Source organism: Dysidea avara, chromosome 14, assembly GCF_963678975.1.
Source record: "Dysidea avara chromosome 14, odDysAvar1.4, whole genome shotgun sequence".
Taxonomy (NCBI): Eukaryota; Metazoa; Porifera; class Demospongiae; order Dictyoceratida; family Dysideidae; genus Dysidea; species Dysidea avara.
The window spans coordinates 8,588,080-8,653,997 of NC_089285.1; the positions used below are offsets into that span (position 1 = coordinate 8,588,080).

Genomic DNA, 65,918 nt, shown 5'->3' on the forward strand with positions numbered 1-65,918 from the left:
AAATTCTATCAGTAGCTTGTATGGTAGGTTAATCACCTTCTACCTTTGGGAAAGGGTGATCAAATTTTCTGCTCCTAAGACAACAATGCACTCATTTTCACAACATCAAACATGACAGTAGTGGGATTGCCATCAAAGAGACATTTGACAAGGAAAGCAATTGCAAATACACCACAGTCACTGGTATTCATCTGTTGTTGGACAGACTGCACAGAGAATATAATATTATCAACTGGCGTACAAAGAATTGACGCTATTTGTTTCTGAACACTTGATGATATTTTACCATGATAGTTGCTATCAAAAAACTTGTGAGCAGAAGCAAAAGTGGACACAAGGACCCAGTGATAGAATCATGTAAATCTGGTGGAAAACCTCAGCTTTTGGGTAGGATAAATGAGGACCTAGAGATGTGTCATACAACCCAGGTAATTCAAACTGGGTGTGCAAGCAGTTCTGGGCATATTGATAATGGTATCATTCAGCCAATTTGAGCTTAGTATTATCTCAACATCATGTTCAGTCATTAGTTGCCTATAAGGATCAACAGTACACTGCATGTAAATGCTTGAATATCTTCTGTAACATTTTTATTTTCACTGCTGCATCCTTCACTAGTCGCTGGCTTTTCTTTCTGCATATTCTGATACTATTTCACAATTGTTTTTCCTTTAACCTGCTTGATATTATTTGTGCCAGTGGGAGTATTGACAGTGTTATTTGTTCCAGTCTGAGTACTGGGGAGTATTGACAGTATTATTTGTGCCAGTCTGAGCACTGGGGAGTATTGACACTGTTATTTGTGCCATTCTGAGTACTGGTGAGTATTGACAGTATTATTGGTGGTAGTCTGTGTGCTGGAGAGTATATTTGTGCCTGTCTAAGTATTGAGGAGTGTTATTTGTGCCAGTCTAAGTACTGAGGAATGTTATTTGTGCCAGTCTGAGTACTAGGGAGTAAAGTGCTATTTGTACCAGTCTGAGTACTGGGGAGTATTGACAGTGTTATTTGTACCAGTCTGAGTACTGGGGAGTATTGACAGTGTTGTTTGTGCCAGTCGGAGTACTGGGGAGTATTGATAGTGTTATTCCGTTTCAGCACTAGCATTTAGGCACATATCTATGTTAACTTCACATATGCGTCCTAGTTGTATTTACATATAGACTACCGGAGTGTACTTGAGGACCTACGAGATCCGGACTGGAGGTGGCTGGTGGCAATTATGAGTAGCTAGGCAACATCTACCATGAAGGAAGTACTTGGGAGCCTGTGGTAAGGAGAAATACAGGCAGAGAGCCAGTGGAATCTGTGAAAGGTGGAGGGTTATTTCATGGCAGATTCAAGGAGCTGCCTAAGGGCAGGTGGAGCAACCACAGCGGCAGCCACAGGTGGCCCTGATCAAGTTTTCAAGGACCATGGTGGAAGAAAATACGAAACAGCCAAGGATGGATTCTTCAGTGCTCCCTGTCAGAGAGGCTATCTGTTACACAAAACCTGGGATTCTAGTTATATCCTCTACATCATTGAAGTTGCATACACTGTCTCACATTACTATGTATAACCTTATTAAAGTGCAGTAAGTAACAGTGTAAATAAGACATAATGGAGGTGTGTGTGTGTTGATAGATATTTCTACAGAGTTTCTGGCTTTAAGTTAACGCTTCCCCCTCTTTGTTACTCTACATGGTATTAAGTAAACTGGTAGCTGTGCTCGGCAGCTACATACCCATATGAATGTGTAGGGTGCAGAGTGTGTGGGTATTGGTGCTAGATGAGGGTGGAGGTGTATTTTCTGTCAGTTGAACAAAGTGAATTAGACAGAAAATAACCTCCACACGGAATCGGAAGTTGTCGCACGTGCCTGGCGGGTAGTAGGGTATTTAAATGTGTAAGGTGCGAACGCATGTCGCTTCTATGTTGCGTATTGCTACCCCCCACCTTCCATTGCAAGAGGTGTTAATATATGTGTGATTGACATGTTTGTTGCAATCCTTACCAGTTTTAGACCATGATAAGGTATTGAATTTGTTGACTGGATGCATACAGTACAGTTTTGTTGATTTAGAGGGTGGAATTGCACTTTGGTTTTTCCTGATGGGCACAAAGAATAAAGTTAAAAATGAAAAGTGCAAAGCCCATTGGGTTTTTTCACTTAGGCTCACTTGGGGACAGTGAGTCTAATATTTTGCACTGTGCAGGCCCCCACCCTCTACTAGGTTGTGCGACTGATTTTCTTCAATTTTGGTATGTAGGCTCCCCTACTTGGCCGGTATGCCTGTAGCAAATTTGGTTCCAATCGGATAAGGGATCACATAGCTACACAGATATGAAATTTGCGTTTTCTTTCTTCTTGTTAATACAAAAAAAATACTACTGAGGAGATTCATGCCTCAGAGAATCGTCAATTTTCGACACAGTGCTTGAGTCTCTGCTGCGTGTCCACACTTAAAAGACGTGGCAGAGCCGCCATCGTTCCCATCAAGTGAAAGGCCCCATTTTACACCCGGTGGCCCTAAAATGGTTGATATTGCTCCCAGTTCTCGACTTATTATATTGCCCTGTCCCATTTGTAGTTCTTCGATTTTGTATTCTAATTTGCTAAGTTTCGCTTGTACAACTGCGAGCATCTTTGAGATATCCGCCATAATGGCTTTCTCAACTCTAGTATAACTTTGAATTCTTCAGGATACTCACGGTGTGGTGCACCAGCTTCTTGGGCCACACGACCTTGATATGGCATGTATGAGGAAGCAATGATAAACAAGAATTGATCCAGCCACACTTGACTTAAGTCAGTATGACTTTCCAAAAAAATGGCATTGGCAATTGCTACCTGACCTCAGACTTACAGCTCAGTCAAAAGCTGAGACAAGCCCCATGTCCATCACTAGTATGTTATACAAGCCCCATGTCCATCACTAGTATGTTATTAGTAGACCAACTAATTACTTTTGATTATGGGTTTCAATGATGGGTGCAATTAATTCAGGTAGTCACACCAAGGGTCTTCCTGCAAGTATAGGACATAAAATGTGGATTTTGGACCCAGATTTAAATGGTAACCAGATGATTACAAAATGCTTAGTTGTGTCATTAATCAACATATGTTTACCTATTGCATTCTCTATCAAAACAATTACCTACCAGTTGTTAGAGGCTGTCCTATATCGTACCTACCAAATGGAAACCAATTCCTCTGTGCTAAGTTTCATTAATTTTGAAATCCTAACCTGTAGTATTCTTATCAAATGTTTTCATTTGTTTTTACCCATCTTATATCAACTATGACCTTTCCTATCAATTATTAGAGATTGTCTATACCTAACAAATGGTAATCAGTTCCTTTGTTCAACAAATACTAAGGTATTTCTTAAATTATCAAATTTTAACCTGTGCAATTTCCCATCAAATGTTAGTGGCTGTTGTTAGCCAACATATATTTAACTACAACATTGCCTATCAATTGTGTTAAAGACTGTCACTAAGCATCAAATGGTAACCAGTTCAGCAAATGCTAAGGTGTTTCTTTCCTTAAATCCTAACCTGTAACATTTCCTATCAATTATTAGTGTCTGTTGTATACTTACTGGCAACCTTGCCTATCGATTGTTAGAGACTGTTATTACCTATCAAATGGTAACCCAGTGTTTCATTAACTTGTTGCATTCCCAAATGTAAGTATTTCTTGTTACCTTTCTTATATTTATTTATGACATTGCCTATCAACTTTTAGGGACTTTTACTACCTATCAAATGGCTTTTCTCAACAAGGGATAACCTGTGTTTTTCCCTATCAAATGTTAGCAGTTGTTTTTACCTAGGATGTATTTAAGTCAAACATTACCTATCAATTGTTAGATAATCTCACTACCCATCAAATCATTTGTGAAGCAAATGTTAAAGTGTTTTTTTTCTAATTATCAAATACTATTCTGTGGGATTTACTATCAAATTTTAGTGGTCTTTGTTACCTATCATCAGATGGTCTTGGTCAAAATCACTGAAAGATTTAAGCTACAAGCAGTATGTGTACCAAGGGATCCTTACCACCAAAATCAAATCAACAAACTTGAAATGATGCAGTTCGATTAGTACCAAACCAACCATGAAGAAATCTTAGGGACAGTATTGGTTCTTTTTATTGCTAAAGTGGCCAACCTTGCAGCTTTGTATTTATAAAGAGATCACTCGTTTAATTTTCACTCTACATAATAAGCAACCAATTTAAACTAATTATCTTCCAATTCCATCACCAATTACTACCACAAGATCAAGAAATGACATGAAGTTCCCACATAATTAGCCAACCAATGAATCAATCACTAGTAACATTAGACTTTATGCCGATGACATTTTGATAAATAGAGTAATTAGTACTGAAGCCAATACCATCTGCCTAATGAATGTATCCATCTAGCTATAACAAGGAAAAAATTTACATAAAGTATTGTTATCAAATCCACTGTCAACAAATGTAACAAAATTAAATCAATTAAATACTTGTGAGTAGTGACAGATGAACACTTAACCAGGAAGGAACACATCATTGATATTCGTAGTGAAACCATCAAAGCAAAAGCATCAGTGAAATCCAACTGTTAGTATGACCTGCATTAGAATACATGGTTTCTGTACCAAATACAACAAATAGAAAAGGCTCAATGCAGTGCTGCTTTTTTTGTCACAAATAATTTCTCTTATCGCAGTAGTGTGACTACCATGCTTGAACACTTAAACTGTCCGTTACTTGAACACCAGAGAAGCTTCTTAAAACTGGTTTATGCTTTACAAAATATTACATGGTCATTTGCAACCAATGAATGTCCAAAGCTGCCTTGGGGTCTATACATCATAGATCGAATCAGTTGTTGCTTAGTAAGTCTCTGTTTATTGTTGTGCTGTTACAATGGGGTTTAAGTGCATGAATTGCATACTTGTGATGTAACCTCGCGACGTGTCAAGACTTGTGTGGGATTCAAACTGTTCCAAACCCTTTTTCTCTCTACCCAATGACAGATGGTACAAATTGCATCTACTGCATCAAACCTACATGCCCAGTGTGTATCAGAAAGGTGCTGCAATTGCCGTACTGGACAATGGGGTTGCTGTATCACTTTGGTTGGTGTAAATTTTATGTGCCTTACTGGTGGACATGAAGACATACGATAATTCTAGCAGCGTAAAAATTCTTCAGGAACTAACTTTGCGCTATCAACCAAAACCAGATTAAGGCAAAGTGCATAGCAGCATCCTGTGTTCAACATAAGTCAAAAAATGCTTGTGCTGAGTTGCAGTATGTACATCACCGTAATTGAGAACAATGGCAAGCTGTTCAACTTTACTTCAGTCCTTTGTCTCATCAGCTAGTATTGAATAAATACCAGCTTTTCTAACTTCAATGCATATAAATTTTGCTCCTGTATCAATCCAGCCATTACACACAACATATCATTTTGAATATCAGGTGATGTGTATGTGGCATTCCTTGGATCATGATCTATTCTACGCTTTACAAGTGGATCATGGCAGTTGGCACAACAGGATAGTGCTCCAGTTTTGCCTGTTGCTTATTTCCTTTTGACACAAACAGAGGCTCTGGTCTTGTACTACCACTGGAACTGGCACCAAACATCAAGCATGGATAACAAAAGCAGGCATCTTCAAATGAATACTCTAGTTAGCTATGTTTGTTTTACCAAGCAGGATTAAAACATCTAGTTGTATTGCCAAATTTAGCATAGAGAAACCTTACATTGTAAGTTATGTGGGAGGGAATTCAGGAGTTTGTGCAATATCTCTTGTGCCATTATTAGTTTGGGATCTAGATAAGTTGATGCAACAGCAGCAGTGGTAGTGGAAACTAGCTAGGGGAAGGGGAGGACAAAAACTCTCTTCTGTGTTAGAACTGAACGTAAGTGCAGCAGTAGTGGAAATATCATTTGAAATGGTACTAACTTGCATACTATCGGGCAGCAATCCCATCACCTGAACTAAACTCAGCTATAAGTGATTCCTCCTCTGAACTGCAGATAAAATGGGGAGTTGAACAATGTGGAGGGGTTGGTAATGCAGTGAAAACATTGAATTATTACATTTGTCTGGAGTTTCGGACGTTAAATCGACAATATCATTATCACTCACTTCCCACCACTTCGCTTGTCTGAAGTCTAATCATATGGCCCGGGACTGTGAATCTCGCAGAAACTGTTGCTATTGCCATTGTAGACACCACCAGTCCTTGTGTGAATCACAACCAACCGACCAGCGTGACCATAATGCAGAAGTCCATTAGCTGGCTCTTAAACTCATCATATATAACCAAAGCAGGATGATCTAGTTAAAGCTTTAGCTCTTCACGCTTTGCTTGAATAAAACTTTGCTGATGTACTCCAGTGCTTTTCTTCATTAGGAGTAAACATCACATTCCAATCATCTGGAAAGCTAATCTCAGTAAGCATGTAGGGGTTTTACCTCGATAAATTACCTGAAAAGGCAAGAAAATATCACTTGCTGTAGCACAGATAACTACTGTAATCTGGCGTTTATTGTCTGCCCCTGCACATTCTCTGCGTTTCATCTCTTTTTCTTCCATTGTCCATTGAGAGCCAGGTATAATATTCACTCCAGTATGGTCCCAGTTGATGATGATATCCATTGGTATATTTGCTATCTGTACTGCAGCCCTTATGTCAAGAAGGTGTCTTTCAGTTCATCAAAATAAGAAGGCTCTACCTTTGAGGATGTGTTAACTTTTCACTTGACATAGCCAATACACCAAAGGAGAGACTTAGCCCAGCTCTTTGAGAGGTCGATTGGTCCGCCATGTTCCTTTAATAACTTTTTGTCGACTCTTTAACCATGGCTTCAGCACAAGCAATAATAAGCACTGTAGTGTCTATGCCCCGACCTTTCTCTCTAACATTCCTGACATAACATTTCGCTTGTTCATCCATTTTATCACCTAGTAGCAATGGCCAGCCTTGTTTTAGTATACTATGTACCACAATCTCACCTTGGGCTCAAACTCTCCAGCAATCCGCTTTCAATTTATCTCATCAGTATATTTGGACTTCTACATGCTGACTGAACTTTCTAGTATTTCTGGAACACTATACTGCTTTGTAAAGTGATGAATCGCCTCCATATTTCCATGAGCAAAGGAAAATCTAGCTATTTGTGTGTGTTGCACTCCCGTAAGTCTAATGCACGATCCACATTTGCTTGGTTCGGATCGTGCTGCAGCTTTCAGATAGGCATCATTGGCATTCTGAATAGAAGCTGATGGTATTGATCGAGATCAAGGCCTGTGTGGGTCCGGAAGTTTCTTTGAAACTGGTTTAAAATAGCAATAAAGAGCCATCAGACACTGTGATTGAACCTAGAACACCACGCTATAAACACTTGATATTCACGCGACTCATTTTCTTTAACTATGGGAATTTATTTTTGTAGAATGTCTGGACTTTGGAAACTAATTTCAAAGAAAAGTGCTTCTTCGAAACATCCGAAATTAAAGACCCTTCGACAATAATACACTAGCTGGGGCGTGTGGCACCATTTCAGATGTGGTATATACGTGGGTTCACCAGTCATAATAATTATTTACAAAAAAAAGTTAATAAACCACATCAATAAAAAGTACTGAAACAAGCTATAGTGCACGATCTTATATCACAGTAAAACAGAAGATGGCTCTAGCTACATATGCAGCTGAGAATGAAAACCCTCAATTGACAGCAAACCGATTAGAATAGCTCGTAAAATGGTACTGATACTAGCTCCTGTAGAAGAAATTACTCAGGCTATTTCAAAACAAACAGCTACCCTGTCAATGGTCACTCCTATGATCAGAGTGCTGTTAAGATCATAGGAAAAGGAAGATGATGATAGAGGAGTCCAGACTATGAAGAATGAAATGGTAAAGAGCGTGAAGGGTAGGTTTGTAGGAATTGAAGACAATTATTTGCTTTCGGTGGCTGACCCTAGATTCAAAGACAGGTTTTTTTTTAGTAATGTATCAAAGAGCACCGCAAAATAAGCAGTACGTGAAGAATCAAGGAGAAGCAAATGCCTCAGCAAGTGAAAGCAGAACTGACTCGCCTTCAGATACAGGGTTCTTTGTTAGAACTATTTTCTGATATCTTGGATGACTCCTGTGCTGATGATTCATCATCTACCAATGAACTGGACTGCTATCTAAGGGAGCTTGTACTTGACTATAAGATGGGTAAACCATTTACTTGGTGGGCTGAACACCACAGTAGATATCCAGCTATAGCACAGATAGCTAAACATTACCTAACTGCCACAGCAACATCTGTACCTTTGGAGAGGTTGTTTCCTCCAGCTGGAGACATCTATGATGAAAGGAGAAGCAGGATATCGCTGGAACATGCAGAAAGCTTGTTATTCATCAAAAGTAACTATTCTTTGATTGGTAAAAAGTAACTACATGTTAACTCTTAACTATTTGATAGGTTTTTTACTCTTAGTTACTGTATGGTTATTATTTACTATGAAGAAACTTGTACCCAACTTTGTACTTTACTTACAGAACTTATATCTACTCAGTGAATAATTTATTAAAATACAGTGAAATTTTGCATGGCTGTATGCAATAAAATAGATATTGATAAGCTAAAGATGTATAATTAGTAATATAACCATAACAGCCAGGATATTCAACATACAGTATGTTATACTTAAACATGGCTGTAATTAAAAAACATGAACTAAACACACACAAGGTTAGAAGAAAATATCGGATTGGTTACATTTATCGGCATCTTTTATTGTTAATATATCGGTTATCTGTTTATCGGTAAAAAGCTGTATCGGTGCACCTCTAGTCTAGTGCTGATGGGCCTATCATCAGCAAGAAATAGCTTTTCACAATTTCACTGTGTCTTCTTGCCATTGGTACCAATTTGCAATTGCTTTGTCAGTTTTTAAAACAATTCAGTGGAAAATTATGTTTGATCTTCATCATCAGTGTTGGGCAAGTTACTTTAAAAGGTAACTAGTTACATATTACATATTACTTGCAACTGAACTATTTAGTTACAGTTACATATTACCCATAAAACAAAGTAACTATAATATTATTACATATTATATTACATTGTGTCCACAGCCTTAAGCTGTCACGTGTGAAACTACCACCGTATCACGTGACATAATTGCGTTGTTGGACAATGTGCAAATCTTGGTTATAAGTAAGAGGCTGGTGAATAAGCTTCATTCAGTAGGCTTCATTACTTCGTTGTGGCTAGGTGTTACTCGGAGGAAAGCGTATTTCGTTATATTACTTAGGTACCACAAAAGTAATAATATTACGTACCACGTTACTCCCAACACTGTTCATTGTATTTCTTTTGAGGATATCTTGTACTTTGGTAGGTGACGTAATCAGTGACTTTTGGCTGATTTGGTTCAATTCTGTATTTTTTGCGTTTGATATGACCAGTCAACCTTGGTGATTTTGACAGTGGTATCCCCATCTGACTCACTAACACAGGAGGGAATTACCGAAGGATATTCAAAAATACACTAGATCTGTTGAATACCCTTTGATTCAATTGACTGTTGAATATCTTGTGGCTTCAGAGGGGACTGGTGAAGTCGCCAGTCCTGAAGCAGAATGCTAAGCATCATTCTGTGGAGTCACCAACACAGGAGGTGATTGCTGAAACTCCTTCTTACTCAGTAGAAGATTGTTGAAAATTCTGTGAACTCATTAGCACAAGAGGAGGAGGAGGCTGTTGATGAGCATCATGTGCACTTACTGGCACAGGAGTAGTCTGTGGAGTCACAGACCGTGGACTCACTGACGCAGACAAAGCAGACTGCTGAATCTCCTATGGACTCACTGACACAGTTAACTGCTGAATAACCTGTGGACTAACTGAAACAGTAGACTGTTGAATATCCTGTGGACTCACTGACGTAGTAGACTGCTGAATATCCTGTAAACTGACTGACACTGTAGACTGCTGAATATCCTGACATAGTATATCCTGTGGACTGACTGACACAGTGGACTGCTGAATCACCTGTGGACCAGCTGACACTTATCCTGTGGACTCACTGACACAGTAGACTGCTGAACATTTTGGGATTTCACTGATGCAATAGACTGTTGAATGTCCGCTTCCACAGGAGTAGGCTGTTGCACACCTTGTGGACTTGCAAAGGGGAGAACTGCTGTGTGCTCGCTAGTAACTGGTGAGATTTCTGACATTAATGATTTGACTATTCAGCTTAGAGTAGAAGTCTTAACTATTTGTTGAAGTCCTTTAACTTGAATTGAATCTTGAATTATGGATTGAGCTTTGCATTGGCATGTAATGATACATTTGGACTGGCAGAGAGCAATCAGAAAACAAGCTCGGAATCTGATAACAAGATTTTTTGGTTTGTAGATTGTAGACGATCTACATACATAATTAGGGTGTTAAATTTCAGGCTTTTACATTGAGGAAGAAACGTTTCCTGACTATAATTATATCTATGACACTGTAGCATTATTGATGGGCTTCTATAGTCTAAAGCTTTTAGTGATAGATAGACTTCCTGCATTTTTATCATGCACTTAATTGTGCTTTTATTGTCTATAAATCGTTGCAATTTTGTCAGTTGATTTATGTCTGTATGTGTATCCCCACCAGCTACATAGGGTTAAGCAAAATAATATAACTGTAATTAGCTACAGTAATTCACAATGTTTATTCAATCAAAATTGTTATCAAATTCATCTCAGAATCGAAGTAGTGATGTCTTCATATATCACAGAGACAATTATAATTTTTTCTTATGGCTGATAAAATGTCAGGTAAAGTAAAACTTTGCCTGACATTGGCTAGTGGTGGAAGGTATGAAAAAATGAGGGGCAGAGCACAGCTACTTGTGGGTATACACACAGTGCGCGAAGTGCACTCAGAGCATGCTGGGTCTGGGGGCATGTCCCCCAGGAAATTTTTGAAAAATATTTGCTATGAGATTGAACCTGGTGGCACTTTTTCTGCAAAAAAATTAAACTGGAGTCTTTCAGGAAAGACATACACTAAACACAATCCTTCCAATACATGATCAATTGATGTGTGTATTTCACATTTGGAATGATATTCAATCATGTGATACACTCGTGACATCATAACTGGTGATTATTTGAGGGGCTCAGCTTCTCTCATAGACCATGCATGCTAAACATATTTACATAGTTAACCTTGCTATAGAACTGTGGTCATAATGATGAAAACTGAAAACTTACAAGTAAAATAACAATAAACTTAAGTAATGGTACAGTGTAAATCTCAAAGTGAGTAAATATAAGTATTTCACATTAAGTCATCTGATCACCAAATTCATCATCACTGTTCACTGGTTTAAACCACTTGTCCCACTGCATGAGAGTAAGTTCATCTTCTGAGCTACTGCTTTCATCATCATCTGTTTCTGTTGCTACTTTTTTTTCTCGGTCTATAAGGTTTACGAGGTTTCTGATGAACCCTTTGACTGGTATTACATTTTTTCCACCACAGGTTTACAGCTGAATCAGGTGAAAATTTTGACAGAGGCGGGCCTTCAATGAAAATTTCAAGTAAGTTATGAAGTGTGGTAGTGGAAAGATTTGTTCTGCGTTTTGTTTTAATGGATCCTAGGGATGAGAATATTTGCTCTACACGGCTATTGCTGAAAGGTAGACTGAATACCAACTCACTTAGTAAAAGTAAGGTTGGCCACCTGTTAGAATCATGACATGTGTGTAGTTTGTACCATATTTCTCTATAGCTGCTGGTGCTGATAGGCAAGAATTTTTGGGAGTACTCAATTATCTCTTCCACTTCATCTTGAACTGAAGAGAGAGAGGCTTCTTTTGCCTCAAGTAGATCTCGGAATTTTGTTACTATACATTCCACTGATTCTCTGACCTCAAACATTGTATAATCCCCACCAACACCATCGTCTTTGTAAATCCAATTTTTTGTGTCAATAAATACTAAAATAGATCGGAGTAATCCAGGGTCTGACCACATGAGTCGCTCTTTTGTTTTGGTAATTAATCTTTCAAGATCAGCCAGAACATTTTGTTTACAAAATTCTAGAGTAGAAACATTGTAACACTTTAGTGAGTTTTAATCCTCTCTCTAGCAAGCTTCACAGTGGGCCATTGCAATGAGTCCTGTGTTTGTAAAGTAGTTAAGGACCTTAAAGATTTTAAGGTGTATTCAATACAAAGAACTATGTCAGTGTTCAACTCCTGTAAACTTAAGCTAAGCACGGCAGCTGGACGTACAGCTTCTATAAACATGGCACAGCCTATCAAGATCTTGGAATGTCTCCACAACTTGAGATATCCCTTTAGACGAGCTCTGTCTTCACTCCTCAGTGTGACGTCTTCACTAAGCTTCTCTAAATGAGTAATATATACACCGAATCTGTCCAACACATGCTGCAAAGCTTTACGCTTGTGATCAATCCATCGGGTACCGGATGATCTTATTGGAAGGTCTCCACTCACAGGCAAATCAAAGATTACTTTGATATCATCAACAATAGTACTCAATTCCCGAGACTTTTTGTAAAGGACATACAATCTCAATAGCATATCCGAAACACTTTCATACAATGGACTAACAAAAGAGTCTTTGCAAGCCAGCTCAAGTCTATGAGAAAAACACCACGACCAGAAAAGCCATGGTAAGGCAGCAATTAACTTGGCTCTCAAGCCATTATGCAGGCCAATGTTGACAGAAGCCCCATCAGTTGCACCACCAATCAGAATTGGTAACTCACGAACTCCAAGCACATTGCTCTTGTCTTGGATGTCTTCAATTCCAAGGCGACCTAATGCCACTCCTAAACAATTTAATCGTCCATCTGCATCACCTTGTGTTGGATTACATACAGCAAAATAACGAGTTACCGATCTTATTTCTTCACACACATCTTTTTTACAATACTGGATTACTACTAGTTCATCCTCCACATTACCTGCATCCACAGACCCATCTATCAGAAAGCTAAAGAAGTGGTTGTGCTTCCCAAAATATTCGATAAATGCCTGTCGCTGACTTTCAGCTATGTAATCAGTAAAGGTCTTTGCTGAATCTGCAGTGCCATACGCAGTGCCTAATTCCACTCCATGATGAATTTCCAGTTGGTGTAATGATGGATATTTCATAAACGGTATACTCTCTCTTGCCATCACATAACAAAGCTCAAATTTCCTATTAAGTTTTAACTTTGTTCATCAATGACAGAAAGACAGCGAGCGATTGTAGAATAGCTGGTGATGGATTCATTACTAGCTCGTGCCTGGTCAGTTCTCAAACGTGACATAGTTTGTTTGTGTTGCTCACTTTTCACGTGGTCTATTATATTGCTTGTCATCTGATTCGCTGATCCTGTAATCAATGCAGCCGAAAAATGTTTCACAGATTGAATCCTATCTTCATATTTCTGGCATACAAGACAAAATAACTTGCTGACAATGTTCTTGTCTGTCTTTTCAACTTCACAACGCAACCATGACATAGACTGATGTTCCTTTTCAAACTCACGCTGCCACTTCTCAAAAGTGGCTCTTGTAACTTGTCGTCTTGCCTTCTTACTACTACTCCTACCATCACTGGTACTTAAACTACTTGTACTACATGAAGAGTCCGCTCCACTTTCTGTCGCCATGTTTTTTTTTTCTAACAAGACACGTGCCAGTTATAGACTGGTTGAGCAAGTGTGGCGTTTAACTCAAACAAGCGTGTAACGAAACGGGGAAACTGATGCCACTGAGAGATGCCACATTCAAGTTAACACGTTTTTCGTTTTAACTACCGTTTCCGCAGAGCTGAAGAGTTCTAGTTATAAATAGCTCCAACTGGTCTGGTAAACACCCAGTGAATTAGCTAATTTAGTACTGATTTATTTTGGCCGGCCTTTTGTCTGCTAGTATTGTTTTCAGGCGGCCATCCTTCCAACTTGGCGGTAATTTGGCCGATGTCCAACCGTTATAATTGGCTCTGTATCATGATAATCAAGATAGAAACATGTCATGATAATCGTGATAGAGAAAAAAAACTTATATCACTATAAACACAAGTGAAAAGGGATTTATATTTGCAAAATGTGAAGATATTTCTCTGGCAAACATGTGGTGATGTATGAAAACAAGTGTCAACATCATTGTTATATAAGCATAATAGATTGACTGAATTAAACTTGTCCTGTGAAAACATTAACATGTTCAATATTAACAGGGCTCCTGCTATTTTTTGAGTGTACTGTCAAACTGCCAGTACAACACAGATTTTGTCCTGCCAAAACATAAAAATGTACTGGTACCCAGCTTTATGCTTTCAGTACTCAAGATGTAGTTATGCCAAAAGTAATGTAACCATGTCATAAATTAATGTATTAGTCCAGTACAACAGTCTTTAAGCTATTAAATGAAACTTCATGCATCCCACAAGTCAAAGGTAACACTGGATAATTTAAATACATTTTGCACCTTCATAGCTGACAAGTACAAGGAGGTTGGTGTTCAAACCTCACTAAGTTGGCTAGAGGTAAAGCTTGTGGCCACAAACCAGCTTAATTAAATATTACTGCCTTTGTAAGGCTGCTCTCCTGCAGTCTGTCTGATTTATCCAGCAAACAATGTCCGGACAACAATAAAATTAATCAGTCAATATGCAACGTTGACCAGAAATAGGCTGATTGTCGAATGTTATTTTGAGCCCTGATTAACTTGATATAATTATCTTGATTATCAAGTGATATTTTCATATTGTGGCACCTGATTTCTCCACAAGGTGATTTGTTCGTAGCTAAACTCTCTATAGGTTACATGTTTGTGGCTGCATTCTTCACAGGGTGATTTGTATGTAGCAGAACTCTTCACAGGGTGACTTTTTGTATCTGATGTCTCCACAGGGTGATTCGTTTGTAGCTAAACTCTTCTCTACAGAGTGACTTTGTTGTATTGTAGCTGAATTCTTTACAGAGTGACTTAAACTCTCTACTGGGTGACTTGCTTGTAGCTGAACTCCTGAAACAGTGCCTTTTTGTAGCTTAAATCTCTTCAGGGTGACTTATTTAATTAATTAATAACACCTTCACCGCTGCATTTCTGGGATGGTTTAAAGGTGCTCGCTGATATTTGAAACCGTTTAAGTGCCAGCCCAGAAACCACATGCGGCTATTGCATCATAATTGGCATTACTACGCATACTTGTAGTATCCATGTTAAGCGGACATGTTTTGCGCCAGAGAACACAAGGAAGAATAGCATGTTTTTTCGCTTCAGAATCGTGACTGAAGTGTTAGCAAATGATTGTCTGATGGATCAACAGTTACACTAACATGAATTAATCTAAAAGTAAGTGTTATTTAAGGCAACAAGTGTGAACGCACTTTTCACTTGTAGGCAACATACGTTCGTACCTTGTTTTCTCGAGTGACAGGGTATGCTGGTAGTTAGTATTGTAATTGTAAGCTGCTTATGAGGGGGACAATGTTACCAGCTGGAATCACAAGGCGTTACAAGCTGCTGATGATGGCGTGCCTAGCGTAACCTAACCAAGAGCGACTTGGAGACTCCAGGCGGAGCAAGAAGCTGTTTCTGTGTGTGAAGAAGAGAAAACAGAACTTTTTGTGTTTAGAACAACATTTATGACATGTTATTTTGAAAAGTTGGTGATTGCGGTCAATAGGAATTTGTGTGGTTATTGTATCAATAATGTTGGGCGCACGCAATCTTTGCACATTTTTACTAAAAATAAAACTAGTTTTTGAGTGATAGCTGTGAAGGCTTCAAATTTTGTAGGGAGACCTGTCTGACCTACAAGAGTATTTGGATACACTTACAAAAGCAAATATTGATATTACAAAGCCAGCTAATTTAGGAAGTGATTATTTTCGTAACAGCATCCACCAACCTTTTCTAGATAAAATAATTAAAAATCTAGAAAATAGATTTGATGATAAAACAGTAATTGCTGCTTTTGACATTTTTAACCCTCAAAAAATACCGAAAGTTATTGATAGTAATGATGTAGAAGATGTTGACAAATTTCTAAATTATGGAAACAATGAAATAATTGAGATTTCTAATCAATTTTCAGATGTGACTGGTTCAGAAGAAGACTGTCTCCATGAATGGAGCAGCTATCGCCAGTTCCTTAATGACAGTTGTACAAACCTCAAGCACAGAGAAATTATCAATGATTTGTGTACAAACAGTACCACTTCTGGAATTTTCCCCATTATGAGTAAAATAGCTAAAATTTGTAGGGTTATACCCATACATACTGCTGATGTTGAAAGGACATTCTCTCAGTTAAGATTAATAAAAACGAGCACACGAAATCGACTGCAAGAAAAGTCACTTGATTCATTATTAAGAATAGCGATTGAAGGTCCCCCAGTAGAAGAATTTCCCATCAGAGAGGCAGTTGACCTGTGGGGCAAAAAGAAAAACAGAAGATTATCTCTATGATAATAAATGTATAACTGCTGTATCTCCTTTGACAAGACAACAACATAACACACTGACTGTAAATTACACGATGAGTTATCAGTGGTGTCCTTGAATGGCACAGCCACATTTATCATTACAGAATGAATTACTGGTGGTCTCCTTTGACAACACAGGCACACCACAGTGGTGCACAAGTCTATCTCTGGTGAACTGTAGTTATTAATTAAATAATTAAAGCATTGCTATAGGAAACTCTCCGCGTTATTCAAGCCCGGAGCTGGCCATGATAAAATAGAACACACACTATATACACGACCCTAGGTTTACCTGCTACGACTTGCTAGCCTGACGTGGGTGCCAGGCCAGACTGAGAAGCTTTGGGTGAGTTAAGCGGCAAGGGAGCATTGTCTTCGCATCAAACCCGATCATAAAACTGTCCTGAATTGATTTGGTCGCCGGGATGATTACGCGTGACTACCAGTGCAGCATATATATGCATGTTTCTCGTACTTTAATAGACTTCATTCTGGGTTCATCCATCCAACACAATCTCATTATAAGTAGCTATATCTCAATGGTCAGTGATGGCTACACCATAAAACTAAAATAAATAAGCGCACCATGCTGTCTCATAATATACTTTTTTGGCGTTTAAATTTTCACCTAAACGCCTTACTTAAGTCCATACAAACATTGCAGCACTGCTACTTTCAAAGAGGTCGACTAGCAGTTGCTTGTGAACGTCTCTGTTAGTGATTTAGTATTGAAGTGACTGAAGCTTCCTGACAGGAGCTTTGCAAATAAATTAAACGGACCGAGTATTCAACTGGCTGGACATTGACCGGCTAAGGTGAGTATGGTTATGAACATTAATATCATTACAACCTGGGTACTACATCCTTTTTGTTGTCGTGTATGTAGGAACGAGCAGGAAGAGCTCTCACTTATTGGACGGTGATAGTGCACAACCTTCGTTCTAGGTGCTCGAGCTGAATTAGTCGTTACCTGGATTGCAGTACATCTCAACATACAGCGTCGTTGAGTCCAGGGTTAAGCAGTCCATTGAGGTATGAGTATTGGTAAAATGTAGAATTGTTTTAAACTATGTGAGGTGCTTGTGTGTGTTAGTTGCAAGTAATAAGTGTAGCTAAATCCGAAGCCTGAGTCCAAGCCACTCATACTTGCCAATGACAGTGAAAAAACCAAAAATGCATTTTTGTAGGGGTGTGCATTTAATGGAAGTGGTTTCAGTTAATATAAGTAATGCCTCTTGCATAAGCTTAATGCAATTTAAAATCATTGCAAAGTGTTTACAGACTACACTTAATACTCGTAGTTTGTAAGCAACACATATTTACATGTAAAAGTGCCAAATGGTGTGTCGTCAGTTATAATTGTGAATAATCTACGCTTACAAATAAATCTGTTGTCTTGTAGGAACATTGATATTCAAACTTCAGTACTGGACCTTGATTGCCTTACATCGTAATACAGCAATACAGCATTAGTTCAAGCAGGCCACTAAGGTATCAGATATTGAGAATAGTTATTCTTTGTGTTGTAGTTTATGTTGTTACTTTTATAGTTGCAACTTTTGTAGTTGTTTTGTTGTAGTTATTCCTTTAGTAGTTGTTGTTACTCACTTCATTGTTGTTGAATCCTTACTGTACAGCTACATACTGTCTGTATCATTATAGAACTGCAGTATATTTTACTACAGGAACTATATACCTTCTACAGCAGTGTTGGGAGTATCGAAGTCAAATTAGTTAAAAATTGAGAAGGTGAGTGAGTGTGTGTTTGTGTGGTGTGGTGTGAGTTGTGTGTCTGTGCATGTGTGTGTATGTATAGATGTGTGTGTGTGGTCTGGTGTTGTGTATGTGGTGTGTGTGTGGTGTGATGTGTGTGTGTGTGTGTGTGGTTGTGTATGTATGTGTGTGGTTATGTATGTATGTGTGTTTCTTTGTGTGTGGGTGGTGGGTGTCTGTGTCCGTATATGTTTGCATAATGTCTAGAAATGTGTATGTTACTTATTTACTTAATTAATTACATGATTACTTAATCAATAAATTACTTAATTAATTAATCAGTTTACTTAATCATTTATTTGCATATTTACTTAATTACTTACTTATTAACTTACTTTACTTATATACCTACTTGTTATGTACCTCTGTGTGTGTGTGTGTGTGGTGTGTGTATTATGTGTGGTGTGGTGTGTGCGTCTGTGTGTGTGTGTGCGTCTGTGTGTGTAGTGTGATGTATGTGTGTGTGTGTGTGTGGTGTGTGTGTGTGTGGTGTATGTGTGTGCATTTCTTTGTGTGTGGGCTGTAGGTGTGTGTGTGTGGGTGTTTGTGTGCGTGCTTGTGTGTGTGCTTGTGTGTGTGGTGTGTGTGTGTGGTGTATGTGTGTGCATTTCTTTGTGTGTGTGCTTGTGCTTGTGTGTGTGTGTGTGTGTGCTTGCGTAAGGTGGTGTGTGTTCGTGTATATATGTGACCGGGCCTGCGAAAATAGGGCATGTGGGCACAAACTACACCCCGTCATTCTACAGGTCATATCTTAGTACTGGAGTAGAATATTTGAATTCTGTAACTTGTATCATAAAGGCACTTAAATAGCTACTAAGAGCCGAAAAGTGCATATCTATAGTATAGTGGTACAAAAAGTTATGAGTGATGGAAGTTTGAAAAAGTAGGCAAAAATCATGTGCCCACATGCCCTATTTTCGCAGGCCTGGTCACATATGTGCATGATATCTAGAAATGTGTATATATGTTACTTAATTAATTACATGATTACTTAAGCAATAAATTACTTAACTAATTACTTAGTTTATTTAATCACTTATCTGCATGTTTACTTAATTATCTACTTATTAACTTAACTTATATACTTACTTATTACGTACTTGTGTGATGTGTGTTGTCTAGAAATGTGTATGTGTGTTACTTCCTTAATTACTTAATAAATTACTTAAGTACTTGAATACTTACTTGCTTAATTAATTAATTACTGACTTAATCACTTTTACTTAATTACTTATTTACTTACCTACTTAATTACTACTTATATACTTACTTGTTACGTACTTGTGTGTGTAATGTGTGAGGTGTGTATATGGTATGTGTATGTTTGAATGTGTGTGTGCATGCTACTTACTTACTTAATTGATAGATTACTTTAGTACTTAATTACTTACATAATTACTTGCTTAGTTACTTACTTAATAACTCATTTAATCACTTATTGGCTTGTTCACTTATATGCTTACTTAATTACTTACGTAATTGTGACCATCTCAGCAAAAACCCGACTTGTTCGCACAAGCATGCGTATAGAGAAAAATGAAATTTAAAATATTTCGTAAAATTACGCATGCTACAAAGAAAAATACGCAAGTTTTTATCAGGCCAGTATTCGAAGAAGGAAGACTCAAATTGATTAAAACTATATACCATCTTATTTGCCTGCACATGGAGAGTTCGAAAATCTTTGGTTTGTGTCTATACTGTCAACGGTATGCGTGTCATGTGCGTTTGTTTACGATGCGGTAAACGTAACAAGATCGTCATTGTTTCTTCTACCAAACCGCCTTCATATCCATATGCGCAAGTGTCTACAGGGCTAACACTATATCTTGGCTCATGTGCTGATCCATGGTGAACATTTTAAGCCACATTGCAATGTTGTAGACTAATCCAAAGGGAAGTTATGACTGCAAATGTAAGCGCCTGTAGTTTATTTTCAGTATAGTTGCTGTACAAATCGATTATCTTACTCTGCCTACTGTCTAATGCTATAATTTCAAAACTACACACCACAGAAGGCTGAAACTTTGGTGATCCATTCCTTGGACACTGCCAATAATGCTGAGTGAAAAAAAATTTATTTTTAAATTGTGCAAACAAGTCGGGTTTTTGCTGAGACGGTCATAATTTCTAAATTACTTTACTTATGCTGCTGTACTATTTAATAATTATCACTTTATTGTGTTTTCTCTTGTACTTATATATAACATTCTCTTATATCCTGTATTAGATGCATTGGTATCCTATATTTCATTGTGTGTTACAATTACTTCCACTATGCTAAGATAAAATTGTTTCTTGTCTCTGTATACATATATAGCATGTTTATATATGCATACAGTTTAATAACATAGGCACATTTTCTACTTTATGTGAAGCACAATTATGGTTAGTAAAGCCCAGAAGAGAAGAGAGAAACGACAACAACAGCACAAAGAAAAGCAAAAAGATGAAAGAGAACCTGTTGAAGATTCAGAGGTTAATGTTTGGGAACAGCGTAAAGATAAAGTAAACCTACGAAGACGCATGAAATATGTGGCTTCACCAAGTCGAAAGATTGCCAAGTCAAACTATTACCAACTGCACAAGTCATCAATCAAGGAGCGTATGCGACATTTCTACTCTATCAATCGGGTACCTATAAGCCAAGAGAGTAGAGCAGCTTATACTGAAAACCCTTTGCCGAGGGAAAGAAAAATGCAAGAAAGTTATGCCAAGCTCCGTACAGAAAAGCAACAGAAGGTGCTTGATAGATATCATGCCAATCCATCACGAGTCAAGAAATATGTATGTGAAAAATACAAGTTAGATCCATCACCAATAAAGCAAATGATGCGCAAAAGATATGCATTAAACCCATCACCAAAGAGACGAAAGCTTTGCCAAAAGTATGCAGTAAACCCATCACTAAAGAGACGAAAGCTTCGCCAAAAGTATGCAGTAAACCCATCACCAAAGAGACGAAAGTTTCACCAAAGATATGCATCAAATCCATCCCCCAAAAAACTAAAGCTTCGCCAAAGATATGCATCAAACCCATCCCCCAAAAAACTAAAGGTTCGCCAAAGATACAAATTAAATCCGTCACCAACAAAAGCAAGGGTTTGAAATGCATACAAGAAAAATCCCTCTCCTATATGAAGAAGAGTCCTTGCTGCTTACCACCACCATCCAAACCCTTTGATCAAACGTATATTAAGGAAATATCATCTGAATCCATTTGCTGTTAGACGTTGTGCATTACTATCCTACCATTCTAATGTTGAGCTTAATAGATATATAAGATGTAAAAAGTACACCGAAAATCCAATACCTGCTAAAGATAGGTCAAGACGACGGTATGAACAGAACCGAAATAAGCTTCTACAGCAAGCAATGGAGAGAAGATGTGCTACTGTGACTGCGTTAAGTGTGCGTAATGAGTACAATCGTATGTTTAAGCACAAAAGGAATTATCATGGTACATCATCAGGGTACGTAGAAAAGCTCGTTAGAAAAATGGGCATAAGAAACAGATCTGCGAATACAATAAAAGCAGGGTTTTTGGTGAAGTCTTGTCTACAGCAGCTTAGTTATTTCAAACATAACTTTGTGAAGTGTTTGGAAAAATTACGTAATAACTTAGATGCATCACTTATGAAGCAAGCTGAAGATGATTCAATTTCACTGTGCGGTGTTAGTTTGCATACGTCAAACACTGAGACATTTTTCCTTCAGGCCACCTACAACCAAGATGCATTTTTTAATGATGATGGCAGCATAAAGTGTGAGGAGTTTCCAGGCTATTCAAGCAAGTACACCATTGCAGGTAGGGATGTTTCAACATGGGAATGTTGTTATGACCCACCATGGTGCAAATTGGAAGAATCAGAAATGATCGAGGGTAAACTTCAGACCATCTATTGTAAGATAACTCAATGTGCACCTAATGCTGCTCGCAGGTACATCCAGCATATAGACGATTGCACCACTCAGTTAACAAAAGAGGAGCTACTTCAAGGTCATCCATTATGTTGCTATACAGAATCTCCTCCCTGTGATTCTCCACTGTTATATTTGCGTGTGCTAGCACCTCATTTTCCAGACATACGACATGTGGTGCAATTGTTGTATGAAGTGCGCAGACATGATAGAAAGATCACGGAAATTGAACATGCTTTACAACATGGAGAGCTGGAAAAACTGTCTGAAATTACGGACACTGCTAAGAACAGTCGATTGAGACAGTTTCAAATAGACAACCAGCCATTGAGTGAAACTCAAATCTATGAACAACATAAGTCAGCTTATGAGAAGTTTATGAAAGGTGTTTAGATGTTGCAAAGTACCCTTGCATATCATGTAACAAGTTGTGTTACCAACGGGAATGTTCACACTTGGGTAGTCTACGTAGTTTGCCCAACAGCTGTGAGTGGCAGGCCTTGATGGATTACAATACGCGTAGACCAGAGTACAACGATGGACTTCCTGAAGGATTTATATGCAAATATTGCCTAAATAACTTTAGACAAGGAAAATTACCACCAAGGTGCATACTCAATAGTCTGCAGTTTGGAGACATTCCACAAGAGATATCACAACTAAATGCTTTTGAAAAAATATTAATACAAAGAGCAAAATGTTTTCAAACTGTCAGTAGAATGGGTACAGTTGCGAAAAGGCAATTGCCTGCCAGCCACAAAATTCAGAAGGTTATTGGCACTACGTTCCACTTGCCATTACCAATTGAAGAAACTTTGAACAAATTGCCTGACCCACAGCAAGCTCTTCCAAATCATGGGGAACTTTTTATTTTAATACGAAGTTTACCTAGTAAATCTAATGTCATATGGCAGGACCTTGTAGATATCAATAAAGTCTACAATGCCCTACTAAAGCTTAAGGAAATCAATCCCCCTTATGCTTTAATTCAGCTTCCTGGAGCTCCAGAAGATCTAGATATTGGTAACCGAATTGACGAAGGTTCTTATGGAGAACCACTTTCAACATCTGGAGAGGCTATGGTAGAAGAAATTGCTGAACATAAGGAGCAATCTTACTATGAGCAATATACCATTAATCCATTGCATGCCCCAAGGGAAAACAAGAAGGCCACGGCACTATACCAAATGCTAAAAGTAAATGAAGCCCCTCTTGATAGTCGTATGAAAAACTTGGATATGTTGTGTTTTCCAGATTTATACCCACACGGAATTGGTGGACAGAGGTGTCAACGAGTGGTGCCATTAAACGCAGCAGAGTATGTGAAGTGCATTTTGCAATCGTGTGATCCACGATTCAAGATTAACCAACAGCTCATCTTTTTCTTGAATAACCAAACAATACTGCGACAAATAGCAAGTGGCATTTATCATAAGCTGAAGGTGATTAGGCCAAGTGAAAGGCTAACAGCTGCCCGCTGTCTAGAAATGTTGTCATCTGAAGAGCTGGAAGGAAACCTAACAACAATATTTGCACGTGTTAGAAATACTGAATCATTTTGGACCAGACATCGAAATGATCTTAATTGTATGTCATTTCATTATGGTCCTCCTACATGGTTCATTACTTTAAACCCTGGTGAATGGTTATGGGAGGATCTTCGTGCTTACTTAAAAATTGTAAATCCCAGTTTTGCTGACATGTCTATAGCTGAGATGATTGCCACTGACCCGGTGTCCAGTAGTAGATTTATTGACAATAAATACAAGGCAATTTATGATTTCATTCTACGTGACAGCCAGCCTTTGGGTCCTGTTTGTGCTCTTGGTGCAAACCGTGAATACCAAGGGAGAGGATTGCAACACAGTCATGCTGAGGCATGGGTAGAAGGAGCACCAATAATTGGTTACAAATTCGCATATTTCTTCTTCTGTGCTTTCACCAATTATTGGTGCTCCTTCTACCCATGCCTCAGCATGACTGTGTTGCAATCCTCTCCCTTGGTATTCACGGTTTGCACCAAGAGCACAAACAGGACCCAAAGGCTGGCTGTCACGTAGAATGAAATCATAAATTGCCTTGTATTTATTGTCAAATTCGCATATTTCTTCTTCTGTGCTTTCACCAAGTATGTCACCTGTCACATCCCAGACAGTACACTCAGCCCAACACTATATGAACGAGTGATTACATTTCAGCAACATAAGTGCAATGATTATTGTTTACGCAGTAAGAAGACTAATGCAGGAGTAAAAAAAAAGTATGTAGGTTTGGCTATCCCAGGCCTCAGCGTGAATATTTTGTGCTTCGAAATGTGGTAGATGCTGTTGCTGGAAGAAAATCCTTAAAGACTAATTCTCGTCTTTATGATGTACCGCGCACTGCAAATGAAATGCGCATCAATGATTATAATCCAGCCATGCTACTCACATGGCAGGGAAACATGGATATTCAATTTATTGGTGAGAATTCATCTGTTCTTAACTGGTATTGTACCAAGTACTGTACAAAACCAGAAAAAAGCCATGCCCTTCAAGAATTTGATGACATAAATAAATCTACCAAATCTATCACAAGTAAGTTATGGAATTTTGCAATGAAATCCATATCACATCGAGAGTGTGGTGCTTTGGAAGCATGCGACACACTTCTTGGAATACCACTCTTTGTTACTGATTCAAATACCACAATCCGGTGGGTTGATGTTAATATGGTGCGTAGCAGGCGGTTGAAAGAAAGTTCATCATAGAAGGACTGGAAGGTGAGTCATCTGACATATTTTTCCCTCTCATGGGTAGACTCGCACTACCCCAACAGACCAGAGCAACTGGAAAATGTGTGCCTTTATAATTTTTTAGCTTATTATGACTTGGTTCAAGCAGAACCAATTCGTTTAGCAATGTACTATCCTTTTAAAGATGGTTTTTTGAAAAAAGAACAAGGCCTTACTTAATTAATCATTACAAACATAACATAGACCAGGAGGTAGAGAAGTATTATTATGCAATACTCCTTTTGTTCAAGTCTTGGCGAAATAGTGAAACTTTGATTGGTAGCAGTGAAAGTTTCCAATGTGAGTTTGAAAATTGTCGAGAGCAGTTACTGGATGCTGTAAACTATCACAATCGACTACAGCAGATGCAGAAACGAGATGAAATTGCCAGGGAACAGATTGACAAGCGACAGACTGAAATTGAGCAAGAGGAGGACGGTACTACAGAAGTTCGTGCACCTGATCCACTACTGCATGCACATACTGAAGCCCAGGATGCGATGGCTGAGTTCGAGAAAGTGGTGGCTAATGAAGACATCGTTGATGTGGAGTCCATGATTGCATATCAAAACTATTGTACACATTTTGTCAAATGAAGCCTTACAATTCTTGTATCGAATATTTACGTAAACTTTTGTATACAGATACTCAAGAAAATGGAGCGGTCGGTGCGTACCAGGAAGTTGAGGTATAATAAATCTAATTACAAAGAGTTAAGCTCTGTGAAATTACCTCGGGGGACAAAGAGAAGCCAAAGAACGATGGCGGAGGATCAGCTTTATCCTGTAAATATTTTGGAGAAGAGGGACGGTCAGGTTAAGGTGCACTACGTAGGATACGATGATGAATATGATGAGTGGAAAGAAGAAGGAGACCTGGAAGACTTAAATGAAGACTCGAATGAACATCATTTAGAAGCGTCGCTGTCGGATAACGTAGTAATGGAAGCGTATTCTTTGTATAAGGATTTGGGTGTGAGGATAAAGAGGGGTCTGCTGTGCAGCAGAACTTCTTCACCGTTGATAAAAGTGGTAATGCCGTTTGATATGCTCCTATTTAATGGTGGTTTAAAGGAGGCTGGTATCCGTTCCAAGAAAGTAGGAGGCGTCCAGCACTACAAGATAACGCACTACAGAGATCTGGATGTGTTGCTTGGGCGAAACTGGCACGTCCGAGGCATCAATGCTAATGGAGATTACGGGTTTGTGGTGTGTGACACTGTTGATTTCTGTCTTAAAAAGAGCAGGAAACTGGTAGACTATGTTCCTACTGACAATGGCCCACGCTGCTGTACAATTGACCCAGGGTATACACTAACGTTTAGTTTTGTATTTAATTACGGTTTACCAGACACATTTGGTAAAGACCCTGTTGTATTTTATCATAACTTGTGACTTACATTTTATGATACTGAGAAAGTTCATGTATTTGTTAGAATTACAACATTACTGATATCTTGTTTACAGTCACTGCAGGTGAAGTTGCTGCGGCTACCGTTAATCGTCAGGCAAAGTTTATAGATAAGAAAATGTTTCAGATACAAGCTTCTAGTTGTTACTGGAATTTTGTTTAGCAGTACATGATCGTTTGTTATGTCCATGTTGCTGGCATTCACTGCAAGTTAGCTGTCGTTTAGTTCTTTGATGTCCTTCATCTTCTAACTGCTCAATCCTATTTTGCTTCTGTAACATTTGCATAAGTGAATCTATGTTTTTGTGGTTAGAGGCTCGTTGGAAATGTTTAGTACAAATGTCATTCAATTTTTCTAAGCCTTGCTGTGTGAACCTTACTAAACTTCTGTGCAAGGATAAAAATTCGACCACATGCATAGCGAAAGCGTGTAAATATGGAGTTACATCCTTTGTCTGATAAATTGAAAGGAAAAGTTCCATCCATTCCTTAATTTTTTTTCCAATTTCTGCTGTATTATGAACTTCATCAGTATTAATAGCCATGATTACTGGGTAAAAGTCGTTCCAAAGCTTTCCAAGTTTCTTAGCTTTGGGGAGATCAGGGAACAAAGTAGAAATATCAATACTTTTGAAAAGTCTTACTTTTTCAGGTCCCGTCAAGTCTCTGTGTTTGATTGGTTCTTTTGACTGTTTGTCAGTGATCCATTTAAAGCGAATTTTGCACTCATTCAAAAATTCTTCGTAACGCTGAGAGTAGCTGCCACCAGGTATAGCCTTTGTAGATTTGGTAATATTATCTTTAATGTAAATGTCACGGATCAACAGCTCAATCAACGTATCGGAAATGCGAAGAAACAAATGTAAAGTGTCAATAACCACCCTCTCTGTTGGAATAAAAGGAAACAGTGGATCTCTACTGCAGTTAAATTTATCTTTGTTCTTTTTCCCTAGCTTAACCTTTTCTTTAATTTCTTCTATGGTTCGTGCTCCTTTGCTGGGGTCAGTAATAGACCACTCCAGCTTTAGATCTCCTCGTTTTAACCTTGGACACTTGCACCATATGCATGCAAACTCAGAATTTGCGGCATCCAGGCCACAAACTGTAGCCAAAAATTTCCAGTCACCTCCTAGAAAAAAAACGATTTTAAAGATTTGTTCATTGATTTTTACAATCTGTAAATCTGATGCTTCCTGTAAAATATCTTCTAAGCCAGATGCCAGCTGCTCGTAGTCTTCTGAAATCTTCAAAATTGCCACAGTATAATTTCCAAAGACTGAACAAGCCTTTTTTTCTTCTTCGATAATTGTAAAAGCAACATTTACAATATTGAGTCCTCTGGCTATACGCGTTCCGTCACCTGTTAGTTTAATTCTGATTGTATTAGAAAGTGATACTCCTTCTTTCGAAGCTCTTTGGACAAATATTGTTAAACGCTGAATGATTCGTGATTTTAAACTTTGTTGAACACCGGGACTCCATTCGGACAACTCCTTATGTTAAACTTGGAATTTAATGTCTTGGTTAACTTTTTTATTTGGTGAGAGCTTGGTAAGTCAGATACCATAGTTAATTCGTGGTATGCCTCATTGGAGATGGTGAATTTATCTTTAATATAAAGTGCAGAACGCTGACTTGTAAAAGGGGTTTCATGTTGCAAACTAGCAACTTTACAAAAAGTACCTTTTGTTATGTCTAAAGTTATGCTTTTCCCAGTATCTACTTGTTCAAACTCTAATAACTGAGGCTTGAGTCCTTCTTTCTCATACTGTACTAGTGTCCTTCGAATATTTCCTACCATCCCTTTTTGCCGGTTATGCTGCTGTTGTCTGGTACAATCAGAGAGTGGCTTTATTGGCTGTCTGCTCTGTTCTTTGACTATAGATTTCAGTTCTTTAATTTCTTCTTCACACTTTCTACGTTTAGCTACTTGTTGGTTAAGTTCTTGTTCAAGTTTCCGTTTCATCTGCCGAGTGTATTCAAATGTATTAACAGTAAAAGGCCATGTAGATTTTTTCCACTTGTTTAATTGCTCTTTACGACCTGTGCCACCTAGACGGGAGATTTTTCTGCCCATTCTTCGCAACTTTTCTCGGAAAGTTGCCCTAACATTATCAGTGATGCTTAGTGGAATATCACAAAGGCTAAAAACTTTACTGATAACTCTTTCACACAACAATCCTGTCGCTGTTAAATCAGCATGGTTTACATGAGCGGCTTCTTTATCCTCTGTCAGGTCGTACCTTGGCACCCCAGTTTTGCTGGGTAAGGAAACACTCCACAAATAGTAGCTACAGTAAATAACAGCACGTATAGGGTAAAAAGTAGTTGATATTTGTACTTACATGTACAGCAATGATACAAAACTTCACTCCACTTGGCAATACGCATACATGTATATTCTTACTTATTTATATGAAATGTTTGAGCCATCAAAGCATGGCGAAATTGAACACCATCGACTGGAAATTTAAACGAACTCAAAGCACCTGGAATGCTCTAAATAATGCTGCCCGTGATAATGGGGATCTCCCCTTGTGTGGCTCACTACTGTGGCTTAAATGTAGATGTGCGCACCCGCTAACGCAAGCGTCAATGAGAATTGGATGGCAGTTATTTCCAATCACGAAGCCTTTGTGTGCAAAAGCAGCTATTTCCCAATGGAATTGCCAATGAAAGTGTATTGGAGAAAAGAAAGCTGATGAGTAGACGATGATAAACCCATCCGTGATAATCCAAGAAATCCATATCGTAAGACGATATAAGACATTGTTTATTAAAAACTGTGTGTCTTCCGTACAAATGTATTAGACGTATTTCGTTACGTATTTTTAATTTTGCGTAAATTTTACAAAAGTTTTGATATGGAAAGTTTAAATGAAGATCAAAGAAGGGTGTTTGATAGGGTGAGCACTCATTTGCAAGCCCAGCATTCTTCAGCAATATCAAATCATCCACAACCACTACGTATGTTTGTTAGTGGTTGTGGTGGTACAGGTAAAAGTTTCTTGATAAAAACTTTGAAAGCATGGATCCATTCCTCATTGGAAAAGCATGCTGCTATCACAGCACCTACAGGAATTGCTGCATTCAATGGTCAGGCATATGTGGCTTTGTCTAGAGTAACATCACTCGATGGCCTATATTTGATAAATTTTGATCCTAGGTCTGTCAAGGCTTTGGATTCAGCAATAATTGAATATAACCGATTGAGGAGAAAATACCGGCCAACTCTTGCACAATTTTCTGTCACCAAACAAAGACCCATAAAAGTAGACGATGTTCAGTGGTGCACAATTCCATGGACATCTGCAGTCCAAAGACCAGCAGCACAAGCCATTACTTTAAAAAGGAAAGGATTTGTAAATAAAGATAGTGTATCCAGTTATGCAAACTCAGTGATGCAATGTGTGCTATTTTCACCAATTGTGCGTAGAGTGATCTTGGATGGATGTGATGGAGCTATTAAAAGTTTGTGCAGACAGTATGTAAGCAATGCTGACACCACGTTGGATTGCACAGAATTACATCAAGAGCTAGGCAGTCCATTTGATGGATCTGCTTCTCAAGATGCTTTAAAGTTTCTAGTTTTGATAATGGTAATTTCTTTTGAAGTTCACTTGCCAATGCATCATACAGGGGAAGCAGTAAAACCCGGAATACGGAATAACGGAACAGCGGAATAAGCGAAAATTACATTCTTAATATTTTACTACTATATATACAGTCTATAGCATTTATACAATACTCACCTCGTAGCAATTCCACAGAGAATCACTAAGGCGATCCTCAGGGCGATCTTTAAATAGAACTAGCACAAAACTAACCACTCTAGAATAATCTAACTAAGCTAAAATACTTTCTAATACACTTTACTACAAAATCGCTACAACACTATAAGTTCTTTCTGCTACAGCTACTTATACCAGCCATCACACACGAGTAACTGCCCGAATTTATTAGTGACAACATTCCATCCTAAGAAATCTTCTCTGAAATAATCTACTTTGGCTAACCTGCTAGTTATCCATCGCCAAACAAGCTTAATGTAAATTCAAAAGGTTAAGTGCTGTATTTAGCTGACATCACTTTGTGCAGCTTGATTCTAATAAATTCGGGCAGTTACTCGTGTGTGATAGCTGGTATAAGTAGCTGTAGCAGAAAGAACTTATAGTGTTGTAGCGATTTTGTAGTAAAGTGTATTAGAAAGTATTTTAGCTTAGTTAGATTATTCTAGAGTGGTTAGTTTTGTGCTAGTTCTATTTAAAGATCGCCCTGAGGATCGCCTTAGTGATTCTCTGTGGAATTGCTACGAGGTGAGTATTGTATAAATGCTATAGACTGTATATATAGTAGTAAAATATTAAGAATGTAATTTTCGCTTATTCCGTTATTCCGTATTCCGGGTTTTACTGCTTCCCATCATACAGTCAATGTGCACACTAGATGTCGACATTGTGGTAGGAAAGATGTGGACACATGGGCTGAGAATGTTGTAGAATTACATTTTCCAGAATCATGTAAAAGTACAAAATTTGATGATCTAATGAAGTTTTCTTTAGGGTGGATGGAATCTGATAGTGCATGCAAGGACTGCCATGGTATTGAAGAGGTTCGTAAGGACATTATCAACGCAGTCAGTGTACTAGTGTTTAGAATGAATGTATGCCCATTAATTAAAGGTAAAACTTTTCCACGAAAGACTAGTGTCACTGCAGTATCAAGTAATACATTTGTGATAGATGGTCAAAAGTACAAGTTAATGGCAGCAGTTAGTGAGGTGGCTACTTCAGCACGACCTGGGTATGAGTACAAGGCTATACTGTCAATAAGTGGAAAATGGCTACATTGCACTGATCTTTCTACCAGTATAGAGAATTGGCCACATGGTTCAAAGGGTGTGTATTTGTTATTTTATCATGCTGTATCTACTGTACCACCTCCAAAAGATGCAGTCGGCCATAGTAAAAAGCATGTAAACGCTCCAGAATCTGTGAAGCCACCTAAATCTATCAAGCCACATGTAAAGCCTACAATGATAGATTTGAAAGCAGCAAATAGCACCACTGGAATAATAGTGCAAGTCTTGAATCCAGTTCTTCTATAGCAGGTGCAGCAACCAAAACTACAGATTCTGCACTTGTAAAGAATACTACTGAGTTCAAAACCTCTAGAGTAGGCACAGCAAACAAAGCTACATATTCTACTGTTAAGAACACCAAAGGACATGCCGGATCCAAAATCTCAGGACCAGGACCATCCAGAGCAGGTGCAACTGCCAGATCATTTAAAAGCTGTGTGCCTTTCAAAAATTCAGATGGTGTATCATGTTATGCCAACTCTGTATTACAGTCCCTCCTACAGCACAGTGCTCTTAGAAGTACATTCATTGCCAGTAGATACAGAGCTCTACAAGATTTATCCAACTCATACAGTTATCCATCAAGAACAGAAGTACTTCCTAGTAGACAAGTACGCCGAATGCTAGGAGCGCCATTTTCTGTGCAAAGACAGCAAGATGCATCAGAATTTTTGATTAACATGTCTATGTATTGTAGAACAATAGAAAACTGCTTGAATCTGGTAATAAGAACTAGTAGACGATGTACCAATTGTCCATATACTTCATCCAGTAGTCAAAATGATGTGTCACTGCTTCTTACTATTCCTGAGGGGTCATCAACTAATGTTACATTGAGCAGTATGTTTGCAAGGATGCAAAGCTGTACCACTTGTAATGATGAAGGTGCTGCATTAGAATCTAGGCAACAACTGATACAAGCTAGTGACCTTATTGTAGTGCAACTTAAACTGTACATCTACAGAGGAGGTGTTGTACACAAAATGAAAGTATCAGTTGATGATGTAACGCATTTTACACTGATGGTGGAGGGTACACGGTACAGAGTAAAAAATGTTATTTGCCATCATGGACCTAGTGCTACCTCAGGGCACTACACTTCCTATCATAAACAAGAGAGAGGCTGGATATTAGCTAATGACTCCCAATTGACTATGGTTGATTCACCAGATACTGACAAAGACGTTTACATTTTGTTCTTTGCAAAAGATTGAGTGAATGTTAGACAATAAATTAAATTTTGAAACTTTATTGTTTACTGTATATTAATAGGTCTTAGCTAATGACTTACAGTTGACTAGAGTTGATTCAGTAATGAGATTATATTCACATGATAAAAATTAATGTTGTATACGATTTTCTTTGTACACTCGTAATATTGCCTATCATTTCATCTACACGATATGTCATTGGTCACCATTATGATGTAGGAAGTTAATGTGCTTACTACAATAACACAGTGGTACATAGGACAACATATTCACTGGTAGGACTAGAGAAACAGGAGGAGATTGTGCTTATTGGTACTGCCTATCTTATCGATGTAATTGCAGATGAGTACTTACATTGACAATCATAGTGATATTCCAGTGATATGCTAATGATTACATCAAAACTGACAACAAAAGGTGCACATCACCACTGTGTTTTTTTGTTAACTGCACATAATATAACTTCTAGCACCAATGGCATCACACAACATGAAGATCACCAGCATCGAACCAACACCAACTAGCCACAATTTCTTATAATAATTATACAACCAAAAGGTCAGAACGACTTTTATTCCCAACATGTAAATATTCTAAATTAAATCACATGTTAAAAGCTGAACTCCAGCAAAATGCAGTGTATGGATACATCATACAGTTATTGTGATAGCTCTCATGCCCCAGACAAGATTTTTTAAGGCCTTAAAATTGGTGCTGAAATATAAACAATGTAATTACCATTATAATACAACTTCCTAAAAAAGATTTTGAAAACTTAATTACTGAACAGGGAGGGCCATCCCCTATAGAGTTGCCTAGGGTAACACAGTGAATTCAAAATTCTAACTGTTTCAGGCATGCATGACACTAAGACATGTTTAGTCACAAAAATGTCTCCCCTCTGTGTTCAATTGTAAGGAAAATTTTAGTCCACACTAAGTTTCTTTTATCATAGATGGTGAACATTCCTAAGCCCACCTAAGTGTCTGATTAAAACAATAATCTGATAGTACCTTCAGATCTCATGTCATGGCTTTCTGCCACTGCTGTGGTCACCACTAGATGACCTCGAGTAGTAGTATCCTCTGCACAATATATAGCACAATATTACTTGTTCTTTTAAGGCTGAATAATTCGTACCTGTAAGGGTGGCGATGGCGTGGCTGTGAATCACTCTGAGCGGTGCTACTCTCCCCACCACTTCATCTAATTTGCCCAATAACTGGGCAAACTGTTCAGGGGTAAATGTAACAAATGCTGCCGTTGGAGTTGGTGGGGAGATAGGGCCACTGGCAGCATTGGTGGTCACACCAACCCCACTGGCTTTTCTGGACGAAGTGGTGGCACTAGTACTACCTTCACTAGCACTGCTCTCTACGCCGGATGATGTCGTACTTCTTCTATGGCAGCAGAAGCACCATAGAATAAAACCACACGCTAATAACAAAATGGCCGCCAAGACTGCAACCATCACTGCAAACTCCAATCCGTTTGCAAACATTTTGGAAATGGTAGTTTTTGTCAAGCCTCATGCATTTATAGAGGCGCCTATTCGTGACCTAGAGTGGTGCTACTGACAAGTACAATAATAAATTGCTGTGCCTAGAGTCACGCACCGTGAATGGCTGGTCTCGCGTGCCAGACAGTTTGTGTAAAGGCAGCAAATAAACCGCCTCACACAAACCTTTGCCCTACACAATTTCACCATTATGAAAGTAAGTTGTTGTTGAGTTTGAGGCGAGCTAGGGTTGGCAAAAATCTAAAACAGAAACTCGGTGCGCAACACCCGTGAGTATATTGACAGGAAGAACGAAAACGCAATATTCGCACCTCCGTAACTCTGTGCTTCCTTGATAAAACAAGACAATTTTTGCCGTGGACACTCCCTGCAACTTCAGCATTCCACATTCCAACTTTGAGCGAAATCGCTTCAAGCGTTCCCGAGATATGCGACTTCATAAATTGGCTTAGTTTCTTCGTTTTTTTTTCTCATTTTTCTTCTTCTTTTCGCACACTTACAAAAACTGATATAAAACGCAAATGCCATATCCCATCGCCTTGAAATTTGGCACACAGAAGGGGCATCTCGGTACCAACTCTGGCTGGAATGCGATAAACAGGCAAAGAGTTATTAGCGATTATTATGAAAAATAATACCAATATGTTGTCACGCCTACAGGGTAAACCGCGTATGGGAAGAAGCTGGAAATCAGTGGGTGAATAGGTTAACTATTGAACCTCAAACCTTTTGTGGTTTGAAAGAAATCGAGCTAATACCAGGAAGACACAACGAAAAAGCCAACAGTGTGTAACAATTACGCAATCAAGATTAACTAATTTAAAAAACACTACTTTCCACGCCCACCAGAAAAACCGCTTGGGGTAATGCTTTGAAATTCGCTGTACAGATGGAGTAATCATCTTAGAAAGGATCTTCAATGGTGTAGAAGAATCAGACTTGAAGCCACGGAGTTATAACACGAAATCAAACTTGGTGTAGCAAGTGTGAGATCGAGATACTCTAATAGAGCAGTCACCCTAATAGAGCAGTCACCCTGAAAAGAATTCAAAAGATCAGCTAGAAACTAGTAACCTGTATAGAGATTAGCTACAAACAATTCACCTTGCAGAGAGATCAGCTAGAGCCTAGAAGAAGCTACCTTGTAGGGAATTCGAATACGTAGTTCAGCTAGAATAAGTCACCTTGTAGAGAGTTCAGCTACAAAGAATCCACCATGTAGAGAGTTCAGCTACAAACAAATCAGAAGACCTGTACATAGTTCAGCTACAAACAAATTATCCTGTAGAAAGGTCAGCTAGAAGAAGTCACCTTGTAGAGAGTTTAGCTACTAACTAGTGACCCTGTAGAGACATCAACTAGAAGAAGTTACCTGTAGAGAGTTCAGCTACAAACAAATCATCCTGTAGAGAGATCAGCTAGGAGTTACCTTGTAGATTGTTCAGCTACTAACAATTCATCCTGTAGAGAGGGCAGCAAGAAGAAGTCACTTTGTAGAGTGTTCAGTTACAAAGACACCACCATGGAGAGTTCTGTAATAAATATATGTATTATATATATAATTTGTACTTTTACTGATAAAATCAGAAATATTTAAAGTACATCTGCTTCATCTTTTCTTCTTCCTGTGGTAAAGAAAAATAAGACAGGTTAAAAAAGTCCCAAAGCCAGCCGTAGGCCGGCTTTGTGGCATACAAATACAAAAAGAAATGAAATCTAATCCAAAACAGCCAAGCTGTAAAAAAAACAGTGCGGCTCTCAAAAAGGCTATGGTGAAAAAAGATGTGAAATCCAAGGTGGCGGCCAAGAAATGGCTGTGATGGTAGGTTAATGGTAAAAATTTTAATAACGGCAATTTAGGTGAATTTTTTGCCAAGACCAAGTGGCACAAAAATTCACCTGAATTGTCGTTATTAAAATTTTTACCATTAACCTACCATCACAGCCATTTCTTGGCCGCCACCTTGGATTTCACATCTTTTCTCACCATAGCCTTTTTGAGGGCCACACTGTTTTTTACAGCTTGGCTGTTTTGGATTAGATTGATTTTACATTACAACAATTATTGTGATTGAATATGTATTATTATGAGGGCACTACCAGCTCACCTATAAGAGCATTTCAAGAGAAAGTACAGTCAATGTGTGGTGTATGCTTGTGAACATATGCAAGCATGTATAGTGTTGCATATTTAGTGTTTGTCTTGTTTAATGTAAGTGTTTGCCTGTAGCAATATTTAGTTATTTATTGATTAATGTTTTACAGCACAGGTGCTGAAAGTCTGTAGGACACCTGGTCCTACAGCCTGCTCAAAGACTTTAGCTACTTAAGGTGTGTTTGAAAAGTTGGAGAAAGGAGAAAAAATCCATGAGCTGGACCTACAGTAAATAAAAATAACAGTTAATGTTTGTGATCTCTTTCAAAATCCTCACTAAAGCATCTTGCATGTGCTGCAAGTGGCAAACCAAGTTGGTAAGTTGAGTGTGGTGCTTTGGAAGCATGCGACACACTTCTTGAATACCACTTTTTGTTACTGATCCAAATACCACAATCTGATGGGTTGACGTCAATATGGTGCAATCTCTCATAGAAACAGGGGCGGATCTAGGATTTCTAAAAGGGGGGGGGGCTGGCTATCTCTTGAGTGGAGGTGTCATGCTGGCACTGGGGGTTTTTGGAAAGGGGGGGCTGGCTATCCCTTGGGTGGAGGTGTCATGCTGGTACTGGGGGCCCCTGGCATGCCCCCCCCCCCCCAGAAAATTTTGAAATATAGATGCTAAAATACTGCAATTTGGAGACATTTCCACATAAAATGCATATTTCTTCCTGTAGATATTTTATGTGCTGCCTTTAGATATACATGGCAGAGTAGCATTTGCTAATGGAAAGGTTGGGTAGGTTCAAACAAACCAAGCACGTGATACACCCTCTCACAATTGCCTGCATGATAGAACAATAATGTTGAAACTGGAAAATTTTGAAATTTGAATGATACGAGATTGAATCTGAGAGAATTTTCAATGAAAATTGTGTACCTGAATTAAGTATACCGGTACCGGTAATAAATACATAAGTAGATGAACAAGCCTTTTAAACAGACCAATGTGCTTCATTGTATGTATAAGCGCAGGCAGATTTGTATTATTACAATCATATTGATCAAGTAAAGCCTATTGATCAAGTAAGGCACACATTTTCCAGAGCAACTTACTGGAAAATGTGTGCCTTTGTGATTTTTTAAGCTTATTATGACTTGGTTCAAATACTATCCTTTGTTGAAAAAAAAGCGCAAGGCCTTACTTACTTGATCATCACAAATACAACATAGACCAGGAGGCGGAGAAGTATTATTATGCAATACTCCTTCTGTTCAAGCCTTGGCAAAATAGAGAAACTTTGATTGGTAGCAGCAACAGTTTCTAAAGTTAGTTTGAAAATTGTGGAGAGTAGTTACTGGATGCTGTAAACTATCACAATCGACTACAGCAGATGCAGAAATGAAATGAAATTGTCAGGGAACAGATTGACAAGCGATGAACTGAAATGGAACAGGAGGACGGCACTACAGATGTTCACGCACCTGATCCACTACTGTATGCATATACTGAAGCCCAGGATACGATGGTTGAGTTTGAGGAAGTACAGTACAGTACGTACGTATGACAAGTACACAAAAAAATTGGAATTTTCAACTAGAGTAGGAACCACAGCACATTGATAAAAAGTACTGAAACAAGCTAGGGTAATGTGCAATATTAAATCACAGTAAAACAATAAGTGTTATATCCCTACTGTGAATGTTTAAAGTTATGTGCCTGCTGTGCAATTTTTTACTGTGATTTAATATCGTGCACTACACCAGCTTGTTTCAGTACTTTTTAGCGATGTACTATGATCCCTACTCTAGTTGAAAATTCCAAATTTTTTGTGTACTTGTTTGTTAACTTTTTTGTAAATAATTATTATAACTAGTGAACCCACGCATACCGCATCTAAAATGGCATCACACACCACAGCTACATCAATCATCGTCTGAAAAGTGAAGCATCCATTACACCTCGTTGTCAGCTATATTCAACCCGTTACACAGCATTATGAATCTTAAAAGCAGCTCTGCAATGGAATAGCCACAATGAAAAATACAGACAGTTTCCATTTCGAAGGGAAGCCATCACGTGCTACCACCAAATCGACACTTCGCTGTCGGCAAAGATGAAAGGGACACAATCGAGGACACCGGTAAGTCCATGAAGATTCAGTGTATTTGTATTGGTACTGGGGACATTAGCTTTATAAGTTTACCAATGTACACAGTGTATGTGGGTTGCCGCTTGTTATTTGTATGGTAGTGTTGTGAACTGGTATGGGACATTAGCTTTACAAGTTGACCAATGTACACTGTGCATGTGGGTTGCCACTTGTTATTTGTATAGTAGTGTTGTGAGCTGGTATGGAAAAACTGGTTATTAACTGGTATTGTCTTTTACCCACCCACTTGGTGAACTTCTGCTGACAAGTGATAACATCATAATCCACTACTGACATTTCACCCAGCCCAGCTCTGCTCTCCAGAAAGCCCAGGAATGAGTTTGAGGCTCTGTTTTCTGAATTTCCAGTAGTACAACCTTGTACCAAGGAGCAGCGTGTCAAACACAATGTGACAAATCATATCACTACCACTGGACCACCTGTTTCAGCACGATTTTGCAGACTACCACCAGAACGTCTCAAACCAGCCAGACAAAAGAAGACCCCTTACCGGAGACCATGTGGAGATTACAGAGCTATCATGTGGTAGTGATAGCTCTGTACTAACTTTAAACAGATGTAGGACCAGGTGTGCTATCATTTGATAGTATAGTATCTGAATTATACTACATTTTGATTGTGTTGTTTCCCACAATGCCTTGATATCCTCTAGGGGTCTTTGAGTTCTAGTGGAATGTTCAAAATACATCCAATGGGAGTATCCAAGGTGCTCTCAATGGTGGACAACATTGTGATGGCTTTCCCTGTCTATTTGGACTGTCCTAAAAAAATTAGCTAAATCATCATCTTGATTTGAGGACCCTGGCAGATCCTTTAAACATAAAGTGTATAGTGGCCTCAAACGGCGTTGGTGGAATCCTTGACTTCGGGAGTGACTTGAGACAAATTTATGACTCAAGTCACTCCTGAAGTCAAGTAATTGTATCAAGTGATGAGCAAAGAAGTGCTACTGGATTTGACTATAACTATCACATTGCATCCTTCAGGGGAGGGACTACATTTCATTTCACTTACGTATGTGAAAGACAGCAGCCTTTAACGAAAGTCTACTTAGTTGTTGTACACACACGCACCCTTATGCCACCCACTGAGTTTGATAGCAGCAGTACCAATTCAGAAACCCAACAATCAAGTTGGGCACTTCAGGATGGCTCTCAATCTACTAACAGCACCCAATTTGGTGGAGCTGTACAAAATCATTTCTGATGAGATGATAACTTGTGACAACAATGATTGTATCATTGAGTAGTTTCGTTAGAAGTGTCTGAAGTGTTTGAGATTTCATTCCCAAGGAGAAATGGTACTGTCCAGCTTGTAGGACATTGCCAAAAATTTTTAGCAAATCTAGACAAAAAGAAAATCAAAGATATAAAATAATCACATGTGTCTGCACATTCAATGAAATGATTCATCTAATAGTTAATTGCTAAGTCACTAGAAAATAGTAGTACATGTACAACAAAGTGTGAAGTATGTATTACTTTATAGTGTTGTACATATACTACTATTTTCTAGTGACTTAGCAACAATGCATTCTTCATGGACTTACCATTGTCCTCCTTTGTGTCCCATTCATTTTTGCTGACAGCGAAAGGTGTCAATTTGGTGGTAGCACGTGATGGCTTCCCTACGTAATGGAAATCGTCCGTATTTTTCATAGTGGCTGTTTTGATATCAGAGGTGCTTTTCAAACAGTCGTACTACTGTGTAACGGATTGAACCATAGATTATCGAAGAGGGGATAGAAAAGCTATCACATGACTCATTAAAATTTGTTTTAACAATCTTCCCTACGTGATTCTTTATCACTATCTAGTGGAACAAAATGGTTTATGGTACTCTATGGTAATACTCACTTGTGTATCTAGGTGTTCCATCTACTATCTGCTGCATGGTCAGGTTTTATTTTCCTGCACACTCCTCACCTACACCGGCCCACGAGCTTGTGGTATACCCTACCAACGACAGGAATTAAATTAGATAATTCTTGACAGATGTAACCATTCACTGATGAATGCCATACACCCCGAAACATATTAAAACTTCGACAAAAGAGTCCTTTGGTCGTTATGACTGAAAGCGGCAAAATATGTTCAACTTCAAAACGATTCATGCTCTTTGAAGTGCGAATTTGTGGCACGGCTTACTCCACCATAACAATGATTAGGCAGTTCTACAAGTCGCCTTGTGCTACTGTACACCCCGAAGAAAGCAACTTTTCTCTACAAGTGTTATAAGAGAGTTTTAAAAAGGTGTAAATGGAACTGTAGGTGAGGAGTGCACACGTAAAAATTAGTTTTCTATCCCCTCTATGGTTGAACATAGCCGACTGCGAAGTGTAATGGATACTTCACTTTTCAGACGATAACTGATATAGCTGGGGCGCGTGGTGCCATTTCAGATGCGGTATGCATGGGTTCACCAGTCATAACCAAATTATTTACAAAAAAGTCAACAAACAAGTACACGATTTTGCACAGTAGGGATATAACACTTCTTATTGTTTTACGGTGATTTAATATAATGGACTACACCAACTTGTTTCAGTACTTTTTATCGATGTGCTATGGTCCCTACTCTAGTTGAAAATTCCAAATTATTTTGTGTACTTGATGTAATTGTTATCAATCCAGCTTGAGGCCAATCCACTTTGCAAGGTGAATCACTGCATATTCACTTTCTGATTAACGGCGCTCCATACCATGTGATCTTGGAATGTTGATTCGCGCAACATGTGTGTTATGGAGGCAGGTTGGAGCGTGGATGCTACACGAGCCCTAATGGCTATCTGGAGAGAACAAAACGTACGAGAAAACCTTGATGGGGTTAGCAGGGACAAAACAATCTTCAAGAAAATAGCGGGAACTACGAAAGAGAGGGGATACGACTTTGATTACAAGCAGTGCCACACGAAGGTGAAGAACCTAAAGGCTAAGTACAACAAAGTAAAAGACCCAGAGCTAACTCAGTATAATGAAGTGTATTTCTCCTAGGTTAAGGATAATAATCGCAGGAAGGACAACAATAGGAAAACATTCCCACTCTTTGAGGAGCTAGATGCTATACTAGCTGTACGGGCAACATCTAACTCCACTGTAATAATAGAAAACACCTCAGGAAGCAGTGTTAGAGATCAAGAAGGTATGCCCTGTATTAAAACCACACCCAAGCATATCATATCTTCCGCGTGTACAGAACATTCTCCACTACCATCCTGGCTCTGCTTTGACGATAGTTGAAGTGCCGTTCAGCTGATGTTAAATGACCGGTATCAGGGTAAGGCTTCATCGTCCAAGGCTTTAAAGGATAGGCAGGGTCACCTAGAATAAGCAGTGGTACATTTGCACCGTTAATGGTTCTTAATTGTCCAGTTGGGGAGAAGGGTACCAGAGGATGCTTTATTATATTAATGTTGAATTTGCAAGCACCCTTGCATCATGCACTTTTCCTGGCCAACAAATATTTACATCTATGAATCAACCTTGCATCAGAATAGAATAGAAACCCTTGCCGTTGTAATAATCAGATGGGCACTCATTTGGCTTTTGTACGTTTTCATGCCACCATTCATCTCCAAATGCTCCAGCTTTACCTGCCTCCCAGTACACATGTGAATGTAGCTTACACCACACACTACGATCCAGAGAACCTTTACTCCAGGAAGCTACTAAATACATCGGATGGCTGCAGGTTCGAGGCTACCTAGGTCCAGTCATGGATTTTTTCTCCTTTCTCCAACTTTTCAAACACACCTTAAGTAGTTAAAGTCTAAGTAGCTAAAGTCTTTGAGCAGGCTGTAGGACCAGGTGTCCTACAGACCTTCAGCACTTGTGCTGTAAAGCATTAATAAATAAATAAAATAAAAATAAATAAAAACATCCTAATGTGTGTTGTATCTGAGGTAAATATACATTAATTCATATTTAATGCATAGCAATACGTACATGTATAATTTATTTTACAAAATTAGGTTATGATACCAGTTATAGGTGTACAACATACAGTCTGTGAAGATTGAGCATGCCAATCTAAACAGCGTTTCACTTGCCTTCGAAGCATCTTTCTTCTCCGTTGACGACACTTTCGCTGAGCACGCAATCTTCGTTCCGCAGCTTTCAATCGTCATTGGCAATTAAGGGATTATTGTTTTCTCAGTTGAATCAGTGTCCAGACGAAGAGAACAGCAGTAGCAGTTTAAAAATGAACAGGAGCCATTATTAATACTATTGCATAAGAAAATGTGATCAAACGTGATGCAGCACTTTTAGGTGCAATTCATTTAAGGAATAGTGTAGTGTGAAAAGGATTAAAGTGGATTCAATCCACTTATGTTGAAGCCATATGCAATTATGTATTCAATGTGCATTAGGTGTGAAAAGGCCTTAACTACATGTAGATTATCACCATCAAAAGTCATCATTTCGGGTATCAGTTTTCCTTTGATCTACAGTTCCCTTGACTATTTCATTTGCAACTACTCCTGTTGTTAGTGCTGTTATAATAGAAATTCTTTGGCCTCGATGTAATACTCAATGACACACTGGACGTGAGCATAGCCTAGGCTTTGAAGGTGGTCTCTTCTATCACACCCAGTCTCATCTATCCACACAAACTTATCAGAACTAAGCATCAAATCTGCTGACATAAATGCAGCACGATATTCAATGGATCGTTGGTAAGCGATTTGCTGTATACTTTTCCGAGTGAAGCCATGTCCTACATAATGTTGATGGTTACATGCAACACTTGGTTAACTTTTTGGCACAACTCTCCTAAGTACAGGCAGGTATTATCCACTATTATTCCCATAATATACAGCTCCTGTTGACAATCAAAAAGTCATATGTTGGTATTTTTGGATTAACAGATCCTGTGGCTTCAAAAACTTGCATATTTTGTAGACAGTTCCTAGTTAAATATTCAAATTTTCTGCTACTTCAAATCTTTGCCAAGTTTTTCTCCATCAAAGATTACTAGAATAAGCAGCTTTGTGACCTGGTTCAAGTTGATGTTGCCATGATTTACTTTTGCAAAATCTGGTCACAAATAAATGGGAATGACTATTACCAGGACTGGACTGGATTCTGGACTGGACTGTGGTACATCTGTATGCATGCGCATGCATATGTATTGTTTATTGTCACAATTTACTCACTGACTATTGTATGTGTAGCTGCTGGTTGTTTTATTAATGATGGTGCCAGTTTTGTTTTGCACACTACAAGCAAGAGCTGCTACCATAGTTATAGTATTAGCTAGATGATGACAGCTTCTAGTATCTGACATTTGCTGACTAACTGAATGACTGCTTGCTATATAGTACTTTATTTAATTCTTTATTAGTACTTTATAACCACATACATGCATGAGTTTGTACAGAGCACAACGACACACATAATGGGATACTATAGGTCTTGTGCCTATATCTTAAAAAGGAGTAATTATAAGATTACACAATAGATACAATGTATATTATTACATATATCAGTGTGTAGTTTACAGAGAAATATATATCAACACAGAGTGCAGGGACAGAGGTAATGCAGTCAAAAAGGTCAAAGTTATGTGTAAAGTGATTCTAGGAGTATGATTTAAATCCGTTATAGTGTTAACAGATAGATAGGTTTTGAGTAATGGAAGTGCTTTACATAAGCAGCAGATCCTGATAAAGTGGAAGTGTCATTGCTTGTCAGTGGTGGAAGGGTTGCAATGTAGTTCAAAGCTACCTAATCTGGAAGGTGGTGAAATTTTTTAAAGGAGAGGAGCTTAAACAGACCAATTCACTTCATTGTATGCATAGGTGCAGGCAGATTTGGAAAAATTCCATAACAGAACCAACTACATGCTTCCAGTGAATGTTCTATTAGAGTAGTTAGCTGACTGCTCTATTAGAGTATCTCGATCTTGTAAACCTCCAATGCTGAGGTCCTTGTTGCATAAACTTTAGCATAAATCCACTGATAATACCTTGGAAAGATATTTATAAGGTGGTTTTATGAGTATTTGTATTATTAGTGATCATATAATTATGCTAAGACAAAATTTCATTATAATACTCAGCATATCGATCAACTAAAGCCTAAATATGAAGGGGGGGGGCTTTAGCCCCCAATGCCTCCCCCTGGATCCCCCTGACTGGGCTACAAATAATTGTAACATGGCTAGTACCTCCTTTTGGCCACACAGTCTGGCCACTAATTAGTTCAAAGACATCAACAAACAAAACCAAACACCAGACCAACACAGGAAGTCACAATACAAGACTAATACATTAAGGATTGACAAAGAGGTAAATCGCTTTGGAACGAATGAACACACAGCACTGCTGAATGGGAAGCAGTACAACTGCTGGGCTGAGTCAGTATCTGTATACCACATGCTTGTTGGCCAATAACTTGAGCTAACTAAGGCTATGATAGCGCTACACCACTCAATGACAATTTGTAATATTATGGTGGAAAACAATTGGCATGTTAATTACTTGAAGTTCTGTATAGTTCTCATGATCAACAATATACATCTTTTGATCCCAGATGCAAGTACATTAGTGTGACCCGCTGAGCGAAAACCCGACTAGTTTGTATTTTTCTTAACTTCCTTTTTATAACTTCTTCGTAGGGCTACACCGATACCACATTTTAGTAATATAGTAACACTGATAATGTCTTTAATGTATGGGATTTATATATGCAGAGTACTGTAGATACAAGTGAGCAGAAATGCAGTACACTGATAGGGTTTCCAACATAAAAATTCAAACTTGTTATTATAAAACAACAACACGCCGTGATTGTATATGAAAAGTACAAATTCACAAAAATCCAGAACCAAAACTGAAGCCACATTACGTAGCACCTAAAAACTTAATTTAACTAATGTGATGAAATATGGTCACGGCCATGTGGGATTAATGTGTTTATTAGCGCTGTTTCGAGAAAGTTTAATACAAAAGGTTAGTGATATGTGTCTAAATTGTATGATTATTGCCAAGATTATAACTGTGCTGTTAAAACTGGACTGCTAGTCATGGGTATGGCATTGTATGTCATTGTAAGTTCCATTTAAAGCACACTAAAACTTAGCGAACCATTCACCAGTCCAGCTTACCATTTCTTTACGAGTCTGGCATGAGAGATAATGAGCAATATTTTATGTAATTGAAATATTTGTGGACTTCTTTTTTGTTAATGCGGTTAAACGTTCCTTCATACCATATACATTCTACATCCTCCTCAAATCTGTGATTGATTTGAATGCCTTTTAGAAGTGAAGGCTTTTTATAAATAGTAAACAATTGTTGGTGAGCTGGTGCCTGATCCTTTCTTCTGACATGCACTGGTTTTGTATGAATGATGGTTGCCAACTCCTTTAATATTAATAGTTCAGATATTACTTTTGGTTTACCTTTTACTGACATGCTTAAATTTATTCCTTTCTGATTAAAGACCAGTGTACATAACAGCTTTTGCGTTTTTACCATTTCTTTAATTTCACTGTCCTGAACAGATTAAGTGAAGTGATATTAGCCACCAAGGCATCCAACTCGGCAACAGAAGTTATCAAGTGGTGAGATTTGAATGGCCTCAATTTCTCTCCTTTTCTTTCAATTTAACCTTTATTAATTCAATAGCTCTACTTCTTCGTTCCAACTTTCTTTCAAAGACTAAGGAAGTTTCTTTTCTGGTCTCCTGAGTACTGAGTTCACACTAGGGTCTGGATTGTGGTACTGCCCACCTGGTAGATATTCTTTCATATACAGTTGTAGTTTGGAGTGCATTGCTGTACTAATAGCGCTGACTAAAGGAAACAACAAAGATTCATCAGTTTCATGGTTGCAGTTATGCATGCACAAATTCACGGCAAATTCGATTCCAGACGATTAAGAGCCTTAATTAACTTTTGTTCCTTTAAAAACTCAGTCAAGGCTTTACAAAGAAAAAATAATCGTCCAGCATTACAAGATGTGACATAATAGCAACTGCCAATATGGCGTTCCAAGTGCAGACAAGTAGTACTCTTTTTTATCTCTGCTTGATTCCCTTGTTTTGTGCTCTAAAAAAACACGAATGCAGAAGTCCCACAACAATATTCTGGTGTACCCAAGTAGCCAAAGAGCTTTGTCAGCTCATGTACAAACATGTCAACATTATGATTTAAAGTGATATTGAGTGCACTTTCAGATTCTTCATCTTCAGATTCGGTACTTTCAGATGCACTACAAACACTAGACAATATGTCTTCTTGGTTTACATCACATAAGTACTCAGCAAGGGAAATTGTACTAATAAAATTGCTACTAGTCATCCTGTTACTGTTCAAGAAAACATGGTATTTGTTGTTGATTTAAGCCATTTGGATAAGCCTGAAGATATACGTGCTGACGATCTTAGTTCTTGGATTTGCAATGGAAAGAGGTGTTCAAATAACTTTGATGGAAGCCAAAGCATTCAGAAAAGCTAGTTAATAGGTCGATGGCCACTGATTCATCATCAGACAGTACAAAGGGCTTAACTATATGTGGTAATTCATTCAATGTAGATGGGTGTCAGTTGTCAGGTGATATTTTACAGAACATGTTTTGTAAGGCAGAAAGATTGTTACTTGCACCCAATTGCTTGCAAGATTTACAGCAAGTCGTATCAAACCCTAATTCACATAAGTGTTATCAAACTCACATCTAGTGACTACAAACAGACAACAGAAAACTTTGAACCACAGCAACTTTTTACAGAACGAGAGCCTGCAGGTATTGAAGTTCTCATTCATTTCTCCAGCACAAAACGTATATTCATACAAGTTCTGTTAACAGACGCTAAAACTAGGAGGACACTTCGACAAGTAAAACAAACTAACCTTTGTGCATTGATAAATACTAAAGGTTCTTTCAATTTTTGTATTGTCAGGAAGCCTGATTGATATCACAATAGAATGTGGAAGGCTGTGATGGGTGGTAAACTTTGGTCTCAAATGATTTCTCGAATCAGTAAGTTTCTAATTAACTAGTGCAGAATTAATGATGAGCATAAAAAGACATATGAAAGAGGACGTGTTCTCTTAGGGCTATCTTTCTAGCATCTTCATCCTTAAAAGATTATTGTAACAAAACCTTGTCTGTCAATGGCAAGTCATTCTTCATATTCAGCATCTTGCTGGGCTGATATAAGCGAACTCTTGTAAGTCTACATCAACCTAATCAACTTGAATGCTATTATCAGTAACCTGGCAGTAATCGTTACATGAATCATCACTTGGGTTGTCCTCGAGACGTCAATTGGCACAAAATTCACCTGAATTGTTGTTATTAAAATTTTTACCATTAACCTACCATCACAGCCATTTCTTGGCCGCTACCTTGGATTTCACATCTTTTTTCACCATAGCCTTTTTGAGGGCAGCACCCTTTTTTTACAGCTTGGCTGTTTTGGATTAGATTTCGCTTCTATTTACACAGAAAGGTTTCTTTGTAGCTGAACTCTCTACAAGGTAACTTCTTCAAGCTGATGTCTTTACAGAGTCACTAGTTTGTAGCTGAATTCTATACATGGTGGTTACTTTGTAACTGAATTCTCTACAAGGTAACTACTTCTAGCTGATCTTTCTACAGGGTGATTTGTTTGTAGCTGAATTCTGTACAGATGATTTGTTTGCAGCTTAGTTCTTTACAGAATGATTTCTTTGTAGCTGAACTCTGACATTATGTATATAGTTGATGTTTTGTCTGGTGACAACATAATATTGTGGAAAGGAAGACTTCCAGAGAGCCGGTATGATGGAAACCGGTTAATTTTTTTGATGTCCCGCAGCAGTGTATCCTGCAGTACTGCCATATGTAAAGCATTGTGTGTAACACTTCCAGGTCGCAGCCATTTCTTAGTGTGCTCCTCTCCTGGAGACAGTATTGGATGCACATAAATTTCGAAACAACGCACAAGGGTTATTGGATATATGGTGTACAATAGATTTCCATTTCTCCACGGGTAGTTGGGCATCGCCATTACATGCTTGCGACAGGTGGTTAGAAATAGACTGGATCCATGGGAAGAACTGACCACGATGCTGTCTTGCCCTTCTCACCTAAGTTTTTTTGTGACACTTTTAGCCATCATATTAATGGTCAATATGTGGGCAATCTGTTTTCATCAAATTTAATATGCTACACCAGTGGCTAGTTCAGTAGCTATGGTAAAAGAAGGATTGCAATGGTGCCTTGATATGATGATGGTACAGTATAGCATGTCAATATCTCTACTATTGCTAAATATTGGATCTGTCAACGCACCGATGGTCCGGGCAAAAACGGTCCGGCCGGACCATTTATGCTGTCATAAATGGTCCGGCCGGACCATTTGTGCATGCATAACTGGTCCCCCCGGACCATACATGTCTGTGCAAAAATGGTCCGGCCTGAACATAAATGGTCCGCCTCCAGTCTTTCATTAGCCGGCCATAACGGCACTCCCTACCTCAAGTATTCCGCCACTGTGCCACCAGGGATCCCTCTGCCACCGTAACTAAGCGTCCACAAACGCATGCCTGATGCCGTGGCTTTGCTACAAGAAAGCTATATCAATACCAGTACCTGGACTGAGCATAATATAGCCGACCCTATAGTAGAACGTCTCTTTGCTAGCATAAACAACTATGGTGTACTATACTGTAGTTTCTATTCCAGAACAATTCGTGATTAGAATAATTACACTGTTAATTCGAGTGGATGACTCCTGTGCCAACTTGCATGAAGATCATACAAATCATAGCTACATGTATGAGATTCATACAAGTTGCCACAGGTGTTATCTACAGTGTATGAAGTTCATATTTTCGAATTAACATGCAGTGTAGCTATATTCTGGCACAGCTAATAATAATTAACTGTAGCTATGTTAGGTATAGTTACTCATATCTTGCTACGTAGCTAATTCTGTTACAATTTTCCACAGGTGAATTTTGCTATTAAAAAAGATTATAATGCTAAAGCACTGTAGCTATAAAGATACATGGCATGGTTGCAATTATTCAAAGTCATTAATCTGGTGAATGTCCTGGGAGCATTCGTGGCATGAAAAAGTTTTTACATTCTTGGCCTCTTCAGGCTTCAGGTTGGTACAGATGATGTGTGACCATTGCTTACATTTATCACATCGTACCTGTAAAAATACATTAAAATGTGCATATATTATTGTGTATTAGTCTTACCCAATCAACATATTGTGGATGACTTATACTTTGTTCCCCTGCACCACACATTATACACCTTTCGGTCATATCAACTATAGAATGTGTATATCAAATACCATAATGCAGGCACATTCGTTTGTAGCTAGAGGTCATTATGTACTATAGTACCTGAGTATGAAAGCAATGCAACACCTATATCAATCCGTGCTTGTGTAGTATTCATTCTGCACAGGCTATTTTCTTCAATGCTTCCTGATAGAAACAGCTGCTCAGCCATCTAACAAAAAACTATAATGCTATACTTATAATGATTGTATGATTATACCTTCATGCAGTATACACCACAGTTGGAGGTATCATACTGAATCTTTCTCTTCAGCTGCTTCAACTCAAACTTAGTGATGTCTAAATGGTCCTTTCCTAATATTTCACCCCTTCTCTTGAAGTAATTCCTGTATAAACAGGTGTTCAGCAATTGAAGTCACATTTTCAAGTAACGTGTATGCCAAAAAACTTATTTGCCATGTAACTAACTAACTTTACAGCAGCAAATGCACCACGGCTTGACCGTGAAGGTCCATAGGGATCAAGATAATAAAAGCTTTTCTGCTCCAAGTCCATAGCCTAAAAACATAATAGCGTAACAGATGACAATGTTACTGATGAGCAGACTTACAATGAGAATCCAATGGTTACTACCTTGGTTGTAGCATCCTCCAATGTACTTATACGTGCTCAATGATTCCTAGCAACCAAGGGAACAACTCTCATTGCAATAATTATACATAGCTTAATTACTTTGTTATTGTGTGCAAAATGTTACTAACCGTCATTGTAACTGTACCTTAGACAATAGGTGTGAATGCTTCCCAGCAGAGGTATGGCTGAGTATGCAAGATAGTGTCTGAGAAATCATGGCAAAAGTATTTCCTTGGATATTTGATAACAGTTCAAGGTATGTATGGATTATCTTTGGAATTTAATACATTTAAATAAGCACATACATGTCAGACATTAATGAACCTCATCATTTACATCTTGATTTGGTTTTAGGCTGTGGAAACTTCCGTGGTGAACTGCATTTCTACCTATCCTTGCTTTAACAACATGACATGGTTTTCCATTCCAAATCTTAGTAAGCTGTTTCTTGAGGAATAAAACACATGATAATATTTTGTGCATACATACATAACATATATTCATTATACATGTGCTCCATGTAGCATAATGTATAGCTGTATAACTACTGTATAGCATTGTTATTATACCTCTGCATTATTAGTGGATCCTGTATCCATCTCACAGTCATTCTTATGAATCTCCTTCACTGGATCACTCTTTACCTTCTTGCAAGCACTCTCATTCTGTACAATGTGCCACATGTAGCAGCACCATTATGCAGATGAATATGCCAAACTTACAGTTTTAAAAACATCTTTCAGCAATTTACGCTTCCTCTGTGGTTTCACAAGATCAGGACAATTCTTATCAGGACTAGAAAACTGCAGTAATCTTTTACATTTAGTAACTCCTTTAGGCGAATCAAAAATTGCATCTACAATTCTATTCTCTGTAATTTGTGATGAATCAAAATAATACAGAAATTTGTTGAAACACCTACCAGGTGATTTAGGTGTAGCACTAAGCTGTGTATCTCCTTTCTTAGTCCCACAAATTGGTGAAATTCGAGTGCCACTTGGAAGTAGTTCAGGAACAAACTCTTCCATACAAAGAGGTGTGCTAGCTTGAATTATACTGTTAACTTCCTGGCTATCCTGTACAACTAAATGAAATAAGTACGATGTGCACACCTTGAAGTATAATTCAATAAATATACACATATACCATCAGAGTGCTCCTTGCTTATTCCTTGGCTTAATGAAGGAAGTGGCACAGGTGAATTAGAATTTCTTGCAGTACTGTCAGATTCCATTTGTTGATCTTGCAGTCGGTTTACTACAAACAAATAACTTATAAATTTATCTATACACATAATTTATGCAGATACACACAATTATGCATACAGTATTAGTAAGACAGGGTGTACATCCTTAACTGAATGTATTATATAAATAAATACCTTCACAATCCTTAAATTTTTGATTTTTGCTTGATGAATCGGAATATGATGTACCAGAACTGGTAGATGCATCTACTGCAGTTGGACTCTAAACATAAACAGAAGAGGTAACCAAGGTAGAAGTAATGTCAAATATTCAGTTAACTTACTTTAGGAGGTATTGGCTGTATTGGAGACATATAAGGCTTGAGACGAGTGCCATGCACTCTTTCAATGACCTTTTCAGGATTTTCAACTCCTTTTAAACTGTAGAGACCTTTTCCTAGTGATTTTACAATTTCATAAGGACCAAGCCATCTGTAATCCAGTTTTCCTGCCTTCCTTTTCTTCCTTTTATTATCTCTAATAAGCATTTTGGCTTCTACAGCATAAGCTCCTACATAAAGAAATTGAACTGGCGTATCTTTAGATATATATTACATACCTGGCTTATAGTTTCTCTTATCATACTGTTCTTTTTGTCTTTGTTGTGCTTTCAGAATGTTAGCCTTTGCAGCATTAAGTGTTGCTTGCTTAGCATGATGAAGCTCATTAAGTAGAGAAGGATCTTCTGCTTTGCAAAAATCCGTTAACAATACATCAGGATCTTTCTTTTCGGTATTAATGTCAACCGGTAGCACTGGCTTTCGTGCAAACATGAGTTCAAATGGTGAGTATTGTGTAGATTCTTGTTTGGAGGTATTATAGCTATAAACACATGTATCCAAAAAGTCTTCCCATTGCTCTTTCTTATGATCAATAAATTTCACAGTCATGTTCTGTAGTGTCTGGTTAAATCGTTCAACCAAGCCATTGGCCTAAGGGAAATATATATACTTAATCGACAATCTGTATATGATATAATAACAATGTAGTTGTATAATTGCTACGGACACCAATGCAAGAAAATTATACCTGCGGATGATAAGCAGTTGTTAATCTGTGATCAATCTGGAGCAATGACATCATTCGTTTATCAAGGTGGTTGTTAAATTCTGTTCCCTGATCTGTTGTGATGACTCTAGGAATTCCCATCCTCATGAAAATCTATAATAAAACACAGATCTATAAATAGATATCATTTACATAAAGCTACGTATATAGATACCTTAAATAGAGAATTAGCTACTTGAAATGCACTTTTGTCCGGGGTAGCTATGGCCTCTTCCCACTTTGTGAAGTAGTTAATAACTGTTAAAATATAGCGATTTCCTGCAAAAAATGTGTGCAATTTTTACAGAATAAATAATAATAATTGATGCTGATTCATGCATGCACTGTGAAAAGTAAGTGCATGGTGATACCTGTGACAAGTGAATGCCAATAGCTATATTATATTTTAGTGATGGTCACTATATTAATATAATATGTTTGCCACAGATCTCACCATTAATCTTTACAGAGCCATTGCATGCTTTTACTGTATACATACCTGCTGGAGACTGATATGCAATTGGGCCAACAAAATCTACGCCTAGATGATACCAGGGAGCCTTGACTGGTACAGGATTCAGTGCAGGGGCAATAGTTTCTAGCTTTCTGTTCACATGCTGGCAAATATCACATCGTTGCACCTATGCATTCCATACAAGATATGGCATCACATTTGTATTACATGCTCATGCAGAGTGCATCTTACAATTTCTTTAGCATCCTTAGATACCCCTTTCCACATAAACCTCTCAGTAATTCTTGCCAGTGTCTTCCTGTATCCAAGATGGCCAGAGGTCTGATCTCCATGACAAGCTTGTACAATCCTAAGCTGTTCCTTTCTTTCTCTAATGTATCGAACTTGTTGCACCTGAACATGCAAATTAAGAAATGATATGGCTACATATACATGCATGTATGTGCACTATAGCCACACCTCATCCTTTCCTTTATGTTTTTTTCTAAACACCAATTCTCCATCAACCACACAAAAGTTTGCTGCCTTTCTTCTTACAATTCGCTTCTGATTTTGAGTAAGGCCTTCTCTATACTGCTTCCTTGTCACATAAACATAAACATCTTCTAGTGTGTCAGTTTCCAATTCGTCCTCGAAATGGTTATCCTCCTTATCAGTATTATGAGCCATCACTGGAAGCAAGCAACTTGCGCCACTTCAAGTTGCAGATTATTCACTCTAAACTTGATCTCTGAGCCTTTCGTGTTCGTTAGAGCTTGTATATAGTCCTGCTGTAGCTGCAGTATAGCCGCGGATCCTCAGTCAGTAAATTGAACGCCGGCACGCGACTGCGTCGTATCGAATCATGCTCCTTAGCCGGATATGCTGTATAAGCTAACTACCAGACTCCCTATACCAACAAGATACGGCCGCAACAACCAGTTATACAGTCTATACACTCCAACTCTGTCTGCTATTTGAGCTAACTAAGCAGTACTGAGATATCTATTGGATTTAGTTTATGTCAGTATGCTGAGAGATTTTGCGAGATTTCTTTGAAGGCACCGCTTCAAAGAGATGAGGCTAACCTATATTTGGTGTATATAGCTATTCTTGTCGACTGTACGGTGGCAAATAGTCGTTGCAGTTTAGTTTGGTAACCCGGACCATTTATGTTCGGGTAGGACCATTTATGTCGTCATAGATGGTCCGGCCGGACCATTTATGTCGAACATATTTGGTCCGGCCGGACCGTTTATGCACCCGGACCAAATATTTTGTTACAGATCATACGCAACAAACTTTTGACCATGGATAATAACAATTATTAACTTTGAAGTATTCTACCAATTTTAGCTATGTACAATGTATTTGCTATGTATTTATATTATCAACATATTATTCTATGCCTAATTTGTCAAAAAGTTTCATCATCAAAATTTGCACAATATATTTACTGTCCCTGTATAGATAGGTTGCCTTTTTAATATGTGGTCATTTACCATGACACTCTCCAACTTTGTAGGTCAAAAGTGTATTACAGCCTGTTGGTGTTCGGCTAGTTTTAGTGAGAGTTTTAGTGAGATAGTGCTAGTCAGCTACTAGTATGGCAAGTATGCTATATAGTGCAAAATTTGAGTTATAGCTTATCCATTGCATAAGACAAAAGGACGATTCCTACCACACGACTCATGAATCTTGGGTTTTAGGGGCGGTGCTTGCATGTCAACCAATTTAATGGTAGAAACACATGTTACACGGGATACATGCCCTAAAAAGGCAACCTGTCTATTCATCATTATTGATGTAATACGTACATCTTAAAATGTAGTAGTTTTTGACTTTTGTTTTTAAACTTATTAGCCATGTTTGCTACCTTGTTCATGAAATTATTCTTTAAAGAATTATATATATATATATGTTAATTTTTTTATTAGAAAACCAAGGCATGGCAGCTGTCGAATTATGTTTTGTGAAGTACGTAAGCTCTATGTATACATGTATATCTACATAAGGCCCTGCTATGATATTTATGTTTTAGTTTGATTTATGTATGGCACAATCGACATTAAGTTTCTTCTCATTGATAGCACACGTGAACTTTACCAACAGCAACTGTTTAGAACTAGGTTGACGGTATCAGGTGAAGACAACTAGGTGAACTAGAATGGCACAATTACACTACACTGCATAAAGCAAGAACAAAGTAGAAGTTCACCCAGTTCAACAGTCAATATCAGTATTTGCTTATAGCATACTCATCTCTGTGAACAGGATCAGTGGTCTTTGATAAAGTCTGCATAACTTATCAGACACCTTAATTAACAGACTTGTTGATACGCGATTTAAAAATCTCTGATGATTCACAGAAAACAAAATACTTGGAAATATATGAAATATTTCTAAATGAAGTGTGCAATACTCGTTTTAAGTGGACAGAAAGAAAGCAAAGAAAAGAAAGAATTAAAATATAGAGATTTGAGAGACTCAGAAAAAATCAGGGTGTTTAGTAATATCAATTTTCCTTAATTGTTTCCAATTCTTCCCAATAATGATTTGCACAATAAAATGATTGCATGGTGATAAAGTAACAAATAAAAACAATTATGCACAAACATTTAAATGGTTGTGTAATCATTTTAATGAAAAACGGGCGGATACTGTATTCGCATAGTACGAGCGCAGCTGTACAGCAACTTATTCGTAACGTACGAGTGCAGTGAGTGCTGAAACCGATGTGCTTTTATGGAACCTGTGAGTTTTCAACAAGTGTTAGCGCTCATTAATGAAGAAGCCGGTATGTCATTGGTGGTTTGCGGTGGGGTATCACCTGCAGCCTCTAATGTAATTTGTTGAATAAACCTGAAGCCACTCAAGAATCTGACTACAAACCACCATGCCTTTTACCACTAGCGCATTTTAATTGCTGTTATTTTCACAGAATGCTACAGCCATTACGTGGTACTTTGGTCAGAGGGAAGTGTATCCTCAATGAATGCTGACAGTGTAAAACCCCGCCAAATTAGTACTGGTGAAGAATGTATTGTCACTGTTGGCAAAAGAAGAAACAACACAAAGCCACCATTGTAGCACGAGGTGAACTAAAACTATACAAAGTACTTACAATTACATGTAGCAAATAAAATTTCTAGTCACAAAATCTGAAATGGAAAAAGTAGAAGATGAGTTTGTTGCTGGCGAATGGTTACCACCACAGGGAGTAATCCCCAAGACAACACAACACCTCCAACCAACATGCCAAAAAAAGAAAACGAAAAAGTAAAGAAACACTACAAAAAAGAAACAATAAAGAGAATGAAAGGTAGTGGTAAAGAAACACCACAAACAAAAATACGTGAGAACAACACCCAGGCTCCCCATGCCAGTGGTAACTACCACTCAAATTGCAGAGATGATGACTCTCCCTACAGCAATGACAACTTTTGCCACTCTCCCTGTGTCATCAACAACTGCCATTCTTCCAACAGTACTGACAACATCTAGTACTCTGGCGACAACTTCTGCCACTCTTCCTACAGTGGTGACAACTGCCATTCTCCTTGTGGCAGCAACAACCGACGTTCTTCCAGCAACAATATCCAATCACTCAATACTACCAGAGACATCCTCGCTGGGATAGTGCCCAACAACATTAACCCTTCCCTTTTGTACCTCCAACCACCAGTCCAAAATTGAACCTATTTAGCTCATTGATCTTAGAGCTTGACGTCACATCTCCACAGGCTGACAGAGCAGGCCTGCCAACTCTCACGGGTTTACCGTGAGTCTCACAGTTTCACTACCCTGCTCAAAGGCAGTAGATCGAATCTCATGGTTTTTGAGGCCTGCTAACTCTCACGGTTTCACTAACCTTCATTGGATAGAATGTCACGATTTGTAGTGTGAATGTCACGGATTTCAAATTTAAAAAGTTGAGACCTTTTTTTTTTTTTGGTCTCAGCGTAGCATCTACCAGTTTTTTTTTTACTACACACTGCAATACTACAATAAAGGTACAGAAATCTCAAGATTTTTTTACTTTCCAGGTTGGCAGGCCTGACATAGTCATCGATGAATTACAGTACATGGACGTTGACTTTAGTTGAGACCCACATATACTATACTCTTCTGGTATTTACCTACAAAAAATATAGGAATGTAATTGCAATTATTATTATTTACAGAGTCTGACAATGGTAGTGTAATATGTGACAACAGTTATAAGAACAACCATAACCACAATAATGATGGCAGTGACATCACTAATAACACTGGCACCTTGCAATTCTTGGAAGTGTGATGCTGGAGGCCCATACACAACAATTGTTGGAATCCCAAAAATCCTTCATTACCGGGCTTGAAGCTCTTGAACACAAAGCCAATGGTAGAACAACAAGTTGAAATAAGAAACAGCCATCCAGCCAAGTGCCATACCACCAGCAGTCCACCATCCACACCTCACTGGATATCAGTAACACCATCAGTAACATAGTCTTCATCGTCAGTACAAAACCAGTATCAGTAACATCGTCTTCATCGTCAGTACAAAACCAGTATCAGCAACATCATCTGCACATCACTGTATTCCAATACAATCATCTAAAGTCACTCAAATATGGAATGTTGTCATTGAGTGACGTTGACAGAACAAAACTTGTGGATCCAGACATCATGATAGCAAAGTACAAGCATTACCATGAGTCAGATAAGACCTCAGATCTTGCCCAAAAGCTATCCACAGCCCAAAAGTCTTGGAGATCATGTATTGGTCAGATGTACTGTATTGGGAACCGGTCGTTACCTTGCTCTGCCGATCTCAGTATTAAATGATATCAAGGGAAAGATATTTCAGCTTCTTTCAGAATATTGGGTGGACCCAGTAAAGTATGAGAAAATTTGGAGTAAATGTTCAAATTCAACTGGCCAACGGTACAGGTGCATCAATGAGTGTTGAACAGTATATACCCCAATAAGTCTGCATATCCTGTGTTTATTAAACTTTAAACATATTTTAATAAATTAATGCATTACTCTGAATACTGAAAAAACCAGTACTTATAATTACACAAAAAGACCAGTTTTCCCATATCCAGCCACAATTAAAACTGTACTATAAAACCAGATCCAGTCACATATTTAAGGAGGCAGCTATCTGATAACTCACACGTTTAATTGGAAATATTGGGTTGTCAAAATGGCCTAAACCAACTGGGTGTAGCAAATTTCCCCATACATTTTGTATGTTTCAGGGGCATGCAATATAAGGCGTAATAACCCGCGACACGTGATAGGTACCTCAGATTCTAAACCAGCTTAGGAAAGAGCGGTGAATAGCGATTAAGATGAGCTATAGCAGAAGGAAATCAGAGGAAATGTAAGCTTGTCATTTTACGGTTGAAAATCACTTTTCTATAGCGATTTGAATGGCGGATATTTGGAAAGGAACATTCTGAGCTGTTTCGATGTCTTAATAGCCATTAACCTTCACTACATTAGTGTTACAATGAAACAAAAGCATTGTGAATTAGTTCTGCAGGTTAGTTTGTGAAAATTAGTGTTCTATGATTAAGCAAAATAATGTCCATGCCATGTAGCAAACTTCTTCATATGTAGGCACCTGCTACCGTAGGGCTCTCTACAGGGAGATTTGTTTGTAGCTGAACTATCTACAAGGCAACTTCTTCTAGCTGATCTCTCTACAGGATGATTTGTTCGTAGCTGAATTCTGTATAGGTGATTTGTTTGCGGCTGAGCTTTTTTCAGAATGGTTTCTTTGTAGCTGAACTCTCTAAAAGGTAACTTCTTATAACTGATCTTTCTACAGGGCAATTTGTTTCTGATTAGACCTCGAAAATAAATATCCTCGTAATTTTCTGTATACTACGTTTCGCGGAAACTAAGGATTTTTGTTGTACACGTGGTAAAATGACTCTTTGGAAATACTTTAAACGAGAGGTCAAGACTCCTCTACCATCGCCTACTGGCAGTTTATCTAAGACTATATCTACAGGTGGAATAGTTGCTGCTAACAAGGAAGTTCAGCACATGATGGACTCCTTAAGAGGGGCCCATATGAATACTTTGACGATGTTGACTCCGGTCTAATGGGGTAAGAATGCACTTCTCTATCTGTAGCCACTGCCCTTCCAAAAGATCTACAACTTGTTCACCATCTACATGAACTTTCTTTTTAGGATTACTGACACCTTCTTCCTCTTCATCGCCAGATTCATCACTACTTGATGAACCAGTATCATCAATTTCGATGGTGGGAGTGCTAAACACATGAGCACTTGACACCTTAGAAATTGGTACATTCACTTGTGCTGCATTACTACCACTTGTACTTGGGTGTCATTCTGCTTTGATTTGTGCTCACTAGGTTTGGAAACTGTTATTGCAAGGCTAACAAATCGTTCAAGTTTGGGCGCCTTCTGCAATAAGCTTTGCACTTTCCATTTGAAATCTTCTTTCACAAGGCCACTGAATACCAGCTTGCAAGGGACATCTAGCCCACTTGTACAATACATTTTAAAAGTCTTTTCCAAAAGTGGTGGCGTTTGCATAACCTTGGGTGAAAGAGAAGCGTAGATAATACCCGGTTGGTGGTGATAGTTATATCATCAACACTACTACCATCATTTGAAGGTACATAATCTGTTAATGGCCTATATTTGTTGATATAGAATTGGACGGTGTTTTTAATTGCATATCCATAGTCACCTTGACTATTTCAGCCCCGAACATGCCAATTAGCTCCTAATAGTTACTGAATTGATCATTGCCATAACGTTGCACCCCTCCAACTTTCTTGGTTGGTAACTTCAAGTCATCATGAAATGAAAATAAGGCCTGTAAGTGAGAACAGTGTCTGATGACGGTTGAGGGTGTTCAAGTGTTGTGAGGATTGTGCTTGGTGTAGTATCTTCTAACTCACTTCTATCCTTCCACTAGTCGTAAATTTTGCTGTACCCAATGTAGTGTACCTTAGCTTTGTCACCAGACTTTTCTAATACTTCAATTGGATACAAGCCGTTTCCCGCAACAAAAATAATCTACACTTTCAGTTCACTTCTAATGGTACAAGATGTTGTACTGGTCGACGAATGGTTGTGACCTTATCCTTACTAAGGAACTGCACCTTAGCCGCTTGAGCTCTGCCATCTCTTCCGGTTATCAATTCAGCAATCTTGGCTAGCTTCCATAAACAACGAGCTGTGCAGTCTTCTTTCAGTACAACTATATCACCTTCTTTGATCATCGAATTCTTCTGGCTTCCATGCTTGATAGCTCTTTCCCTCAAGCTCAACAAGTAGTCCCTCTGCCAATTTCTGATGAAGTTCTTCAAGAGTTGATATTGGTATCGAGCCCTTCGTGTTAAATTCTGGGAGGTATTATCTATTTCAAACTGTCTGTTGCTAGCTAGTCTGTGTCCGTAAATCAAATCTGCTGGCATCAATGCACGTGACATGCCCTGTTCATCATCATACAAAAATGTTAAGGGCCTGTTGTTCAAGGTGGACTCAATCTCTACGATCACAGTGGTCAACTCTTCTACGGTAAGGGTACTTCTCCCTACTGTCTTTCTTAAACAATGCTTGACCATGCCTACCAACCTCTCCCAAAAGCCTCCCCAACATCTATGATAAACTTCCAAATACCTTCTTGTTTGTCAAATACTCATGTATCTCTTGTGAATGTACCACCTTTTGTACTTCAACTGCACTGGCTTTAAAAGTCTTCACATTATCTGACATCATGGTAGATGGTAAGCCTCTACGGCCACAAAATCGACGAAATGCTTGGAGAAAAATTGGAGCAGATAAATCTTGAACAACTTTGAGATGTAGTGCTCGGGCAGAGGCACAAGTGAACAAACACACATAAAGTTTTGCAACTTCTTCGGATTCCTTGATTGGCTTTGTATACAATGGCCCAGCGAAATCAACCCCAGTATGTGTGAATTGTGGTTTCGAGCTTACACGTTCCGTCGGCAGATCAGCAATCATAGGTGTAGGATATGGCTTCCCTTCACATCGTTTACAAACAACACATTTCCTCAACACCTTCTTCACTCAACACTTTCTTCACTGCTTCTCTCCCCTTCACAATCCAAAAGTTCTCCCTTATCAAAGCCAGTGTCTTTTGTATTCCATTGTGCTTCACAGAATGATGCCTGTCCTTGATTACGAGTTCAGTAAAAGGATGTCGTGTTGGCAACAGAACAGGATTCTTCATACGAGATGGCAAATTAGCCTCATTCAGTCGTCCTTTACAACGGATAAGCCCTTCCTCTGACAAAAACAGCATGAGCTGGCTTGTCTGTCAATTTATGTAATTCTTTGGTTCGATGTTGAACGTACTGTTTCCAAGGCCCAGGATTCTTGATCCAACAAAGCACTACTGTATACGAATCTGTCCAACAATACCCCGTCACTTGGGGGAGAGACCTTCTGTACAGCGAGCTAATATGTTGGCACCCAATAGTTCTGACCTTGGTATAGTCTGTTTCTTCATAGGAGCTACACGGGTTTTGGATGCTAGGAGATGGACGCTGATGCTCCCATCATTGTAAACAGTTCGGAGGTAAATGAGTTCAGATGCATCGCTAAATCCAGTTCCCATGTAGCAGCACCGAGGAACCTTAAACTTGACTAGGGCTGTTAGTTCCTTGATCAAATAATTCCATCTAATAAGAAGCTCTCCATCCAGTGTCTGTTACCAATGGTAAATGGGCTCAGCATACCAAGCGGGTCAATTCAGGGAACAAAATACATTGTGTCTATTGTAGAGGTGCTCATTACTCAGCTGCTTGTGACAAGGTGATTAGTTGCCAGGCTTGTAGAGAATTGTTGTTAAAGGAAGGACGGTGTTTCCTGTGTCAATCAGTTGGTCACCGAGCTAGTCAGTGTTCTATCCCAAGAAGATGCCGCAAATGTGGGCAGTGACATCATCAGTCGATATGTGAACCTCCGAGTTCAGCTGATCCTCAAAGTGCCACACAGAGTGCTGAAGATACCACCTTGTCAGTATCACGAACCAAGTCCAAGGTGCTGTTGCAAACAGCCAGAACCAAGGCTTTTGCTTCTGATGGGGAACTGTTTCCTGTTCGGATGCTGTTAGATAGTGGGAGTCAGCGCTCCTATATTACCAACAATTTGATGCAGCAGTTACAACTACAACCTATACGAAGAAAGCGTTTAAATCTTACCACATTTGGAAATGATCAGTTTAACAAGAAAGAGTGTGACGTGGTGCAAGTGAGACTTCTAGGGTCCACAGATGATATCATCACTATTAAAGCCCTAAGTTTCCCATCGATTTGTTCACCACTACCCCAAGCTGTAGACTTGGGTCAGTTCCCTAGTTTTCAGGGGCTAGAGCTAGCTGATAGCGGAGAATTTGATTCAGGTACTCAGACTACAACTGTTGACCTTTTAATAGGATCGGATCATTATTGGGATGTAGTAACTGGGAACATTATTTGAGGAGACAGTGGTTTAGTGGCAGTTAGCAGCAAGTTTGGATGGCTAGTTTCAGGCCCTACAAAGGGTATCGGAAGATCATTAACTTGTGTCTCAACCAGTTTAATGGTGGAAGGTTCAGACATAATTGAAACTACTCCAGTAATAGACTCTGATATCACTAGGGAGCTTAGATGATTCTGGGAATTGGAATCCCTTGGTATTACTGAAGAATCAAACACTATTGGCAGTCTGGCGTTTCGACAAGATACCAAATTTGACTGGACACTTGGACGATGCATTGTTGACCTTCCGTGGAGACATGGATGCTGGCCTCAATCTAATGGCTTTTCACAATGTTTGACATGGCTTAAGATATTGCGAGCGAGGTTACAAGACGATTCACAGATCTCTTGAGCCTCAACCTCCGTCTTCATTACCTTCATTAATTTGTTCACATCCCACACATCTCTCGTGGTCACTCTTGCTATCTGCAATCTGACATCATCAGGCAGCTTTGACATGATGATAGGTATCAAAAAACATCCATACTGTTCAGCCTTAATGCCCAACGCTTCTAGACATCTTATATTCACGTTGATCTTATCATAGACCACACGGAGTTGTGACAATTTATCACCAGCACAATTCGGCAACTTCAACAAATCATCCATGTGCGCAGCGATTATTTGATCAGGCTTGCCATAATGATCCTTAACTAATTCCACCGCTGCCAGGTAATTATCTTCAGTCAGACTCAGCCCTTGTATGACATTGGCAGCTGGGCCATCCAATAATGCCTTTAGGTAATTGAATTTGTCGATTGGTGACAGGTCTGTACTCATATGAATAGCACTATTAAAGCTATCCCAAAAGGTCTACTCATATGAATAGCACTATTAAAGCTATCCCAAAAGGTCTACTCATATGAATAGCACTATTAAAGCTATCCCAAAAGGTCTTGAACTTTGTAATGTCTCCTGTGAATTTCGGTAAATGCAGTTTGGGTAGTTTTGGCTTAACTCCAGCAACTCTTATACTTGAATCCTTACTAAGGACTGAAGAGATAAGGATTTCACTATTCTTGTGTGCTATGACCTACTGCTTTAGTATCGACGATGGACGTGGTTGGAAGGTTCGCGTGCTCAGTAGGCACGTGTTCAGGAGGATGCACGGCAGGTGGTGTAGCGATTCTCGACATTTTATCCACTACTTTACTCAAAAAGATTTCTATCTCACTCCATACCTGCTCGAATTTATCAGTTATCAAATCTGATTCCATTATGTCTTCTTCTATTTCTTTCACGTCGATTAGTGACATCAAACTTTCATCAAACATTTGTAATAACTGTAATTTTTCCTCCAGATTTGAACTGATAGTTTTCAGACAATTCGCAACTTTCTCGTTGCTCTCTCCTTCTAGAATCGGCGTGGCTTCGTTGATCAGTCTAGAAACGACTCCCCGATGTCCCTTTCTCTTGTTCTTTAATCTCTCAAGTTCGGTAGACATGACTATTCGTACACGAAAAAAGGCGACAACAACAATTCACAAAATTAGGGCGACTTACTTCTTTGGGTGCCTATTTAAAACACCCGGCACCAAGGAATACTTGTTTCAGAGACTTCGGGCCCCACTTTGGGCGCCATGTGTCAACGGGTTCAACTTAGCCTTGACTGTTTCTTATTAACGCATGTGCAAAAATGTCATACACTACAACACTCCCAACTTAAGTATCTAATTATGCCAAGACATGTGTTATGAATGATATTCTAGAATTTGTTGATGTTAACAGTCAGCCGAATGGCTGTAGTGCTGACTCTACTGGTCCAACATTTTACTTCCTTCCAAATTTTTCTACAACACAAACTCCTAAAAGTGGTATTACCAACTATGAAGAACGTGCTAGACGATCAGTTGTAGAATTCAACCGATCACAACGTGAGGCTGGCAAGGGAGAGTGTTCCAATGCTTCATCCCATAACCAGCTTAAGAAGCATCGACCTAAACATGCGGTTTGTCCGCATCAAGAAGACTATTGTGATACTTGTGCAGAAATGAAGACAAAGATTTCCTCACAACAGACTATTATACATCGTGAAGAAGCCAAAGGAGCACATGACTACTATCAGAAAGTCACTGTATACAGTGTGCTGATGAGCGGAAAAAAAATTGGAGTTTGTTGGGAACCCTTGCCTTACAGAAACTGAGGGTAGGGAATTAGCAACACCGAAGCACAAATTTAACCTTGTTTTAAGTGCAGACTACCAAATGGGCAGGCTAGTTTCTTACTGGGGTGAGTCACCTCAGCATGGTAGCACCTACTCAACCATGATGTGTTTGGCATTGTCAATCATGCCACCAATAAAGCTGCTGTGTATTTATTTGGTGAAAGAATTGGGCCAAAGAATACAGACCGTACAGTTTCCTATCTCATTCATTACCTTGTTGGTAGACCAGATTTTGTGCGTCGGGTACATTTGTTTTTGAATAATGCTTCTAGCACTAATGATCAAGAGTTAAATACAACAGCTTGGAGCAAGAGTAATGTCCGTTTACAAGATAATGTTCAACTACTAATAAATGTTTTCATATTCATTGATTATCGAATTATAAGTGGCAAGCTATAGGATGCATGCGTAAAGCTAATGATGGTCTTGCAAGACATGCAAGAAACCGAATTGCATTAAACTTTATTGCAGGAATAATTTTGTAAAATCTTGCAAGAAAAGATATGCCAGAAAATTTCACAAGATCTTGCAAGAATCTAATAATGTGCAAGATTCTTGCAAGATCTTGTGAAATTACATATCTTTTCTTGCAAGATTTTACAAAACTATTCCTGCAAGAAAGTTTAATGCAATTCGGTTTCTTACATGTCTTGCAAGACCGTCATTAGCTTCCTATAGATGGCCACTTATAATTCGATAATCAATGAATATGAAAACATTTATTAGTAGCTGAACATTATCGACACATTTAAGGAATGTTCCACCACTATATAGTTTGTTACCTATGTTTATCCATTGAAAATATGTCACACACGTACACAGCAAAAATAGTGTTCCAATACTACCTATTCTAACCCCGTCTTTATTCAGTATTGGAACAACTATTTTAAAAATCTCCCTGTAACAAGACAAAACGAACCTCAAATCTAAAAACGACTCTAATGTTATTCAGTACGGAAGGTTGTATAATATTCTTTACTCTAAATAACACGCTTATTATAGAATATTGTATATAATAATTTAAAATGTATTTCGGTATTTTTCTGCGACAGCTTATCCTTCTGGTGACTCTGTGACTTCTGTCAGGCTCTTGGCATGGCATTATCAGTCTTGTATAGCTATCAACACCGAAACAAAAAAAACATGAATGACAACTACCTGTACTGAAGCTACCTGTAAAATGTATTGCAGTAACATGCTGTTACTTGGATATCTTTGTACTCTACATGAACTACTAGTGGCTTGGCTCCAGGGGTAGCTACTAATCCAGAACTTTCCTCAATGTGGCAGATAGTCATCATAGTATGTAAATCATTTTTCCCAAAGTATAGTATATTATTTCATTCAAGTGT

At 38.5% G+C, this 65,918-nt stretch overlaps 3 protein-coding genes across 4 annotated transcripts; 1 reads left to right on the forward strand and 2 right to left on the reverse strand.

The window, feature by feature from the left end:
- Positions 1-40,981: 40,981 nt before the first annotated feature.
- LOC136244038 (zinc finger and SCAN domain-containing protein 29-like) lies at positions 40,982-41,488 on the forward strand. Its single transcript, XM_066035564.1, has 3 exons — positions 40,982-41,194; positions 41,243-41,390; positions 41,445-41,488. The coding sequence occupies exons 1-3, from the start codon at positions 40,982-40,984 to the stop codon at positions 41,486-41,488; spliced, it is 405 nt and encodes a 134-aa protein (XP_065891636.1).
- Positions 41,489-49,214: 7,726 nt separating this feature from the next.
- Positions 49,215-53,643, reverse strand: LOC136244615 (uncharacterized). 2 transcript variants are annotated; one of them, XM_066036172.1, is made up of 20 exons: positions 53,354-53,643; positions 53,126-53,287; positions 52,919-53,060; positions 52,595-52,698; positions 52,402-52,533; positions 51,932-52,304; positions 51,657-51,883; positions 51,508-51,595; positions 51,273-51,383; positions 51,049-51,210; positions 50,849-50,997; positions 50,696-50,791; positions 50,451-50,567; positions 50,272-50,397; positions 50,104-50,172; positions 49,966-50,051; positions 49,753-49,879; positions 49,596-49,704; positions 49,446-49,519; positions 49,215-49,396 (listed from the first exon to the last, which is right to left on the reverse strand). In XM_066036172.1, the coding sequence occupies exons 1-20, from the start codon at positions 53,561-53,563 to the stop codon at positions 49,262-49,264; spliced, it is 2,799 nt and encodes a 932-aa protein (XP_065892244.1). In that variant the 5' UTR covers positions 53,564-53,643; the 3' UTR covers positions 49,215-49,261. The 2 variants fall into 2 exon arrangements, with proteins under 2 accessions (XP_065892244.1, XP_065892243.1); XM_066036171.1 differs by having other exon boundaries at positions 50,451-50,573.
- A 6,293-nt stretch (positions 53,644-59,936) lies between these two features.
- Positions 59,937-60,479, reverse strand: LOC136244039 (uncharacterized). The gene has a single exon (XM_066035565.1). It carries the CDS (start codon positions 60,477-60,479, stop codon positions 59,937-59,939), a length of 543 nt encoding a protein of 180 aa, XP_065891637.1.
- Between the last annotated feature and the right edge of the window lie 5,439 nt (positions 60,480-65,918).

Bases quoted from the DNA above. Each gene is read 5' to 3' on its own strand.
- LOC136244038 (XM_066035564.1), top strand. From the start codon at position 40,982: ATGTGTGTTATGGAGGCAGGTTGGAGCGTGGATGCTACACGAGCCCTA. The intron at 41,195-41,242 runs GTAAAAGACCCA...TATTTCTCCTAG, and splicing joins TAAAGGCTAAGTACAACAAA to GTTAAGGATAATAATCGCAG. The intron at 41,391-41,444 runs GTATGCCCTGTA...CCGCGTGTACAG, and splicing joins CAGTGTTAGAGATCAAGAAG to AACATTCTCCACTACCATCC.
- LOC136244615 (XM_066036171.1), bottom strand. From the start codon at position 53,563: ATGGCTCATAATACTGATAAGGAGGATAACCATTTCGAGGACGAATTG. The intron at 51,211-51,272 runs GTATATGTGTAT...TATTTCATTTAG, and splicing joins AAGCAAGGAGCACTCTGATG to TTGTACAGGATAGCCAGGAA. The intron at 49,520-49,595 runs GTACTATAGTAC...CACATTCTATAG, and splicing joins TGCATTGCTTTCATACTCAG to TTGATATGACCGAAAGGTGT.
- LOC136244039 (XM_066035565.1), bottom strand. From the start codon at position 60,479: ATGGTCAAGCATTGTTTAAGAAAGACAGTAGGGAGAAGTACCCTTACC.